This window comes from Rhamphochromis longiceps, linkage group LG19 (assembly GCF_057381845.1).
Source record: "Rhamphochromis longiceps isolate RC_006_pf linkage group LG19, R_longiceps_female_GT1.1, whole genome shotgun sequence".
Classification (NCBI taxonomy): Eukaryota; Metazoa; Chordata; class Actinopteri; order Cichliformes; family Cichlidae; genus Rhamphochromis; species Rhamphochromis longiceps.
The window spans coordinates 2,295,787-2,364,927 of record NC_140575.1 but is presented as its reverse complement, the minus strand read 5'-3'; the positions used below and the strand labels follow the sequence as shown (position 1 = coordinate 2,364,927).

At 44.1% G+C, this 69,141-nt stretch overlaps 1 protein-coding gene and 1 long non-coding RNA gene across 2 annotated transcripts; both read left to right on the top strand.

Annotated features, from left to right (window-relative positions):
* Positions 1-16,791: 16,791 nt before the first annotated feature.
* LOC146645999 (uncharacterized) lies at positions 16,792-19,545 on the top strand. Its single transcript, XR_014908886.1, has 3 exons — positions 16,792-17,166; positions 17,494-18,907; positions 19,002-19,545. It is a non-coding gene; the product is annotated as an uncharacterized LOC146645999 (long non-coding RNA).
* Positions 19,546-27,835: 8,290 nt separating this feature from the next.
* On the top strand, positions 27,836-63,080 carry bcl11ba (BCL11 transcription factor B a). The gene is made up of 3 exons (XM_085391981.1): positions 27,836-28,558; positions 35,800-36,291; positions 58,461-63,080. Exons 1-3 carry the CDS (start codon positions 28,504-28,506, stop codon positions 60,458-60,460), a joined length of 2,547 nt encoding a protein of 848 aa, XP_085248107.1. The 5' UTR covers positions 27,836-28,503; the 3' UTR covers positions 60,461-63,080.
* The last annotated feature ends 6,061 nt before the right edge of the window (positions 63,081-69,141 follow it).

Sequence of the window (69,141 nt, the reverse complement as noted above, 5' to 3'; positions counted from 1 at the left end):
AGCCTAAATAAATTCAAACCTCAAAATCATTAAAGATGTTCTTTATATGATCATTCCAGCCCTGAACAAAACCAGCTCAAAGATAACCGTGACACTCACGCCCATGATGGATATATGTAACCTGCTGACCACAGCCTCTCCATACATACCACTGTGTACATGCACTACAGTTGGTATGTTGTGAGCCTGCGAAAAAATGAGCACCAGACCCCTTTGAAATGTGTTGATTGGGCATTTCCAGCTTTTTTTTTTGAGTCACTAATCATGTCAGCTCAACAGAAGTCTGGATTTAAAGGACGGGTGTAGCCGTCATGATGTTGCCCACTGGTTGGGGAACTCTGCCTTTGGAGTTCTTTAGCTTTACATTTGTAGGGTGGGGTGCTGAGTTATCGTTTTTAGTTTGTTTAGTCTCCTGCAGTCACTAATTGTACAGGTGCAAGACACAAATGTCTGCTAATCAGTGCCAAACAGATCAAAATCTAGAATTTAACAGAAACTGAAATAAACCTTTTGGATTAAAAAAAACTGCTCCATCAGCAGAAACACTGTGGAGAGGGTTCAGTGACTGATATCAGTCGAGGTGAAGCAATTGGTAAATGGACACAACTTGCCTCACGCTCCAATGGATGCATCATAGAGCAGCTTAGGGTTGGGATTTCGCCCAAGGATATTTGGCATGCAGACTGGAGCAGCCAGGGATCGAACCACCAACCTTCCAATTAGTAGGTGACCTGCCAGCCTGATTCTATCAGTCAAACTGACCATGCTCCTAACTTGTTGAATACTAACCTTTGGAGCAGCTGCAAGTGTCCAGAAGTTGATCTAATGAACTGTAACAGTTATGAAGAGTGAAATTAGCTATAAAACAGCTGTTTCAGGCTATAAACACATCATTTTCTTCGCTGTAGCTAAATATTTGATGCAAGCACCAACCTTCAACATTGAGCTTCCACAACAGTTCCTAATCCTGTCTAAATGGCCAACTTTGCAATAAAATAAAAATCATATTCATGGTCCAAAAACTGATTTTGGCCTCCGTGGAGAGTTTGCCTCTTCAAAGCAACTGTGTGGTTGGTGAATACATTGATTTTTATGAATAACAGGATAAATACACTGGAATGAAAAATGAAGCCAACGTGTTCATGCCAAAAACTCCGCTCACGTTACTGGACCTGTGTGTCAGCTGTTGTGTTGAGCTACATTTAATGGAACTGACCAATAATATCAACTGCTGTGAGGTGCAGAGTGTCCAAGACACTTTTGCAATTGGTGCAGTTTGTATTTTATTGGTGTGCTTTTTAGCACTGATTGCATTTATGTGTGTATATGCATTGCACTTGTACAGCGTATGAATTTGGTTTGCTACAGAAAGCACAGCTTATAAAATGCTAACAATGAGTCCAGAGACCAGTGGTTGTCACATGTCTTCAGTAACGGTGGGTGGTTTTAACACTGGAGTCTATAAGGATACAAGCTTGTGGAGTCAGCAGAGGACCAGAGGTTTTTGAGCTTGACTGAATTTGTTAGCTAATATATAAAATGAACAGAACGGGAGGGATTTTATTTTTAAGCAGATTTATTTATCATATTTACAGCTATTAATATGTACTGTCTGCCATTGTAATGATCTGTTGTGGCTGATTGAAGGTGGGAGAGCACAGTCCCGGCTTTAACCATAGGCTCAACTATTCGTCTCCTGCCTGGGTATGTTGTTTTCAATCCACAGACACACGGTCAGCAACTCCTCAGTTTGCTTGTGTTGTCTCTCTTTCCTTGCCCCTGGATATATCAGGAATTCATAAAAGTAGCATTATCTTCAATCATTAAATTTAAGGCAACTACATTCTGATGTGCTTCCTTCATAATTCATGTCTGTCTAAGATAAAAACTCTTTAATGCAGCGGTCCCCAACCCCCGGGCCTCGGACCGGTACCGGGCCGTGAGAGTTGAGGCTCAGGTGTGAAATGTATGGCTTTCAGGGTTTTATCGGTTTTCAGCGTTATTTTGTTATCGTTTTTATCGTTTACTCGGTTTTCTTGGGTCTTTTCACGTGTGTTATGAATAAATCTTCTTTTTTTGGTACCAGTACTAGTTCTATTTTGTTGTATTTATCCGCGACACCTTAAAGGCCGGTCCGTGAAAATATTGTCGGGCATAAACCGGTCCGTGGCGCAAAAAAGGTTGGAGACTGCTGCTTTAATCACTGGATTTAGTATTATTATGGGCACTGGTTTGGTTGGTACTGTGTAAATGCTGGGAGCTGACCTGGGAACAGCACTCCCAACTAATCTGGACCTGTAAACTATGTAATACCGTGCCTATTAATTCTCAGTGCAAGTGTTTACGAGTTCTTTGACTGCTTCACTTCCTTTATCCTTCAGACAGAGCCTGTCCACGTCCTGTGATCACAAAGTACAGAAACTGTAAAGTTATTAGAAGTGGTTTGCTGTGGATTTGTGGTGGTTGGATTAACTGCTGTCAGGGAGCTGCTGCTTAAACTGCTTTCTGATTATTTCACTACTAATGAGGGAAAAAAGCAAACATATTGGAAATAAACCCCTCAAAATGACCAGAAATCCATAGGCTGTGGGTTTTTGATTGTAAGTTCACTTTAATACAAGTCAGAAGTGCAATTTGAACATGCAAAGGCACCCCTCTGATATAAACAGCATTTTAATTTTCTCAGCCTCGTGGGCTATTTAACTCGCTGAGCCACTGACCAAGGCTCTGTCTTTTCAACCCTCAGGAAGACAGTTGTGGTAACAAGTGAGTCAAATATATTCGTACATCGAGCTTATCTCAACCTCCTGGAAAGACCAGGGCATCGAGTGTGCTCCTAAATGTAGCCACGCTACTGTACACACTACAATGTGCTCACATTTTGTGGTTGTACGCTGAGCCTCTTTGAAACAGCTGTCCGCAAATAGAAAATGTGAGCATGAACTTCATATTTACTCTGTGGTTGAGACCTTAGTTGATGGCCAGTGCTGAATATAACTATTCTAAATGAGTTTTTCCTCACCGTGTCTGAGAGTTTTGGTCATATTAAGCCTTTCGGTTGGCAGGGCCTTTTCTTAGAGGTCCAAATTTACTCGTCTAATGTTTTCACGAACTTTGTGAAATCTCAATCACAAGAGTTTAAATGGTTGTCTGTATATTGGCTGTCTGTTTGTCTCCATATGATGAGGCGAGTGGATGAGAGGGGAAGTTTGTGTCCTGCTTGAAAAGTAAAAGCACATGAGGTGAGCTTTCTGAACAAACTCCTCATGTGGGTGCTGGTTACATTCGAATGGCACTCGCTGAAGAGGAAAAAGGAACTCAGCCTGAAATGATTAACTGCAAGGACAGGTAGTTTAAAATGACTGCGAGCAAGGCTTTGTTTAAACTAGCACAGGATTTGGATGAGGTGGTCTGGAGAGAATATATAGACAAGAAAAAGAGGCTGTTTTCTTTCTTTTTCTTGTCTTTTTAAACCAAACGACTGAACCCTACACCTTTAGAGGGACATTTCCATATACATCATGTCTTTGTCAGTGTGTCTCTTTGGACCATTCATAGAAACATAACATAGTTTTTTATGGCAGCCTGGGAAAGGGAAGAATAGCAACTGGTACAATGATCATGATTACAATCAGTTACAGTGTAACACTGGCTGTGAACTGTCTGCTGTTAAAGGAAGTGGATTCACTGTGTTTGTGGCCCTTCTTCAGTCTGACCACACTACACTATAAAAAAGACAACATGTACACAACATGCAGTAACATATAGACTTACATCATATTTAATTTTGATAAAAACATACTCACACTTGCAGCCCTCTGTTGACCTAATGAAATTTGAATGCACCAGCTTATGAAAGAACCGCCTGCACAGTGTAAGCACTGCAGTGCAGTCTTACTAGACCTGAGCTACCAGATGACGACTGGACGTGTCTCTCCTGCAGCTCGGGTAGTTTGGATCGTGTTCAGTATAGGCCAGTACACAGGCCAAATCGAAGGCACTCTAAAGCAGAGGTCCCCAACCATTTTTCCACTACGGTCCGACAATATTTTAACGGAACGGCCTTTAAGGTGTCGTGGATAAATACAACAAAATAAAACCAGTACTGGTACCCAAAAAAAGAAGATTTACTCATAACACACAGGAAAAGACCCAGGGAAACCGAGTAAACGATCCAAACGATAAAAAAAATACCAATAAAAACTGATAAAAACCCTGAAAACCAGGAGGAGTACTGGTTTTAGAAGTACTCCTAAATAAATACTGCCATTCAGGAACCGTGATCACATCTTAAAGCAGGATAGTAAGAGAGACTAAATGATGCAGAGACAAAGCAGGGATGTGTGAACAGACGTGAGGCTGGAAACAAAAGAAGACTGAAGGAGGGTAAAAGGGTAGAGATGGAATTCTTTTAATAATAATAATAATAATAATAATGGATTGGATTTATATAGCGCTTTTCAAGGCACCCAAAGCGCTTTCCAATTCCACTATTCATTCACTTTCACATTCACACACTGGTGGAGGCAGCTACAGTTGTAGCTACAGCTGCACTGGGGCAGACTGACAGAAGCCAGGCTGCCATATTGCGCCATCGGCCCCTCTGGCCAACACCAGTAGTAAAGGCTCATGATTCGTGTTTGTGGTCGTTTTAAGTAAGCAGGCCTTTAAAATACATTTACTGCAGTGGATAGGCATTTACAGCCTGGACTGCTTATCTTTCCTATTCTTCTCTCCTTGCCTCCTTTTCCTTTCTGCTTTTGTCCTCCTCTCATGTGACCTAGAAACAGAAAATATTACTGCACAAACCAAGATTAGCTTTCGTTTTTCTTGCTTTATCCATTTCTCCTCTCATGAAGAGGGGAACATCATTCTCTATTCTTCAGGTCAGAGAGGGAACAATTAAGTGTGGAGGGCACTGGGAGTCAGTGACAGGTGATGAATGGCTGAGCTGGCTGCAACTGACAATATGCAGACAAGCTAGATAATTTGCAAATGGATGCGGGCAGATGGAGGATGGATGGGGTAGGAGTGTTTGGTGGTGGATGGAAGTGAATAAAGTCAGGGGCAAGAGAAGGAGAGGTGATGGTGCTGAGGGGGGTTAACCCTTCCAGGATCATTTCTCACCAGTGGAAGGAGGGAGGCGAGCCACCTGCCCAGCAGAGAGGCTCATTTGTTAGGGGCGATGGAGGCTTCCAGACAGCGTGCTGCCCTGGGGAACACAGTGCAGGCTAGTTAGCGTGGTAGCATCATCACATCACTGTGCTGACCAACAGCCTCGTGCAGCAGTGAGGTCAGCACCAGGGCTCAACTCAGTCAATCATAAATGATGACAGATGTGTTTTAACATCAACACTGCTGTTCATTTTGAAATGTAGAATTTTAAGCAATAAACAAGAAGACTTTGGATTATTCCCCCTTTTAGATTGCTTCTGCTTTCATAGCAAATGATGTTGACTATGAATTATGTTGATTATGTTGAAAGGGTTAAAGTTAGGATGAACCCATTGCAGGCCTCATATACACCAAAAATAATAGGAAGAAGAACTTCCCTGTTACTTAAATATGTTCAATATCACGAAGATTACAAAAATGAAAGACTTGATTTTTGTTTTTTTAATAGCCTGGAGAAATAGTTTGCTGCTTTATAAGAAAGCCCTCCGCAAAGCCAGAACATCTTACTATTCGTCACTGATTGAAGAAAATAAGAACAACCCCAGGTTTCTCTTCAGCTCTGTAGCCAGGCTGACAAACAGTCAGAGCTCTGTTGAGCACAGAAACAGCTTTAGTGAAGGTTACAAATGATCTTCTTATGGCCTCTGACAGTGGACTCATCTCTGTGCTTGTCCTGCTAGACCTTAGTGCAGCGTTCGATACTGTCGACCATAATATCCTATTAGAGCGATTAGAACATGCTGTAGGTATTACAGGTACTGTGCTGCAGTGGTTTGTATCATATCTATCTAATAGACTCCAGTTTGTGCATGTAAATGGAGAGTCCTCTTCACACACTGAGGTTAATTATGGAGTTCCACAGGGTTCAGTGCTAGGACCAATTCTGTTTACATTATACATGCTTCCCTTAGGCAGCATCATTAGAAGACATAGCATACATTTTCACTGCTATGCTGATGACACCCAGCTCTATCTGTCCATGAAGCCAGATAACACACACCAATGAGTTAGACTGCAGGAATGTTTTAAAAGTGTACAGGGTGGGCCATTTATATGGATACACCGTAATAACATGGGAATGGTTGGTGATATTAAAGTCCTGTTTGTGGCATGTGAGGGGGCAAACTCCTCAAGATGGGTGGTGACCAGTGTTGGTCAAGTTACTTGAAAAAACTAATCAGTAACTAATTACTGATTATTTCCCCAAAAAAGTAATCCCGTTACTTTGCTGATTACTTATTTTCAAAAGTAATTAATTACTTAGTTACTTAGTTACTTTTTAAAAACACGATTTACAACCTGAACAGGTGATAAAGCGATATATCTTTCAGCCCAATTCGTTACTGCCCATCTCTGGTGGTGACCATGGTGGCCATTTAGAAGTCGGCCATCTTGGATTCAACTTTTGTTTTTTCAATAGGAAGAGGGCCATCTGACACATCAAACTTAGTGGTAATGTCACAAGAAAAACAATGGTGTGCTTGGTTTCAACGTAACTTTATTCTTTCATGAGTTATTTACAAGTTTCTCCTTGTTCACAGCCATTGACATGTCGAAGAGGTTAACATCCCTTCGGCGGATATTAGCTACTCACAAATGGCACCCTTACAAACTCCAGCTACTGCAGCATCTCAACGAGGATGACCCAGATCGGCGCACAGAATTTGCAGAATGGGCAAAACAAAACTTGGAACAGGACCCTCAGTTCACGCAGAAGATTTTGTTCAGTGATGAGGCAAACTTTTATGTGAACGGTGACGTTAACAAACAAAACCACCACTATTGGTCTGACACTAACCCACATTGGATGGATCCCTCCAAGACTGTTGGAACAACAAAAGTGATGGTTTGGTGTGGTATATGGGAACAACGATAGTGGGTCCATTCTTCATCAATGGAAACCTCAAGGCCACTGCATATTTGAAATTGCTACATGATGATGTGTTTCCTTCTTTGTGCACTGAAGCTGGCACGTTCCCTGAGTTTTTCCAGCAAGATGGTGCACCACCACATTATGGGTGCCAGGTCCGAGCATTCCTAGATGAACAGTTTCCTGGAAAGTGGATTGGTCATCGTGGGCCAGTTGAATGGCCCCCAAGGTCTCCCGATCTGACCCCCTTAGACTTTTATCTTTGGGGTCATCTGAAGGCAATTGTCTATGGTGTGAAGATACGAGATGTGCAGCACCTGAAACTACGGATACTGGATGCCTGTGCTGGCATTTCTCCTGCAGTGTTGCTATCAGTGTGTGAAGAGTGGGAGAAGAGGGTTGCATTGACAGTCCAACACAATGGGCAGCACAAACACATTTTATAAGTGGTCAGAAACTTGTAAATAACTCATGAAAGAATAAAGTTACGTTGAAACCAAGCACACCATTGTTTTTCTTGTGACATTACCAATAAGTTTGATGTGCCACATGGCCCTCTTCCTATTGAAAAAACCAAAGTTGTATCCAAGATGGCCGACTTCTAAATGGCCACCATGGTCACCACCCATCTTGAGGAGTTTGCCCCCTCACATATACTAATGTGCCACAAACAGGACTTTTTTACGGTGTATCCATATAAATGGCCCACCCTGTATATTCAGGAGTGGAGTCACCGTCACTGTGTGTGTGTGTGTGTGTGTGTGTGTGTGTGTGTGTGTGTGTGTGTGTGTGTGTGTGTGTGTGTGTGTATAAAATTTACATTTCTGTCAGTTACCATCAGCTCTTCCACTTGTCTGTCTGTGGGCTACGGCCTGCCTGCTGTTGTCGTTCTTCTCTTGTTATATCTTATTCAGCTCTGCCATTGTCCGCTTCCCCAACACACACATGGATAAAGATGTCTTAACTGACCTAAGGTGTGGATAGATGCTCTACTTAGTCACCTGATGTGTAGATTGGTCACTTACTTGACCCCCCAATAGCTTTAACAAGGTAAGTTTGTAGTGGAGGACATCCAGACATTGTTTTGTCTGTGTAGTTAATGCTTACATTGAGAGATCGAAAGATCTGCTGTCCTGCTGATGATCACAGCCAGGAGCACTCCACTCTGCTTCATGTACTCTGTTTGCATGTATGTGTACATAAACATACATGCTGACTGTATGTATGCAATAGGAAGCATACATGCATGTGACATCCATAGACTACAATCAATTGTTTTTATTCTCTATTTGATTCAGTAATACACAAAAAATATTTAAATAATGGAAACTGCCAGCATTTACTCGAGCATTCAGTAGAATACCATTAATGAAAAATTGTAAATATTTTTGTCACTGTGTCTGGAAATGGTTCCCAAGGTTCTCATTTTTGTAATGTTTGTATTTTAGGTTATTTATTGGCTTTTTAATCTTTCGTTCTGATTACTTTTGTAATCTGGGTTCTGTTTCTACCCCAAGTCTATTGTGTCAGTTTAATATAGCGTCTGCAGTGCCTTTTTGTTTCTTTGCTTTTTATACACTGTTGTCTGTTGCGCCTTGTATTTGTTTTCCATCCGTTGTCTCACTATTCTTGATTGGTTTCAGCTGTTCTTGTTTCCTAGGTGCTTTCACTTCTCATAACTGCCCTCTTGTATGCATACAGTCTTCCACTCAGTGTTTGTCTCAGCATCGACCTTAAACTCTGGATTCTGTTTTTCCTCTTGCTTTGTGGAGTTTTGCATTTCATGGTGTTTCGGTAAACCTAGCAAAAGGTGCATCTTGTGTTAACACCAGCGTGTTTCAGAGTCCTCCATTGGGTAATAATTCCATGCTTCATGAGGCTACACTAAGGACCAGTAACCAAGCCTTGTCATGGCTGCCTGGTCCACAAACTTACAACCAAGCAGTCAAATCTCATCGTGATTATCTGGTTTGCAAACCAGCAACTCAGCATCCAAGTACCCAAGCTATGTCAACCTCCAGCACCTAACTTAACAGCTGATGCTGAGCCTGGAGGATTTCTCATCTCAGCTTCTCCTCCTCTTCTGGGTCAACCCCTGAACTGTCCCTGTGCTCTGCCCACACTAACTGGCTCCTGTAAGTGTCTGTCTGCCATCTATAATCCAGTTTTGAGATCCTTCCCAGACGCCTTAATGCCCACTCACATCCTGGGCCATCTGACCTCGGGAAATCACATGATAGGGTGGGGCCAGGATTTCACAATGAGCTCACCCGAAACCCTGGCTGATTGTGACCTACACCCGTTTCCACACCTTGGCTCATGTGATTAGGTGGAGGATCATCAGGGGGTCCATCCATCCATCCATTCGCTTCCGCTTATCCTTTTCAGGGTCGCGGGGGCCGCTGGAGCCCATCCCAGCTGTCATAGGGCGAGAGGCGGGGTACACCCTGGACAGGTCGCCAGTCTGTCGCAGGGCCAACACACAGGGACAGACAACCATTCGCACTCACATTCATTCGCACATTCACACCTAGTGACAATTTGGATTATCCAATTAACCTATCCCCACAAGCTTCATGTCTTTGGACGGTGGGAAGAAGCCAGAGTACCCGGAGGGAACCCACGCAAGGGGGTCTTTGGGGGGAAACTCCCACTGGGTTTGAATCTGGGACTTTCCACCATTTGACCCTAGAACTGAAGAAGCTTCTCGGATGAGAGGTGAAACGTCTCCAAGCAACCTAAAGAAATCCAGACGCTTTTCTTTCCAAGCTCCTTAGACTCTCTCCGCTTTGCTCTACCTCTGGGTCGAGTAGAAATCGTTTTCTTCTACTATTATTAGTTTCCCCAAAATAGCAAAACATTTCACAGCACCACACACCCACCTCCATGCTATATCACCCCTTAGAGGTAGGGTGAGCATTAGGTTACATTTTGACCACAAGCATCTTCAGTCTTCCCATCAGAGCCAAGTGCTTCCTCAGAGGGATCATCTGATTGGTTCCTCTTTCTACTATTGTCAGATCTTAACCATAGACAGTATAAAGAAACCATCTGTGATAAGAGAAACTGCACATTCATTGGCTAATAATCCCAATTTATTCCACGTAGAATTACTATAATTTTTAAAATAAATTCTATATCACCTGAATGTAACAACAGAACCTATAAGCTTATCAATAAAGTGTTTGCAGAAGTGACAGCGAAAAGAAGCTAAGGGAAGTTTTTCATACACTTTGATACAACCGAAAGTCATTTTGCGGCTGCCAGGTTTGCCTGGTCATGGCTGTTACAAAGAATCCAAGTTTAAGGCACCCATAAGACCCATAAGTTACAGCCATCTTTTATGCTCTCTGTGTTGTTTACCTTATAATACATAAAGCACATTGAGACAACTGTTACTGTGAATTGTTGATTTAAAAAACCCTGAACAGATCATTTTCAAATCAAAACTCTTAAAATTGTGGTCTCACAGTACCTCTGTCACAGTTTTGTTCCCTTCAGGACAAGCAAGGCAAGCAGCGCTTGCCCAGTAAAATCTAAAAATAGACAATTAAAACAACAAAGTCAAAGTGATCTCTCTCCGTTTAAGGCACCGTGTCATTAAGCTTCTTGCTTGTTTTCAACCATCATAAATCCAATGCTGCCATCTTGTAGCACAATTGGCCATTGTCACTGAAAGCATGCTTGCCTTGGTGTACAAAAGGCCCCGTAGTTATGGTTTTATTCTGTTCAGTTGTTAGTTCACCTGTAGTTTTTAGAGTGGCCAGTAGAGGTCACCCCACCGCTTTGTATGAGAGACTATGTCCAGGGAGAAACGTGGGCAAAGCACCTGAGCTTTTCTACTCCAGATTACCGGCAGAGAATTGGTTATTCCGTGAGAAGTGTGCGTTGATGAGCAACAGACCACACACACACACACACACACACACACACACACACACACACACACACACACACACACACACACACACACACACACACACACACACACACCCATGCCCACGCACCAAAACCTGTATGCAATACCTGCTCCTCTGACAATCCCTGTTACCTTCAACTGTGTGAAGTCAATACAAGAGTCTGCACTATCCTCGGTGTCTTCATTGTCTCCCTTCTGAACATTCATCTGGGCCTTGAGCAGTGTTCTGGCCGACACTCCAGGGAGTGGTAGCTGCAAACCTGAACAAGCACCTTACAGTCCTTCCAGTACAAGCTATCTCCCCAACATTAATGGTCCTTCGAGCCAGATGTAAGCTGCTTCTACCCTAACAAGATGGATGATATTCAGAACTTCTCAGCTCTTGGTGCGCACCCACGGCTTAATGTACGTCGTCCCCTCCGCAATGAAGCTTATGAGACTGACTTCCCCGGGCTTGGTGCAGGTTACCAGGAGGAAAGTGAGACAGGAGGCGACAACCGTTCTTTCCACCATCCTCCATCTGATCCCTCTGATGACGGCTCACATGGCCATGTCACACCATTGAGAGCAGAGTTAGAAGATATACAGCGTGAAAGGTTCCTGTTCCAGCAGTCACATGACGAGATGAGAGCCGGGCTGGCTAATTTCCAGGCCCTTCATGCTAGTTTGCTGCAGCTGCTGGACCGTGCAGAGAGTCTGCAGCTCAGTCCACCGCCCAGAGCCCCTGCTGTTCATCTCCAGCCACCCCCTGCTGAAGAGGAAGAGGACTGGCCTCCACCACCTCCTCCTGTTCAAGGAGGAGTCTGTCTCCAGCCAGGGTCCAGTGGCGGACCGCATCGATACGATGATGAAAGAGCTCCAGGATCTGAAGAGGGAGTCTATTGTTGCACAGGAGAGTCAGATCATCCCCCCACATGAATCTAGGCCAGGGTTCACTTCTCCTCAGCCAAGGATCACCTACCCTCCAGCGCCGCCTCCGAGAGCACACCCCCCTCCATTGCAACCACTGCCAGCTCCACCCCCGTCCTCATCTACTCCTTTCTTGACCTACAGGGGGCCTCGTCCAAGCATTCCCAAGCTCTCACGCTGTGATCCTGGGGAATTTGCTCGTCTAAAGATGGCGCTAGAGAACTTATTGCCCCCGGAGAGTTCAGAGCTCTTCAGGTACCAAGTCTTGTTAGATCACCTACACCTGGAGGAAGCAAAGTTGATAGCGGACGCTTACCTCCATTCTGCCACGCCCTTCAGTGACACTATGAACGCTCTTAACGACAGGCTTGGGCAGCCCCACCAGCTTGCCCTGAGAAGAATTGCTGCTGTCATGGACTCACCTGACATCCGCCGAGGAGATGCAGCCGCATTTGAGCGATTCTCTCTCCACATCCAGTCGCTCGTGGGCATGCTGAAGACTTTAGGCCCTGATGGGGAGGTCGAACTCCAGTGTGGCTCCCATGTGGCTCGACTCCTTCCTTCAGAGCAAAGAGCTGATTTCCGTCGGTGCATGTACAACCATTCTGGTCAGGCTTACACCCTGGATGACCTGGCTACCTGGTTAAAGTACGAATCCTGGTGTCAGGACTATGACGGCTTGCCCACTCCAGTGATCACCAGAGAGAAGCCTGATGTCAGACCAAGCAGACGCTCTGTTGCGGTTCTTCACAGTGCAGAGAGCTCACCCAGGTCACTAGGTACCACTCCAAACAAAGCTAGGCAGCAACCCTACTGCGCCTTTTGCGATAACCGTGCCCATCACCTGAATCAGTGTCAGGAGGTCATCAAGCTGAGTCGCGAACAGCTCACAGACTGGATAAAGACTAACAAGAGGTGCTGGCGTTGCGCACGCTCCCATCAGGCAGCACAGTGTACCCTCAAGAAACCCTGCTGCCTGTGTCAGGGTCGTCATCTACAGGTCCTTCACGACGTGAATTCGAAGTCCTTGAAGCCACATGGCCCAGTGTCTGCTCCCCCACGAGAAGGTGAGAATCCTACGGGCGTCCTGTACCTCGATCGTCCTACAGAGAGCGGCCAAGTCCTGTTAAAGGTTGTCCCAGTCATCCTTCACCATAATGGCAAGACTTTGAGCACTCACGCAGTTTTGGATGATGGGTCAGAGAGGACTAGGCTGCTACCCACCGCTGCCCAGAAGCTTGACCTTCAAGGCATCCCAGAGACACTTCCATTGCGCACTATCAGGCAAGATGTGCAAACTCTGCATGGATCATGTGTCTCATTTGAGATCTCCCCTGGTGGCAAACCTAAGCTGAAGTACAAAGTCCGCAACGCCTTCACCGCCACCCGTATTGACCTAGCCGAGCACAGCTACCCAGTGGAGTCCTTGCAGCGGAAGTACAGACACCTCCGAGGCCTGCCTCTCCAGTCCTTCAAGAAGGTCAAACCTCTCCTTCTTATTGGCAGTGACCACCCACAGCTCATCACTCCAACTGAAGCTGTCCGTCTTGGTCCACCGGGTGGTCCTGCTGCTATGCGCACCAGGTTAGGGTGGACACTACAGGGTCCCTCCAGCCTTATAGGTTCCTCTTCGTTGCCACACAAGTGCCTCTTCACGACCGCCCTTCCTCCCCAGGTGAGTGAGCTACTCAAACATGTAGAGAAGTTATGGCAGGCAGATGTTGTCCCGGTGCCAGAAGGCAAGGTGGTTACCCGTTCAAGAGAAGATAACTATGCAGTTAGCCTGCTAGAGCAGAAGACAGTTCGTGTAGATGTCGAGGGCATCCAACGCTATGCCACCCCCCTCCTTCGCCACGAGAACATGCCACACCTTAAAGCTAGCCCTAACGCTGTCGTTCCCAGTTTGAGAAGTGTGGAGAGAAGGCTCCAGAAAGATCCAGAACGAGCTAAGATCTACCGGGCGGAGATAGAGAAGTTGGTCCAGGCCGGTTCGGTGGTTAAGGTGTCCCCCTCTGAGGTTGCTCAAGCAGATGAGTCATGGTACATCCCTCACCACCTTGTTAGCCACAATGGCAAAGATCGCCTTGTGTTTAACTGTTCGTTCCAGTTCCAAGGCCAAGCCCTCAACGAACATCTTCTACCTGGGCCTACCCTGAGCGCATCGCTCCTTGGTGTCCTCCTTCGCTTTCGAGAGCATGCCGTAGCCATTAGTGGTGACATTAAAGGTATGTTCCACCAGATTTGCTTTCTTCCCGAGGATCGTTCCCTCCTGCGGTTTGTGTGGCGGGATCTGCACCCCGAGGAACCGGTGGCCATTTATGAATGGCAGGTCCTCCCCTTCGGTACAACCTGCAGCCCATGCTGTGCAACCTTTGCTCTGCAGCGCCACGCCAGGGACCACACAGAAGGAGATGATCCGCTACGTCACTCTGTGGGACAGTGCTTCTATGTTGATAACCTTCTCCAGAGCGTGCCGACCCCTGAAGAAGCCCGGGACCTAGTGGACAGGCTAAGAGCCCTCCTGTCTTCTGCTGGATTTGTCCTTCGCCAGTGGGCCAGTAATGAACCCAGCACCATTGGCCACCTACCTGAAGACCTCAGATCCACAAGTGCAGAACTTTGGCTCACTCAAGACAAATCAGACACCTCTGAGCCAACTCTGGGCCTTAGCTGGCACTTCCCCACGGACACCTTGGGTTACAGACACCGCAAAATCAGTTATGGCGCCCCCACTATGCGGAATATTTATAAGGTTCTCGCAAGCCAATACGACCCACTTGGCTTTATCCTACCGTACACCACCCGAGCCAAGATGCTGGTGAGGCGCCTTTGGGATCAACAGAGGGGATGGGATGACCCGCAGCTTCCGCCAGAACTACTCCAGCAGTGGAAAACCTGGGAAGAGGAATTGCCGTTCCTTGCACAAGTCCTGCTTCCTCGCCCGTATCTCCCAAAGCACATCACGGAGTCAGTTAGTGAGAGAGAGATTCACATATTCTGTGATGCGTCAGAGCAGGCTTATGGCGCAGTGGCCTACATGAGAACAGTGACAGGTGATGGCAGCTCACATCTAGCCTTCCTGATGGCTCGCTCCCGTGTTGCCCCTAAACGCATTCTCTCCATGCCTAGACTTGAGCTGTGTGGTGCCCTCTCCGGAGCTCATCTTTCCCGTCTCCTTAGAAATGAGCTCACTCTGGACATAAAGAGGATAGTGCTGTGGTCTGACTCCACAACTGTACTCACCTGGTTGAGGTCCCAGTCATGCCACTTCAAGGTCTTCGTCGGCACCCGCGTGGCTGAGATCCAGGAATTAACTCACTCGCACACCTGGCGCTATGTGGATTCAGCCCAGAACCCCGCAGATGATATAACCCGTGGGAAGTCCCTTCCTGAGCTGACCAGACCCAATAGATAGAGTCAAGGGCCTCCTTTCCTGCTCCTAGGTCCAGAACAGTGGCCTCCAGAGCCAAGTGGCACCCTGGCTGAGCCTCCAGGCCCATCTGAGCTCCGTAAAGAGACCTTTTGTGGATTTTCTACCACCTTCGACCCCGCCACCTCGAACTTCAGCAAATATGACACCTGGACACAGCTGCTGGAAGCTGCTATTACGCAGTTGCATGGGGCGGCCAAAGGCGGTGGAACTTCATCGGCTTATGACTATGTTCGAGCAGAGATGAACGTCCTGAGAGAAGCTCAACAGGAGAGCTTCCCTGAGGAGTATCGACTTCTTAAGCAGGGGAAATCCATCAGTCGCAGCAGTCGTCTCCTCGCACTATCCCCTGAGTTCGACCACGAGAATGAGGTCATCCGTGTAGGTGGATGTCTTCGCCGCTCTGAAGATCTCGCATTTACCAGCTCCCATCCTTTAGTTTTGGATCCGACACATCCAGTCACCCGCCTGTTCATCCAGGACGTCGACAGTCGCCTGCGCCATCCAGGGCCAGAGAGGGTCTTCGCGGAGATTCGGCGCACTCATTGGATCCTGAGAGGCCGGGAAGCAGTTAGGCGTTTTCAAAGGACCTGTTTTGAGTTCCGCAGATGGAGAGCCCGACCAACTGTTCCCAAGATGGCGGACCTGCCAGTTGCGCGCCTCCGCCTTTACAAACCTGCCTTTTATTCGACAGGCGTGGACTGTTTTGGACCCTTTGTGGTCAAAATCGGGCGCCGTGTGGAGAAGAGGTGGGGCATCATCTTTAAGTGCCTAACTATCAGAGCGGTCCACCTTGATGTCCTAACCTCCATCGATACAGATGCCTTCCTAATGGCACTTCGACGTTTCATTGCCAGGAGAGGAACTCCAGCTGAGCTGTACTCAGACCAAGGGACCAACTTCCGTGGGGGAGAAAGGGAACTCCAAGCAGCTTTTGCAGCCATGACCTCTGACCTGCAGAAGCTCCTGGCTCCCCATAAGATCGTCTTCCACTTCAATCCACCAGCGGCTCCTCATTTCGGGGGAGTGTGGGAGCGGGAGATTAGGTCTGTCAAGACGGCACTCTACACTACAGTAGGATCCCAACCCCTTCAAGAAGAGGTCCTCCACACGGTCCTTGTGGAGGTGGAGGGCATCTTGAACTCCAAACCACTAGGTTATGTCCTGTCTGACATCAGTGATCCTGATCCAGTGACCCCCAACTGCTTTCTGATGGGGCGGCCTGACGGAGCACTTCCTCAAGTGGCTTATCCCAGAGAAGAGCTCCTGAGTCGCCGGAGGTGGAAGCACTCCCAGGTGCTGGCTGACCACTTCTGGTCTCGATTCGTCCGGCTGTACCTTCCAAGCCTGCAGCTTCAGCAGAAATGGCGGTCATCCCCCGCAGATGTCACAGAAGGTTTGGTGGTGATGACCGTAGATCCTCAGCTGCCTCGTGCTTCCTGGCTCGTGGGCTGCATCTCCAAAGTCCACCCCAGTCCCGACGGGCACATCAGGTCTGCTGACATCAAGGTGAAGGACCGGACCTTCACCCGACCTGTGGCGAGGCTGGTGGTGCTGCCTGCCCTCCCGGACGAAGACAAAGGACAATCACCGTGACTTTGTTTGTAAAATTGCCTTTTGTTGTGAGCAAATGTACTTCATACATTTGGGGGCGGCTGTACAAAAGGCCCCGTAGTTATGGTTTTATTCTGTTCAGTTGTTAGTTCACCTGTAGTTTTTAGAGTGGCCAGTAGAGGTCACCCCACCGCTTTGTATGAGAGACTATGTCCAGGGAGAAACGTGGGCAAAGCACCTGAGCTTTTCTGCTCCAGATTACCGGCAGAGAATTGGTTATTCCTTGAGAAGTGTGCGTTAATGAGCAACGTAAGTTGGTGATGTGTGAGGATGTGATAATAAGATGTGTTTGGGACTGTAACCAAGGTTAGGGGGGAAATGACTATGTTTCTGTCTGTGCCGCTAGCGGGTGCTAAGCTAAGCTAAGCTAAGCTAACTTTCCTGCCGTGTGGTTGGTTATGGCTGTGTACCTGGTTAGCTCTCTCAGTGGGTCTATGCGTGAGTCGTGGGTAATATATGGCCTATGGTATTAAAGGGGATGTTAGTTTATTTCCCGCCTGTGTTTATGTTGATGTACTCTGGAGATATTGTTGTGAACACTTTAGTAATGTAGTATTTTCTTTCTGTTCCTTTCAGAGACCACACACACACACACACACACACACACACCCACGCACCAAAACCTGTATGCAATACCTGCTCCTCTGACAATCCCTGTTACCTTCAACTGTGTGAAGTCAATACAAGAGTCTGCACTATCCTCGGTGTCTTCATTGTCTCCCTTCTGAACATTCATCCGGGCCTTGAGCAGTGTTCTGGCTGACACTCCAGGGAGTGGTAGCTGCAAACCTGAACTAGCACCTTACAGTCCTTCCAGTACAAGCTATCTCCCCAACACTGATATTGCACTTCTTTTTCAGAACCAATTAAATCTGCATAAAATTGCATTTTAAATTACTTTTGAATATTACTTTAAATACTTGGATTTAAAGTTCTGCTAAAAGTTTCAATAAAAACATCAGTATTGCTGAACTGTGACATATTTTGGGTGCTGTATATTTTTTGCATACAAGTGTAACAGAATAGTTTTGGTGTTTTGTCTTTTTTAATTTGAGTACGAACTTTTACAAAAAGCAGCAAGATGTTAAAAAAACAGCTTTATTGATTATAAAAATAGATTCTATCAGATTTATATCGGTATTGGCAGATATCCAAATTTATGCTGTTGGACATAAAAAGGTGGTATCGTGCCATCTCCAGTTTTATCCCAAAGCTTTGACATTAAGGGTTTAGAACTCCAATATGTCTATACTGTCTAGAAAATACTAATGGGAAAAATAGAGTTTTCTTCAGGATATAAATGGCATCCTTAAAGGCAGAATTTAGAATATGAATGAAAATGTTACATTGACTATAACTGACTACATTTTAAATGATGCTATGCATAAGAAAATGTAGTATTTCTGCTATGAGTTTATTAGCAGGCCACACGGGTGCTCGCAGTGATTTCTCTCTTCTTTTGTTCTGCTCTTTCCCCCTCTCTGGTCTTTGTCCTGGTTATGGTGTGACGGCCTGTCAGGAGATGCTGCTGAGGGGACAGAGAGTCGACAAAATCAGCACAGATCAGACCTGATCCCCTCACATGCACACACGGCCAGGCACAGCAGTGTGCTGACCAGTGAGCGGTGAAGAGGCCCAGTATTGGTGTCCCACCTTATCTTCATCAGACCTCCCAGGTCTGACCCAGAATCCTCCAGACCTGCCACTCCAGCTCCCTTTGCCTGTGTGTGTGTGTGTGTGTGTGTGTGTGTGTGTGTGTGTGTGTGTGTGTGTGTGTGTGTGTGTGTGTGTGTGTGTGTGTGTGCATGCGTGCTTCCTCTGACCACGTCAATGATCGCTGCAGCTGTGGCCTCGGTTGCTCAGGTGGACGGAGGGGGTGTGACATGATGGTTTTTGGCACTGTGGGCTCTTCTGCCCAAGTATCTGAAGAGGAGAAGAGAAGGATGGGACAGGGAGGAAAACAGAAGTAAGGACAAGAAAGTAAAAGGAGGTAAATGAACTCAGTATTCATACATTTAATCCAGAGTTTATCAAACAACTGGTGAAAAAACAAAACAAACAAAATTGACCATTTTATCCTGAAGGTTAAGAAACAGAAGCTGAAAAGCAGACGAGCTGAAGAGCCTGGAGACGGCACGCGTCCAATGAGAGGACAGAACAGGAGAGGGCAGTGGAGGACAGCAAACCAAGCCGAGCTCCAACAGAGAGACCGGCAAGGACATAAAGAAACATCATATTCACCAGGCATCTTTTTTCAGCAAAGCTTTAACAGATGCACCGTTACAATAGAGCTCTGTGGGCAATATTGTCTATTTAGTCAGAGTTTAATCCTAATAAAACATCTGCAACAATTACAGAAAAAACAAACCGATTTAGCCGAGTGGCACACAAGCTGGGCCACAGAAAGACTCGAAGTAAGTGTATCTATCATTATATAATTATTTCAATGCTTAATACTATATATCTATATGTGTGTATGTATAGACCCTTTACACAGGAGTCTATTTCTATGTAACAAAGCATTTTTATATCAAAATACACATAAATTAAATAAAAATGTACTTATGTAGAATCACAGCTGATGTGATTGTATGATAATTATTGATTCATCATTGTATAAATTGCTTTAATGCTGCAGATTGTGTTGATGATAATTAATTTTAAAAAAGGTACAATATTTATGAACTAAAAGTAAAAGTATTTGCTCATCTGTCTTCACGTGCATTTGAACTCGACTGACTTCTCTTTGTTAATCCAAAGGGTTTAATATACTGTCACCCTCCCTTTGGAGGTGGATTCAACTGTTCTGGGAAAATTTCTACAAAGATTTGTAGTGTTTATGGGAATTTCTGACCATTCCAGGAGAGCGTTTGTGTGCTCAGACACTGATGAGAAGGTTGGGCTTGTAATCTCTGTAAGGTGCTCTGTGGGCTAGAGGTCAGCACTGTGCAGGCCAGTCAGATTCTTCCACATCAAATTCGCTCATCCATGTCATTATGGACCTTGATGTGGCCGAGTCCAACTCCTGAAAACCAACCCCACACCATAATTCCCCCTTCGTCAAATGTTACACTTGACTGCACAGCGCAGTCAGACAAGCACCGCTGTCCGGGCAACTTCCAAGCCCAGACTCGTACGACAGATTTCCAGACAGAGAAGCGTGAGAGAGCCGGTCTCCACGGCTCTAGAGTCCGTGTGGCGTACTTTACACCACTGCATCCAACGCTTGGCTGCTGACCATGGAAACCCATTCTATTATCTCTGCACACTGTTGTTGAGCTCATCTGAAGGCCACATGAAGTTTGGAGGTCTGTAGTAACTGTCGACCTCTGCACACTGTGCACCTCGGCCTCTTTTTACCACACTCTGATTTTACGAGGTTCATGCAAAACCAAAGAAAAAAATGCAAACAGGTAATAAAGAGAAAAATACACTGAAAAACCAGCCGAATGACCTGAGAGAGGCTCAGCAGCAGGATACAGTACACAGAGACGCTAAGAGATTAGTAGGGTTGGTCCATATGAAGGCAAAGAATGATCACTTTGATATTAGGAAGCACATTTTCTCAATTTTGGTCACATTTTCTGTTTGTAGCATTTTCATATCAGACAAGTTAAGAATCTCTTCAAGCTCACATTAATTCGTGCGAGCCTCACGGCAGACGTTTTTACGTCTTATCCGACAAAGATACTTCGTTTGTAGTTTTTTACTTAATTTTCAATACTGCACCGTAACATTGTCTTTTTCAGTCTTATATTTGTACATGCTTTAACACTACACAAACACTTTGAGTCTTACTTCTTATTCGAGGTAGAACATGTAAGGATGTTATTACAGTGCACTATTGAAGTGAATCTTAAAAATCAGACATCTAATCATTTTATGTCATTTCCAACAGCTGCAGGAACGTGTAGTCGGACTACAGGTTCAAACCCAGGACGGCGACGTCTGTGTGTTAATGTGTTACAATAGCAGCCAGGCACAATCACATTGTTGCATTTCATAAGCTGGCTTGCCGAACACAGAAGCAAAAAGATATTGTTGTTGCTACGTTGCAACAGCCGTGCAGCCTGTAACCATGTAACAGTTAGATGTGTGACACTGATGCTTCCCAAAAGCTGTTAAAAACAAAAGTACAAAGACTCTGTTTGATTCTGCCATGTAGCTACAGCCAAGATGAGCCTTGCATCTGAGGTGTGCACCAGAAGTGTAACTTATGACAATTTTCCAAAATGATGTTAAAGGTGATATTTTTCCTTCTTCCAGCTCAAGCCATGCAGTGTTGGCTCCACGAACTCTGGTCCTTGTTGCCGCTTCTAATCTGGAAAGCACAAAAATCGGACTTCATTCCATAAATGTTTCCGTTTTGATCATTTTACACAGAGCAGTTCAGCATTCTGACAGGTTTGAATGTCCCCAGTTCAGCTTTCAAACTCAGCAGCCGCATGTGTCTCTGTATTATCAACGTACACCTGAGAAATGAACAGCCCAATAATGCATCGTGTTGATGCTCTTTTGCAAAATCACTCATGACCATTTTCCCATCTACATACTGTAACTCACATTTTTACTCATGCACCACTCAGTGCTCGGCACCCTGCCTTTGAGTGCTTCAGAAAATAGCAACCAGGCTTCCGACCTGAACTACGGCCAACCACAGGTTTGTAGTGAGTTTGTGGGTCATTCAAATAAATCTTCTGAAACTCTTCTTTATGGTGGTAAACTTTTATTTAACACAGTTGTTTTTTTCTGGGTATGCGCTCACCATTTGACTGTTGATCACACGAGTGTTTGTGTACAGGCATGCATGTGAGGAGCTTGTATATGTATGTACATGTGCTGCATGCTGGAATATGCTTTAATTTGTGGATTGTATTCAAATTATAATTCACTTTGTAAGGCCACGTTTTAAAAAAGCTAACACATCCTGTTATTATTAAACTTTTCAGCCACATTTAGAAATAATGATCCACATTTCTAGATGGCTTTTCAACGTTTTTCAAAGTGGAAATCTTTAATCTGGCAAACTCTTCCTCACAGTGTCTTTTGTTGGAGATGGTCAGCATGACCTTCATCTTGTCCTGAGCTTATTGTTTGTGTGCAAGCTTGTGGTTTTGTTTTAAAGCCAGTACTTCAGGACTCGGTTACTTCTAAACGAAGATGTCTTTGTCTTTCTCTAACGCATCGTCGTGATGCACCGGCTCCGCTCGGGCTGACACAGGAGTCAGCCACAGTTCAACCTGATAAGAGCTGAACTTTGGCTTCATGTACGTGGACTCACACAGTTACACAGTTACCATTGTGTATTTGTGTGTGTGAGTTGTCTAACATTTGGACAACTGCTTCTCTTCAGTATTGATCCTTCACTCGTCAGTATCTCACACCCTGACTTGATGCTGAAGAAGACTGACTGCTGTGTATATCTGCACGTTTTCACCCTGACAAACTTGAGTCATTACATCTTATTATGTTTTCTAACTGAACTCCAAAGTCCTGCAGTGTTTGGGCTGCAAGCGCTAAACCGGTGCTGCTTTCCTTGTTTCAGTCTGTCACAGATTCTGCATCTTTATATGCTGAGCTAGCCTCACACTATGACGGCCTGTTTTCACTGTCTTTTTAAAAATGGAAGAAGACCTGCGTGGTTTGGCTTTCAATGTTCAACGCATTGTTCTTTTTTGTCCACATCAGGGCAGAGTGTGGGTCACACAGGCAAAAGTCATGTCAGCACTGGAGAAGGAAAAGGACACGAGAGGTTCTCCAACACAAAAGCAGGGACTTGGCTCAGCAGTGCTGGGTATAGGAGAAACGTCTGAGAATGGAGCTAATTGTGGTGAATACAAAGCTTTGGCAATGCAGGGAGCCTCTATCAGATGCCAAGGTTTGTGTGTGTGTGTGTCTGTGTGTGCATTCCCTCACTCATTTGTTTGCTTTGTCTCCCATCTTTCTCTAGAGACTCTTGTGGAAGTAGGCCTGTCAACTGGCTGCCAAACAAACCTGATTTAGCCATTTTTCTGCAGACAAACAATCACGTTTGGTCCAACAGCTGGTGAATGGTGGCTGGTGAAAAGCGGCTGAATGGCTTTGGTTTCAGAGGTCCTGAAGTGGTCTAGGTGGACAGCCTGCTTTAGATCTCAATTAGCCTCAATATACAACACAGTGTTCTCCGCCGGAGGGCTCGGCCACGATTTACATGCACATTTGAGCTTCACAAATGACAGACTTGTGTTACTGTTAGCTGTTGCTTCACTGCTGCTAACATCAAAAGCCAAGAGCAAGATGGTGCTTTGACTTTATAGTGTGTGTATGACTTCCTTCCACTTTATACCCTTTACATCCACATATAAGAGACCAGAGAACATGTCATTTTAAGGCTTCGGGCCCATAAAGACTGGGCTGCGGTGCACATAGTTATCGTAAGGTTAAGTAATTATTCATGTAGAGATAGAAACAGACTTTTATTGAACCCCTACTTCTGAGAATTTACCGTTTGACATTCTGTTGCCCCAAAAAGTTATTAAAACCACCAAAGTCCCTGAAAATGCACACTTTCCTTCTGCTTGAAGAGATTTGGCTGAACTGCTGTTTTAGAAGCTGTTTGAGGCTGATGCAGAGAGCAAAGTATTTGGATGACTGGAGAAACAAAGACACAGATTAAACACATTTCTGTCAGTTATATGTGCACATTATGAAACTCGGAGCTCATATTTAAAATAACAGTTATGACAGTCGTTTCTTTTTCTGAGATGTTTCTGTGATGAAATTCGCCAGTTCAGCCTCATCCATCAGCACACCACCCGGCCATCTATGGTTAGGCGTAGGACTTGGATTTGGTTAATTCATTGTTTCACCCCCAAAATAATCTGTTTAGTGTAACATTGTGTGTGTATAGCTCCAGGTTTGACTCAGTGTATACAGCCTAAGTGGGCTGGTCCACTCAAATAGATTCTAATTGAAGGCAAACCTATTAGGACAGAACATGTCGGGCTGAGAGCACATCCTTTTTCTTGTTTCCTCTCTTGCCGCCTCATTATATGAGAATGAATAATGACAAACATATACATTAACCACTGCCATAATTGTGCTGGAATTAATGATTCTGAAAATAAACCTCTCTGAAAAGAGAGGAGGGAAGAATAAAAGAGAGAAAATAGGTCTTGAAGTGTGAGTGCGCACGTTTGTGTGAAAACGTGCGCACTCGTAATGAGAGTTCAGCGGCGCTAACTTGCTCTAAATAAATCCATCATTAGCATTTTCTCTTTAAACGGAATAATTTCAACTTTGATATTGGTGATTGTGCTTAAGGCCTTTAGCGCTCCTCCGCGAGCCCTCAAACACTCGCTCCTCAGCCCACGCAGAGACGATCAGAGTCGAGCTTTATTCACTTAGCACTCCATTCTGAAGCAATAATAACGAGGCTCGCTCAGCACCGTTAGAATAAACCAAGGCAACACCCAAAGAGGGCGTGAATCCAAGTAGGTATAGTGCAATATATATGAAGGCAGAGCCACAGAACACATGTTCAATAACACTTTCAAACAGGCTCAGACAGCAAGAACAAAAGAGTCTGCTGTCTGCACACGCACACAGGAACACATTCCCAGTGCCACAGAGGGGCTTGTGGTTTGCATGTGGCAGTGGATAACCAATAGAGGGTGGTGTTGCATTGCTGGTCTGAGCTCAAAGGGTCATCGTGCTGAGCTGTGAGGGAGCGAGAGCGGAGCTCATCACCAGCACTTCTAATCTGCTTTTCATCACCAACGAATGGATTTTAAAAAATGGAAAAAGCTGCTGTTAACACTGGATAGGTCAGCTGCTCTTTGATACACTGGATGTTATAAATATGAAGTGCAGTTAATGTGTGTCTTTAGCATTGATCTGTCTCAAATCAACAATAAATAAATGTAGAATTTAACCTCTTGTAACATGTAGAAGTAGTTCAGGCTCAGGGTTAGGCTGCACAAGCACAACGTCAAAAGCTAGAAGATGTTAGAGACATGAACATTTCACTTTACAGTTCTCCACGTGGAGATTCAAAAGGTTTCTAAATTTAAAAAAGGAATATAAAGAGACCAAACTAACGATCACCTAAACAGGTCACCGAGAAGTGAAATCTTTGTGTGATTGTTCTTTTTAAAGGCTTCATTGGAGCTTTTTACCAAATCTCATAGAATGAACTTTTCCAGATGGAAAAAAGTGTGTGCTTATTGTGCTTATAACTCCATGATAAAAAACAGCATTTACTGGGCGTATCTAGCTTTAGTATAGAAGCTTCTGATTGGCTTCTCTCAGTGAGCTCTCCATGTTCGATCTCACATTGTTTCTCTCTGCTTTATCTGCCAGCCAGCATCTGAACAGATCAACATCAATATTAGCAGCGAACAGTTGTTGGCAAAGTGATCTTAAAACTATAAAGGACATCTCCATGTCCCTCTAATTAAAATTTAACCACCCAACCGAGGTGATGGGCGATAGGAGGAGCGGTTGAGAGGATGGGGGTGGGGTGGGGGCTTATTTAGCATTAACATAAAAACAAACAGCCTCATATATATATGCAAATGAAGGAAGGGCAAAAGCAGGATGCCAGGAGCCATTCGCCATAACTCACACTGATGGCCTTTAAGTGAGAAATCGCTTTCCAAAAATGTCCAATAAGAAAGTGGAACGATGCACCTGTCGCCCATCTGACTAATGAGCCAATCAGGTTGCAAGGACAAGGAGGCACATCTAGATCGTGATGTTGGCCTGGAGTGTCACTTCATGCTGAAGGTGCTCATGATTCCAAAACAGTGAGTATTTCACTGCTTTTGATGATGACAAAAAATGGCCTAAAAAGTCAACACGGCTTCTTAAACCTGCAATTAGAGCAGATTTATTACTCGCAGGCTTTTCCGAGCAGAAACCTGAGAACCAAAGGCATCTCTGAAGTTTGTGTGCACGTGTGGACTGAATTTGAGCGACAATGCAGACGGCGTCTTCTTCTTTTCTGCTCCTACATGTACGAGGTGCTTAAAGCAGCTTTAAGCACACATCTTCATTTAAAAAAAAAAAAAGGCGCTGGCACCGAGTGGTGCCTTAAAACTGACAATGATTTACATTTCAACATAATGCTCTCTGTCGCCTGTTATTGTGACAAAGTGCTGCACGTATCCCTCCCAAATGAAAGTGGGTGTTCTGTTGTGTGTGCGACAAAGACATTTGGACAAACCTGCCATCTTCTTCTTTTTCTCGTAAATGAGCATGGGAAATCTGTTTATGTCCTCCTACAGTATACTGGTGAAATAAGCAGAGGCTGGTTGGGAGACAGCCCGAGCCGCAGTCGAGATGAGCCCCGTGAAGATATATTTGAGAAAGAGAAGAAGAGGGACAGACGAGGGAAAAAGTCCAAATAGATGGGGAGAGGCATTCTCGCTGAAATATGTGGTACTGACAACACCTGGCCCGGGAACAAGCTACAGGCTACAGGCGAGGAGGGAGGAATAAAAGGAACCCCGAGGCCTTCGCCACGACCATTCCTACTGTGAGGCTTAGGAGAGACTGAGACCCAAGTTGGGGGGATGTGTTTGCAGGATGAAGGATTCTCAGCTGAATGGCCTCAGCTTTAAAACTACAACAATAATAATAACACTGATAGTTTTTGTCAGGTGGTGTTTCCTCAGGAAGACTGACACCGTTTACACACATTCACCTCCAGGTTTCTCCAAATTTTACTTGTTCCTCTTTTCGTATCCTCGTATCCTCTCCCACCGACGACGTGTGGAAATCACAGCCTACCTCTCTGTTTAACAGTGGGTGCTGCAGCAAACCGTTTATCTGTCATCAGCCTGGAAACTAAAACACACACACACACACTTTTCATCTAACTGTATTTTTTTAAATAACAACAACAAGATAATAATCAGTTTCTATAAATTCTTCTCTAAATTATCAAATGACATCAAACTATTGTTCACTTGAAATCCTCTTAAATCCTCACCATCATTGTTTCTTTCCTCCAGTTTGGCACTGAAGTCACCATGAGGTCACAAACCTGCCCAATTTTTGAAAGTCTCGTTCTGAGCGCCTGAATTAAATCCCCACGTTCATATCGCTTACATAACTGATTAATGCTGTAATGCCATCAAACAGTTCCGACAGAATGAGGCGTGTATTTACAAACTAGAAGCTACCCACGCGGGTTATTATTAACTAATTTGGATGTGAATGAAAAACGCGTCAAACATGTGCGTGTGATCGATACGTTTGTGGGTAAATTTAGGCCACAGCGACGCACTGATCTGACTCCAAGTCGGAGTGAAATAAATGTGAAATGACATTTCAGGCGGTCTGCTGAGGAAGGGTGCGCATCAGAAAATATTTAAGGAGTACTTTTGTTTTTGCACACGTGCACGTTGAAAGGAGAGAAGAGCTGTACAGTTAGCAGGAAGGCCTCTGATGCGGTAAAAGTCACCTTATGCACTTGTCACCAAATTTGGTCAAATAAAAATGTGAATTTAGGACAAGTGGATCCGACAAAGTGAAGTAGCGTAACGTTGAGACATTATGGAAGTGCGTGGATTTTAAATGTGAGCGCAAAGAGTCCAGCATCATGTGGACAGCCGGCACGGAAGCCCCTCGGGTCACTCTTTAACAGAAATAAATGCGGCAGTGAGGCTTTATTGGCGGAGATTACCTGAGCGACTCTGACCACTGCTGCCGTGCGCACCACAGACCCACGTGTGTGTGTGTGTGTGTGTGTGTGTGTGTGTGTGTGTGTGTGTGTGTGTGTGTGTGTGTGTGTGTGTGTGTGTGTGTGAAAGCTACCACTAGTCGCCCCCAGTGCTCTTCAGTCTCCACTTTCCCTTCTCACCGCAGACTGAACGTCACGTCCGCACTTGAACTTGAGTTTTCTCCCATCGTAGAAGCCAGAGAGCCACACAGAGCCGCTCAGAGCCGCACGCACAGTCCAGGGGATGCGGGACTCACAGAGAGCAAACACAGTGGCTTCGCTTTGACTCGAACAGTTAAAGTCTCACCCGCCCGGCCGCTGCTGTCAGTGCAGTAGAAGTGCCAGCCACTTGGCCACATTTCGAGAAGTGCCGGGAAGAAAACTGGATTCCTTTTTTACGCACTCCACCGCGCAGGAGCGGGCAGTGTCCGGCGTGGCCGGATAGTGGACACAGGTAGACACTGACCATCAGGAGGTGACCTCTCGCCCCCTTCCGTCTCTCCATCCTTCACTCTCCGCTCCTCTCTCGGCTCGCCGCTGACAGATGGTGTAAAAGCGACGGAGAGAACAGCGACCCCCTCCCTCACCTCAGATCGAAGAAAGGAGGCGCACAGACACATTGGCACCAAACTCCGCACGAGCGCCCGGCGCTGCGCCACGGCCGGCCACCGCGGAACGCAGGAGCCACTGCCCGCTGAAGAGATCACCTCCAGGGCGAGATTCGGCCCAGCGTCTAGTGGTCAGCTCGGGGGGCCGACAAGCAGGCTGTTTGTGGGCGGATTGGTCGGTTATAGGAGCCGGAGCGGGAAGAGGAGGAGGAGAAGGAGAGCCGACCCTTCCAGCGCCGCTCTCCGGGCGATGCCAGTGTAAATGCCAGGGCGATGTCCCGACGCAAGCAGGGGAATCCGCAGCACCTGTCCCAGAGAGAAATAACGCGTAAGTGTTGACACGTTCAGTTTTTCACGCGTGACTGTGCAGAGGAGCTGATTTATTGAAGTACTTTTTCCAGGTGATAAAATGAATATTTTCAGAGCTGGAACAGAAAGTTTGCTTCCCCGAGGCCATCCTCTCCTCTCTCCCAGTTTACGGACAAAATCAGATAAACGCTTTATTTTGCGTTTATTTGATTTTTACTCTCTATAAATAATTACAGTGAATTTAGAGTAAAAAAACGTCCACAGCCGCGTCGGACTTTTACTGTAAAAATCGCTCGTGGAGAAATTGTACTTTTTTCAAACTTTATTCTTCCACCTCTTGTTTGAAACGAGGGGCGAGCAGCGTGATCACTGCGCGGATAATTACACTTTATTTGTAATGTTTTTCAGCTTCACGCGCTCCCCGGAACACATTAAACAAAGGTTAAAAAAACAAACAACGCACCTCATGTTAGAAAAAATGCGTTCGAGCTAATTCTGCTAATTTCTTTTTCATGAAGACAGCGTGGATCCTTCACGCTGAAGCGTCGGAGAACTTTACACGTTTTCAACAAACAGGGTTGTCAAAAAAAATCGTAATTTTATTTCCTCGCGCACATTTTAAAGCGGCTCCGTTTCACGTCTCTTTTCTTTTATCGCCGTCTTCTGAATTTTGCACGTTATAGTTTCCAGTCCGTCCTGTTCGTCTGTTTAATTGGCCCATCGCTCTCATGCTGTTTTCTGCCGCACGCATGCAAAGCTCATTCCTCCCGTGGCTGTAATATTAATGCCAGGTTTGGATTATTTAATCGGTCTGCAAAAAAGAAAGAAAGAAAAAGGGTTTCAGGGTTTCCCTCACGGCGCGTTAAAGCGGAACACAGTGAGTGACGGCGTCTCGGAGATAATTCCACAGAAGGTTAATTTCCAACACCTCTTAGCTTATTATTGATTTATTTTTAAACAAACTTATGCGACACATTTAACGTCTTAATTACTCAAATTAATTTCCAATGACAGGATCACTTTGCCACTAAACTTCTCAGCGTCAAATAATATTTTCTGGCCTCAGATCAGTTTTGTTGATGGACTTAAACGAAGACCAACAGTAAATCTTCACAGTTGTCGCCGATCTCCTTTTCCATCAAAGCAGTGGTTGTATTTCTTTTTATTTTTTACGATCTGTATGTTTGGTACTTTACTCACCTCTGTGCTCCGGCTGCAGGTTATTTGGGGAGACTTCTCTTGTGTGAAGGCTGCCAGATCAGATCAACTTACACTACAGTGTATCAGTGTTCACCTCAGTGTGTGTAACATTTAGCTCTCAGCCTGAGTGCATGCAGGGGTTTGAGGCCACACAGGCATCTGTTTGCTGCGAGGCCATCGTGGTGTCGGCCCAAACAGAGACCAACACCTGAAGTCACTGAGTTAGATTAAAAATGTGCCCTCACATTAGCAGCAGACAGAGGTAGCACTGGTGCAGGCCCAGTTTCTAATGGGGCTCATTGTGATATCAGCCTTTGCTGCTCAGAGCAGACGGATAGACAAGAAATATGAAGGTGGAGGTTAATAAATGAGCAACGAAACATGCTTCTGCACATCCTGTAATTTATGATTTACACACACACATGCATTTATTTATGTGAGCGTAGACGTCAACAGACACACACACATATGCATATGAACACACGTGAGTGAATCCTCCACTCGTGCCAAAATTTTCAAAGAATTCTTCCGGAGCTGTCAGGTGATAAAATCCCTCTGACCTGGCTCTCCGTGCCGTGGATTTATAATTTGGATTTTGCAACACGACACACACCACAACACAATAGCTGTGCACTTTAGAAGAAGAGTTGCTTCTTAGTATATATGCAGGAAGAGCCAGGAACACCGAGGTAGATTTTGTGCACTTTGGCGTCACAAAGTGCATTCCGACGCTCCCAGTTTCCTGCAAATCTTCCTGATTCTGATCGCAGATCATTCACACAGTTTTAAAAATTCTTTCCTTTTTCCAGTTGATTAAATCAACAAGCGATCACAGTTTGGAGCTGATCAGCTGATCATTGCCCTCACTGAACACGGAAGAACCACTTGCATGTTTATCGTCTACATCTACACTAAATATGCACCAAACCCAGCGCTTCCCTATAACAGTAAAATCAAACAAGAAGCCACCCAGAGCGGAATTTGGTGCAACTATTCCCTCAGGGGCAGGAGCTTCATCAGTAGGACTTTATATTGTTGTGTTTGTCTCACAGATTTGGGGGCATTTTTTTTTCTTGTAGCAGCAGCAGACAGTTTACACCTGAAGGTGCCTCCTGCTTCTCATTCACTCCAAATAAGCCTGGCTTTGCTCTGAGAGGCTGATTTAAGCATGAAAAGACACAAACAGGACGAGAGCTGCCATTGTAGTCTCTCTCACACACACACACACACACACACACACACACACACACACACAGAGGGCTGTGTGTAAATTGCACTTGCCCACTTGAGATGCATGTTTCCTTTCGGCTTGTCAAATAGCCACGCACCCTGCTGGGGCTATGTCTTTGTTAGAGAGAGGGGAAGAAAGAAGTCAACATCTCCTTCTTTTAAGCATTCTCTGGGTGAGGTGTGGTTCAAATAGCACAAATGAAAATGCACTGCTTCACTGTGGCTCATTCAGGGTCACGTTTGTGAACGATACGTAATGAAAATCCAAATAGTTTAATGCTCATTATTTTCAGAAATGTCTCCCGACTTAAAGGGTAAACAACAACAACAAACAAAAAAAAAACATTTCATCATGTTATTTCCACGGCGACTGTAAACTGACATAAATAATGTCCGTGGTGATGTGGTGTGTTTTTTCTAAAGAGACGTAATTTACGCAGCTGCCGGGTTTTAAACCATCAACCACATTTTTTAGTGGTTAAAAATAAAATGTGTGTTTCCTTAAATTTCCCACAATTTTCCTTCCCTGTAAATTATGATTTAAGAGCTTTTTATTGTTGCTGGAAATTAGAAAACATTTAAACATTTATGTGAACAAATATAAATGTAACCTTAAAGGTGGAGTGTGTGAGCGGATGAATGCAGCAAGTTTGCCCCAAAGCATGCCTGAACTCATTTAACGTGCACGCAGTTTCACACCACTACATAACACACACACACACACACACACACACACACACACACACACACACACACTCCAACATATCCTGCATACCTTTGTAAGCTGTCTGTCTTCTCTCTGTTTCTGCACCTCTTCCTGCTAGGGGGAGCTCTCAGGCTGTCAGAGCCACAGTGCTCTGCCAATGAGAGAAGTGGAAATGTGCTCTGAGTGTGTGTGTGTGTGTGTGTGTGTGTGTGTTAATCAGATGACATCAGCGCTGAAAGACCACATTCACCTCTCTTAACTGTCAACAGCTGCACACTCGACTGTCTGCCTCTCTGTGGCACTTCTTATTTAGAGCATACATGTCGATTCACAGCAATGAGTGACTGACACATTTCATGTGTGTGTGTGTGTGTGTGTGTGTGTGTGTCATTGCGTATGACTGGAGCCACATTTTAAAGTTGTAGTAAATTCCTGTGTGTAAATATTTCTGCATGTATTTTTGTCCTGTGTGTTCTTGCTCTGCAGACAAACGTGCACTTTGTTTTAAAACACATTTCATAATATTTCGTTTTTCATTAGAAATCTGCAAATATAAGTTTATTTGATTGTTTTTATTTCTGTGTATTTTGGTCTATTTGGAACATTTAAATTTAAATGAGTAAAAGAATAATTGTAGTATTAAAATGACTGCATGTGCTGATTCTGAAAATGAGCCTTTTTTGCATGTTGCAAAAAAAAAAGAATTAAACAAACAAAAAGCATTAGTCACTGTCTTCACCTGACAGAGGTGAAAGCTGGATGTTGAAGTCCACCTCACACTCAGTTATGCTCTTCGGCAGATGAGCCAGTGACACAGCTGCTCTGCGTGTTTGTGAGTAGCACTTGTTTTCCGCTGCAGCACCTCCTGGGCAGGTGGCTCTGCTCGCATCTCTCTGTAACTCGCTGTCGCTGCTGTGGCGGTGGACTCAAATACACCATTACAATCCTTTGTGCGTTTGGCAGCAGCGCGCTCCTGATTGGCTCGACATGGTCACCCAAACCTCACCCAGCACACAGGAGTTACTTTGAATTACCTTAAATTGATGTTTATTTCAAACTCGACTGACTTTGAAAACAGGTTGTGAGTAAAACTGCGTCCTCGCATATTTTAATCGCCTAAACACTGAAAATGATTCTTTGAAGTTTCAGCTAAAAGGAAACTAAAGCCAAACATTTCTGAGGCATTTTCAGTCTCATAGGTAGAAGAAGAGAGGTGACAGGAAGTGAGTGAAGATTGAAACCGGGGGGGACGTGATGCCGGTTGCTTCCTTTAACACCTGCAAACAAAGCGACATGTTTACAGCAGAAGTATCGAGTTTAAAATGTTGCAATAAATGTTGAAAATGTATTTTTTATAAAAAGAACAAGAAGCTGGATTATCTACAAATAAATGAAACAACTTTTAGTCGCCACGTACAATAAATATACGTCCCAAACGCGACTGTGAAGTTTTAAAAACTGTATCTCAACACTGACTTTGTACGGAAAGCCACTTCCTGTTTAGACGAAAGTGTTCTGAGGGCACATCTTAATGTTGACAGTCTCTGCGGTGGCAGATTATTTTCATCACTTTGAGTCTTCACTCGTCTGCTATCACCGACATCTACGGTCCGTCACGTACGACCGTGTGTGCGAGTCACGTCCAGGACCAGCCTCGGCTCTTCGCAAAGAAAAGTCGTTCTTGCAAAACAATAAAAAGCTCATAATTTTAGATAAATAAAGTGTGCGTGCAGCAGCGTGTACACGTGTGTAACAGTACACAGTGACGGTGCGGGTAAATAAACAGTTTATCAGTCGACGTGTAAGCGAGCCGCCGTCAGCTTTGAGTGCGTGCCGTGAGGGAGTGTGTTACTCTGTGTGAGTGTGATGTGCAGTCTCAGCCACAAACATTATATCTTGATTTAAGAGAGAGAGTGTGTGTGTGTGTGTGTACGCGGTAATGGTAAAAAACACAGAAGCCAAGTCGAGTTTTGATCATTTAAGTCGAGACCCACGCGCGCACACACACCATTATCACTGGTCTCAACTGGCAGAATCTTTCTGGTTCTGGGAGCAATTTTGGTGCTTTTCCCATCAGCCTAAGTGTGGCGGCAGATAAAAGTAAAATCATGAAAACAGCTCTCGAGGAGAGGCGGAAACAAATATTTGATGGGCATGTGGCCAGCAATGTGCTCCCGTTTGTGTGAAGGATACGTGTGAGAGATTTCCATGGATTTACAGCACACGTGTGGTGAAAGGTGGTGAGACGGAGGGAACCAACCCCAGAGATGATCACCTGCTGAGGGAAAACATTTGCTCTGAATTCAAAACTAAGAGAACCTACAAACACCGAATTCCCAAATCCTTCTTCAGATCCGTCGGGTCGCTGGTGATTTGTGTAGGTTAGGGTCTTGTTAACGCACAGCTGACATTTAGCAGAAGAACAATGAAATAAATTCATCTATTCAGCGCACAGCTAACACAAAACTCTCTGGTCAAACCTTCTGCTATGTTATAGTATTGATATGCTGCCTGTCATATCTACGTATCGCTCTTACCCGACTCACCCAAGCCTCGTTAAACTGATGCAGACTTTAGACCAGCTCTTTAAAAAAACCCTATCAGTCATAATTCTAATGTGAGGTGAGATTTGCATTGGTGGTGGTGGTGGTGGTGGTGGTGGGGGGGGGGTCACCGTACATGTAGATTGGATTTGTTCCAGGTCAGCTCACTGGTTTTATTCTCTCTAATGTTTAGTACTGGGAAACATGCTACCACTGTACAGGACAGATGGCTGCAGCCTGCAGGCCACACGCACACACACACGCACACACACACACACACACACGCACACACACACGCACACACACACACACACGCACACGCACACACACACGCACACACACACGCACACACACACAGACTGATATCCTCTAACATATAATGAGTGCAGCACATACACTGCAGTGCAGATGAATGTTTGTACTGTGTTGTATGCGATACAAGTACAATATGGTCTTTGAATGTTTAACAGCAGACCTAAAACAGGTATACGGTGGCGTAGAGGGGTGGGGTGTTCCATCTGGAGCCTTCATCCACGTTTGACATCCCAAATCTGTTTGCATTTCTAATGTGGAGGCTGAGACAAACGGCCAGCCTGCTGCTAATCCATCATCTTGTATTAGAGACAGAGAGAGGTGATGGTGATGCGTTTGCTCTTCGTCATCGTCAGCATTCCCGTTTTACCTCAGAGGGTCAGTTGTTCCTCCAGCCTCGTTCAGACCTTCTCGCTCCTTTTGGAGACAGCCCTCACTTACAAAGCTTGCTCGCTGGTGAAGCTGTTGGCCTCTGCAAACACCACACATGTGCTGTCCTACTGCTGTTTCACAGCAACGTTCAGAACCCTGCCCAAAGCCCATCTGCTCACTCACAAACACTGAAAAAACCCTGCTTACGACTAATACGTGTGTCTTAATTGAGACCATGTAATAACTCCTAACGTGTACGGCGACCCACTTTGGGTCATAACCACATACTAAACAAGCACATTCTCAGAAATGACGAGTTTCAACTGAACTCTCATACATGCAAAGACGTGGACACAACCCGGGGTTCGATCTAGTTAGTGTAGAGCTTCTCACTTACAATTTTGCTGAATTCCCATTTTCCTTCCTTCCTCACAGGTGCGAGGCTAAATAAAAGTGTGTGTGCACTGCAGCAGTATGCGGTGTATATTGTGTACTTTGTGTTTGAGATTGAACAATTCTAAAATATATAGTTTGTGGTGTGTTTGAGATGGTGGCTGAAAATTCACCTTCTTGGACTTTTAGATGTCTTGAAAAAGCTTCGAAGCGTGATGGAGGCGTGACTGCACACGTATGAAGCTGCACTGTTGTGTCGGAGCCACCACACATTAAGCCTTATGTTAAGTGAATGCCGCCTGGTCTAACAGGTCGTTGGTCACGACTCTGATCGTTCTGTGTTGTCGTCACCGCAGCGCTGTACGAGCAGCTCTTTAAGTGTGTCGCTCAGACACGTGGTAACCTAATTACACGTTTGCGTCATGTATAGATTTCAGCAGGCGATGAGCGAACATACACCCAGGTTAACTCTGACGTGTCTCCTCTGTTTTGTTTCTCGTGCAGCGGAGGTGGAGCATCCAGATGGCGCTTTGCTCTCCGAATCCCTACCCTCCAACCCACTCACCCTGCCCTCCAATCCACTTGGCCTACGTCCCCATGCTTTGGACCCCAGCTTGGCTCACACGCTGCCGCCTGGCCTCCACTCTGACCATGACCTGCTCACTTGCGGCCAGTGCCAGATGACTTTCCCGTTGGGCGACATACTCCTCTTCATTGAGCACAAGAAGAAGCAGTGCCAAACACCGCTGCTGACCAACGGCTGTTATGACAAGATGAACGACCGAGGAGGAGGAGGACAAGGAGACAGTCCAACTCTGCAGAGCCTTCATCACTACGCGCAGAGGGTGGAGCTAAGAAAGGTGTTGGAGCCAGTAGAGGTCGGCATCCAGGTGACACCAGAGGAGGAAGAGGTGGGAGGAAGAGGGGAACGAGGTGAGAGAGGAGAGAAGACACCAACCAAAGGAATTTGCCCGAAGCAGGAAAACATGCTATCAGGTAGACGTGACGTACGCAGGGAAACACACTAAAGCCTCTTCTTTCTGAGCACAAATACACAAATGTCACTTTTATGTGTAATTAAATTCATGAAGTCAGTTCAGCTTCAGCTGCGTTTGTTGCTTTTTCACATAAGGGCAGGCCAGGTAGGTGTAAATAGATCATTTTCATGAATAATTGAAAGCACAGTTTAAAAACTCAGGTTTTCTTTGGCTAACATGAACATTTTTGGATGATTTAAACAGAATTTAAGTGAAACTAATGTGCAAAAAGAGAAACCATCAGGAATGGAGCATTTTTGAGGGCACCGTATGTTCACTTTCTGCTGAACAACGTTGCTGTGCAGACTCGTCAGCATGTTGCCAGATTCAGGTTGAGGTTTGGTTTCTTTAAGAAAGGGGAAAAGCTCAAATCCTCCCACAAAAACCAACCACAACTTTTGCTTCTTCTTTGTCGCATATGTAGCATCTGTGACCTTTGGAGGTGTGAGCAGGTTCGTCCCAGGCTGGTCCCTCCGACTCAGAAAGTTCAAGCTCATTTCATCTGAATCAGCTCGTGTTCACAATGCACACACATGGACACGAGGCCCCTCTGACAACAGCTTTTCATTTATCAGCTGATGTGGTCTGGCACTGAAATCAGCTGCTGGGATAAGCTTGAGTTTGTGGCCTGCCAGAACCTGGAATAAACTGTCATTGTTATCCAGATGTGTTATAGGTAATGATTAGTTTTCCCGAAATGCTGAACTATTTAATTCCAAAGAAAAACCTTTAGGTAGTAACAAACCAGCAGTTTTTTCATCAGTCTAAATATATCCCTGTTTTAGTTTTAGTTTGTGTGATGGCGTCCTCTCGTTCAGCAGAGGAAGAGAGGCGTTCATTTTATTAGAGGACATGGACAGCAGAGGGACAGACGAGGAAGAGGGGTGAGACAGGCAAATTAGGGAGGCAAATCTCTAAACCCCCTCAAGGACTCGGTTGAAACAAATTGAGCAAAACATGACAGAGAGACTCACCCCGACTTTCATGGAGAAATCCAGTCTAAGCCATCTGCTTAAAAAGGTGAAAAGCTCATTAAAATTCAAATAAGCACAGGCAGAAAAAAACAGCACGAGAGGAGAAGAAAAAGTGGGAAAAGACAGGAAGAGGGATTAAAACGAGGCTAGTTTCATCCCCATTCAGCGAAGTAAAGAGGCAGTTTAGCATCTGTGTGTGTGTGTGTGTGTGTGTGTGTGGGACCAGCAGTTATCGCTCAAACCAGTCAAGACACTCGTAAAGAAGCCTGTGACAATAACCCTGTCGTGCTCTTCTAGAGGTCAGTTTGAGGATCGCAGGCTCGGCCTGCAGACCAACAGTCTGTTAGCACAGGCAGCATGGTTAGCATCGCTACTGTCTTCATGCATTATTCAGAATGAATAAATAATGAAAGACTGATTTCCTGTGAACCTACACATTCCTCAATAATCTCACCACCTATATGTAGACCTACATATGAAGCGAGCTGATTAGTGGAATCAGCTTAAACGCTTCATGAACGGAGCTAAAACAGAAGACAAATACAAATGCAACGTTTAGGGAGGTTTTAGTGCCGGCTCACCTGACTGAAACAGCTCTGAAAGCTTGGAAATGATTTTATTTTATTTTTATTTTGAAATGAACTTGATTAAGAAATGTCGTCACATGTGATCAGCATCCATATTGTATCGAATCAAGTGGTAGATTAGACATCAGCACATGAACGATGTCAGAGGACGTGTCACTATCACACAGGGTTGGGCTGTTTGCTATAACGCCACTGACATCACGTCATGTATGTGTAACACGGTTATGACATTTGGATGGAAACATGAATGAATGTGTTGGCCTAAAGCCAGGTGAGGAGGCTCACAGGTGAGCCTCTCAGTGAGCGGGACGGCGGTTTCGCCTGCATTGTAAACACTGTGTCTGGGCCTGAACTTCATCAATATTTTACCAGGCTGTTACAGCTCTGCCGGGCAGCTGTGCATTGCTGCTGTGGACAGCACAGCTGCCTGCACTCGTGAAGCTCGTGGAGCGACGCTCCAGCTTTGCATTTAATGCAACTGTCTGAATTGTGGGGTGCAAAAAGCTGGAGCGCAGTCCCCGAGCGTGTGCAGAGCTGTGCTCAGGCATGTCTGCTAATTGAGTGGCACTGGCCATGGCTCGGCATTATTACATTTATGTGCATAAATATATATCCACCCTGTGTTTAAATGTGTGCAATGTATCGAACTGCCATCCTCCAATGAAATCAACCCCATGTGCGCTGCGTTGGAAGACTGGAAAATATAATTGCACAATATTTTTTATAGCAGAAACTGCAATAATTTTCACATTAAAAGCAAAAACGTATTAGCGACTCAATTGGACGTGCACTGCAGCAACTGTAAACTATATTGCTCCAATAACATTTTATGTTTGAAAATTACCCACGGTGTTTCCACATGAAATATGTCCAACGAGCACCTTATTAACACGAGCAGGAGACAGAACAATTTATTAATCAAGCTGGAGTTTAATTTGGAGAGCGCGCTCTCAGCCCCTCTCGTCATTACTGGGGGATTGAAATGCGGCAGGTGGAATTTTCTCTTTGTAACTCAGGGCGGCTTTTTCTTCAGCGTATGTTTTTAGCACCTTTCATTACCTGGTGAAAGAGGGAGGGACAAAAGCACAGGGAGGGAGGCGAGAGAGATGGGGAAAGCGATCGGGGACATGACGGACGACACTTCTTTGTAATTGGCTCCCAGCAGGTCAAACTACTCGTTTATTGTTAAGCTTTTACACTTTCATTTGTCCTCCATGTGAAATGGAACACGCACACGTGTGCACACGTGTATGAGCATCATGCCAAGTTTCTTTTAACCCCTAAATTAGAAGAAGTGTTTGTGCTGTGCGAGAGCTGCTGGGTTTTTCCTTTTCCTCTCTCCGTCTGTCAGGTAGCAGCGTGCAGAGAAATAACAGAGCACCTAGCTTTTCCATTCAGGCTGTGAAACACGTCGCTGCTATTGTGCTGAAGGATTACGAACAGCGGCTTTAGTTTGTATACACAGTGTTGTTCTGTTTCAGCTATTGTTTTTTCCCCACAAGAAGCCCTGTTTAAAAACCTCCTGATTCAGTTTGGAAAGGCTGATCAAAAGGAAAACGTGCAGTTGGTTTTTACCACGATGTGAATGAATAAGAGTTTTCCGGTCACACCCATCTCTCCTCTGTCTGTAGCTGAAACTCACTCAGACTTAGAAAAAAGCCGTTCCTCCGATTTAAAGAATAAAAAAAATCGTTTTTGTTTTTGCTTAAATGACACAAATCTTCTCTCATTTTTGAGTTCATGTAGATTTCTACATTACTTCAGCCTGAAGCTTCATCCTGTCTGATTTTATAACCATGAGGAGAATCACCATCATGCCTTGCAGTTAAAGACTGGATGTGCTGTGATGGTGACGTAAAACCATCATGCAGAGAAATTTGAAAGCGTACTTTTTGCTCTCTCTGCTCTCGTCACACACGGCTTCCTTCCAGACAGACAAACAGACACAGCTCGGAGGAAGCATCATCTAAACCTTCCTCACAAGGAGTGAATATTCAAAAACATCAAGCACAAACACCCCAAACCACAATAAGCCCAGCGTTCTAACAAAGGCATTAGATAACTAACCGGGCCGAGTTTTCGTACGTCAGCAGAGATGCATTCAAACAGCTGAACCAACCTTTTGTCAGCGCTGTGTAAGCAGGTGCACGCTGACAGGATACCTCGGCTTGCAGGAGGCTTTAGGATTTTAACTTGCAACCCTGACGTCCAAAGCCCTCCAGGCTTTCCCAGGTGACCAGGCGTGAGGTCTCTTGGCGGCTTCACAGAGGTGCTGCACTGACAGTTTGGATTAGAGAAGGAAGTCATTTTTACTATGAGGCGCTCAGCCGCCATGCTGCGTACACTTATCACTGACGAGTGTTTAGCACCCGACAGCGCCACACACACACACACACACACACACACACACACACACACACACACACACACACACACACACACACACACAGATTAAGAAAACAGAATAATTAATGCACTTTGTTTCCAATGGGGATGTGCAATTTTTCACATATTGAAAAAACACATTTTAGGAGTGTTTGTCTGTGTTTGAATCTCATATAAATATTCTTCACATGGACACACACACACACACACACACACACACACACACACACACACACACACACACACACATCTTCAATAAATAATGACTGAGCACAGTGGCATGTCCCTAAAATATTTACCATATGCTTATTTATCTTCCAAATGAAACTGTACAAAGACTTAACAAAGAGCCACGGTGCTGTGTGTGTGTGTGTGTGTGTGTGTGTGTGTGTGTGTGTGTGTGTGTGTGTGTGTGTGTGTGTGTGTGTGTGTGTGTGTGTTTGATATAGCAGCCTGTACTTTAGAGGCATTGCGGTCCCTGCTGCTCTTGTTTTTTCACATTGTTTCAATAAAGCTGGGAGGCCTCTCGGATGGAGCGACGGCCTTTTTGAAGTGGTAATCACTCTGGTTTGTGCTGCTCGCTCTCTCCCTCACTCTCGTTCTGCCTCTCCTGCCCACTGTGTGTGTGTGTGTGCTTTGGCTAGTTCGGGTTTGTGTACGTAAATGCGGCTGTTTTCACATCGCACAGGCCTGACGCATCTCTAATAGGCTCAGAGAGGTGTGGAATCACACAACTGAAGAAGTAAAGAAAGTGCGTTTAATGAGTCACACAGTGCCGGCCATCACTGATTATGACTCATTTCCATGATAGAAGATTGTAGCCGGGCTGTGAGTGTGAGTGGGTGAGGAGGTCCGCTGTGGACGGGTCACACAACAGTCAGTTTCACTTAAAGCTTCCACCCTGAAACATCCACACAAGACGGGTGGAAGTTTCATGATAAACTTCTTCATATTTTTTTTGTCCCTGCATAAATTTGGAAATAGCATCAACACTGGCACACACACGTCAAACAACACACTCTGTTTAACATTAATAGACAAACCAATGCGACTGTCAAGCAGCTAGCCGTACTCATAGCTCACTGACCTTTGGATGCTGCATGCTAACAGGGAACTCATACGGTGCTAAAACCCTCCAAACACCCACAATTCATGCTATCCAACAAGCTCTGAGTGACATCATTATGGGTCTCAGTGGGATTCAAAGCTGTGCAGTGAACATGGTGTAGTGTGGGGATGCTCGTCATATTCAAACGTTAGTATCATCGTGAATGATGTTAAAATCCTTTTTAAACATTACATTTTCCTTATTTTGACTGACAGCTGGTTGGGTGTAAACAGTGCTGCTACCTCAAAGTGGCCGTAATGGACACGAAAGCAGCGTGAAAACACTAAAAGAGCCAACGATGACCGAGTCGTGCCGGCGCTCTGAGTCTCACTGAATTTGTCCCGTTTTGGACAACAGACCAATAAGAATCCAGATGAAGCAGCGTGCAGCCGGACTCACCGCGTTTAAGGAACTGAAGCCTGCATGGGCCCTGCTGAACCTTAAGCTTGCTCGTGTTTCTCTTTGAAGCATCAAATCCACTTCTTGTAAAGAAACTCTGGTGGACACTGTGTGAGACGGACAGACCTGCAGACGGAGGAAGAAAGAGCATATTTATCGTTAACGGAGCACCTCGTACGTCTCTGCCTGCTCAAAATCCCTTTTTGCCTGTTTTGCCATGTCGCCTCGCTCGGCTGTTAATCACTTTGCATGCACTCATTTAAATATTAAAATTTTCTTTAATCATCAAAGCCAGTATGCATCATGCATATTCATACCCCCACCCACGCCCCATTCCCTGGATCTCAGGTTCATTACTCTGCTGCTAGCCATTAGCCACTTCCCTAATCACACAGTTTATACACACACACACACACACACACACACACACACACACACACACACACACACACACACACACACACAGGTAGCCACCAGCACTAACCAGTGGTAATCCGCTAACTAGACTTAAACACACAGGCATCCCTGCAGTCTAAACCGAGCGAGCAGACTTGTCATCCATCCCGGCTGAGATGGCTGGAGTATTTGTCAAGAGGCTCGGCAAAACCTTCATTTGCATAATGACTTTGTAGTTCTGCATTAATAAAATTTGCATATGAAGCCATGTTAATTACTCCTGATCAGCCTTTTTTGCATTCATGCATGGTAATTTTGGGCGACTTGCAAAAATTGATGTCCTGGCGCCTGTGATGAGATTGGTGGAGGAGGCGCTCTGTATCTGTGTGTAAGTGAGGCTGAAGGGATGTGGAGATGATGAAGGTGGAGCGTTCGGCTGTGTTTGGGGCTTTATCAAAGCAGAATAGACGGCAGATTGGTGCGGTTTGCTTTTCGGGCACCATTTCTCTTTCCGCTTATAACTTTTTTCTTTTTTTTAATCTTAGTGAAAAGAGCTTTCCAGTAAAATCCTCTCCTACTACTGTACAACACACACACACACACACACACACACACACACACACACACACACACACACACACACACACACACACACACACACACACACACACACACACACATGCACACAGAGCCTGGCAGGCAGCCATTTGTGAGTCTATTGTTTACTCTGGGTTCTACATTTCAAACAGCAGACTCCTCAGACTGTGCTGGGTTTGATCAGGACTTGATGCTTTTTTATATGTGATGTAATTTGATTTGCAGTTTCTCATTTTATCTGTAAATATAATTGTGATAAAACTCTACCTGTAATAAAGCCACGGCACGGCCTCAGCTTTCCTGGGTGACCGGGTCTGTCGAGGCTGTAACGACGACACAGATGTGATGTCAGCTCTTTTCTTTGGCTTGTTTCATAGCTGCAGAAATGCAGCTGTGTAAAGCAGCATCTTCATAAGTGAACGAAGGCTGATTTTAGAAGCTTTCTTGGCTTATTTGAATTCCCCACAGACCTGCTCAGGTTCAACAAACCTCACAGTTACAGTTTCTTCCTGCTCCATTTCAGGCATTCATTTATTTTTTTTTGCATCTTTGCTTTTCATATTGAGCTTTTAATGTAAGCATCATGTTCTGCTTCAAAAATCAAGCAAAACTGCAAGAAGAGAAACGTTATGTTTTCCATTATTCCTTCGAACACAACAACAAATTAAAGCCGGACCCTGTTAGTGTCGACCCGCAGGCTGGATGCTTTACTAAAAATGATTTGACTTTTTAGGAGTCTCCATGTCAAACACTGTTTAGGTTTTTTATTGAGCGCACAAGTCCTGAAATCTGAAATCATGTGTGGTCTTTCTGAAAAACACAAATATGTGAAATGTCCTCTTGGTGCGTCACAGCTCTGACAGTGTGCGAGTGACACAAGATCAATTCACACAAGGCTGAAGGCCACAGTCATGCTCCTATAGTGGACAGTGAGGGCTCTCATTCCATGTTCACAATGACATACAACCATACAGTTACTCATAATATTATCACATAATAACAGTACTTCACTTTTAAATATAGGAGGTTACTGTGAAAACTGTGGCAGGTAACAGGTGAGGACATGCTGACCAGTCACTGCACGTGTCGTCAGAGCTGTGAGGATCACTTTACACAGAACCGATCGTCTGTGCAAAGTCTTGGTTTCTCAGTGAATAAGCCCTCAGTTAATGGGAGAGTCTCTCTTATGGCGTGTTGGCCTCTTTGACAATGGCAGATCAGATCGGGTGGCGATAAAGCACTTGGTATCATTTTGTTTCCTGTTGTGTGCCTGAGCTGTTGTCAGACAGGTAGTCTGTGAAGAGACGTGAATAGAGAGACAAGAAAGAGAAGGAGGTGGACTGGAAGGCTTTGTGGAGGTGACAATGACGGGACGCAAAGCTATACGTGCGTGTGCGTTCACTGACTGATGACATTTGAGCACCGAGCCCCTCAAGGAAGGGATACAGTGGCATTCTCTGTCGTTGCAATGTGTGTGTGTGTGTGTGTCTGTGTGTGTCTGTGTGTGTCTGTGTGTGTCTGTGTGTGTCTGTGTGTGTGTGTGTGTGTCTGTGTGTGTGTGTGTGTGTGTGTGTGTGTGTGTGTGTGTGTGTGTGTGTCTGTGTGTGTCTGTGTGTCTGTGTGTGTGTGTGTGTGTGTGTGTGTCTGTGTGTGTGTGTGTGTGTGTGTCTGTGTCTGTGTGTCTGTGTGTCTGTGTGTGTGCAATTTTATAAACACATAACCTCTGTAGTCGTGTCAAACGCAGCCGATTATTATCGTATTATTACAGCAGCAGTAATTTTGCTGTCAGTATCAACTTTGTGTTAAGTTGAAGTGTAGGAAGGTTCAGTGACACCGGTCACAATTATTTATCTGTAATTTTCCAACATTGTGACTGATCTGTGTTAAGAAACTGTCACAGTGCTGGTAAAGGACCAGTCTTTAGTCATGAGTGCACGAGGGCGCACTGCAGAGGGCTCGCAGATAAAACTGCCAGGTTCATAAAGAGTTCACAGCAGTGTGAAACATATTAATGTCACGTGGATGCTTGTGTTTTCTTTGCATGTTCAATGCTATGTGTTCAGTACCATAAAATATATTTAGCCTTTGCAACATCGAAATATGCAGACAATGCTTTCAAATTTTGCAAGCCTGAAATATACGAGAATCACTTCAATGCTGGAGCCGTAATTAAAATTTAAATACAGCAAAGTGGGATAAGTGTGCTGGGATTCATGCACTTGTAGAGAGGAAGTGCATCCCTGCAGTGTAAAAATAGAAAGAATAGCACTAGAATTCCACACTCACCTATTTGGCAAGCTCTATTTCTGGTATCTGGAAAGTGTTCCACACAAGCGCACTTTGTACAGGAAACTCCACTTGGGCTGAAATAAATAAAAGAACTTGTCGTTAGCATGAGACACTGGATTTTTGCATCTAATTTGCAGCAACAAAGGTGAAGCAAAGACGCATTTTTGCATTTGTAAAGCATATGCCTGCCTGAAACGTGCAGAGTCATCTGGGCTGACACTGGTCATAGGAAACTAGCAAGCTAGTCAGCGTCAGTTTAGTCTAACAGAACTTTATTATTATTCATATTTGGTGTTTGGATATGCCTCCCAGCTTTGTCATAACACCCGTAATCCCAGACTTCTCTGAATTAACTGCTCAACTTTGCTCGGACTGAGACCAAGGGATGTCTCTGCTGTGTCTCACAGACAGCACCGTGCTTTGTCTTGTCTGCACCACCACAACAACCTACTTTATCTCACCAGCTTTGAGGATCTGAATCTCCACCTGTGTCACGTTGACACTGCTGGTTTTTGCTGCAACTCTGCATCCAAGATTTGATTTTGTGAAGTCGGATGGTAGCACAAGAGGGCTTTGGAGGATCGGGGAAGCATGTGCACGCTGCAAAGCAGACACAACACCTCAAAGACAGGTAACATATACAGCAGCCCAGTGATGCTTCAAACCTTTTTACACCAAACAGGGAGAGGCGTAGCTCTCGACTAAAAATAATTTGCCAGCACTGTCACTGCTCACTAGCAGGCAGCAGCATTCCCAGTCCAGCCGCACGGACACGATGGGATTATCCAAGTGTTTTGCTGAGTTTGAGGGAGACTCATGACCGCCCCTCTTCTCTACAATAGCCTGTCGGCATTTAACACTGGCCAAATCACCACTTAACAAAAGCTAATTTCTCACTTGGTTAAACTGGGAAGGATTAGGGGCCCTGTGTTGGTGCAGTCCATGTTTGGTGAAGAGTGAGGGATGGAAGGATGTTAGCAAAAGATTTAAACCTCAATTACAAGCGAGCGAGGACTTTTGTGCATCCGTGGCGAAGGTGGGACGCTGAGGTTTAGCCACTTTGCTGGAAATGTTTGCTGCCTCATTGTGTGTGCATGTAGGTGTGTGTGTGTGCAGAGCTGAGGGTGACATAGCCTGACAAATACATGATGATCCCCTTGTTTAGAAGGCTTTAAATCTCTCCGGTTTCACATACTTACTGCCTTGGCTTTACATGAGGAGGTAGGACACATAATCCAAGCAATTTAAACCTTTCCTGTGTTTTATGACAGAAACTAAAGAGCTGCTGTTCTGTTGTGTGGCTGCTGCATTTTCCTGTAACTCTCTGAGGTTAGGGGGTAACCCTGACCTACACTTTGGAAATATGGAAAAATGCATTTGTGGATAGGTGAAGTATTTCTTAAAAGCTACAACTACAGCTTGAGGTTCAGGCTGAGATCTTCTGGTGACCTAAACCTGGATCTACTCCTTTAAATGAATTTGCACTTGTGTTTCCAAACAGAGACAGAAGAGCTGTGAGGCTAAAATGCTAAACGGGCTGTTTGGCCCTTTGTACAACATGCTTCATTCACTCACTCACACTGACGGATGAACCACAGAGGACGTTTGTCATGTGGGCAGGCATCAAACCAACAACCTTCCAACTGCTCTTCCTCCTCAGCTGCAGCCAGTTTGACCAGTATGCCTAAAATTCCCCAAATATAAACCAGCTCAAGCTTCTAGCATCACTTTTGCATCACTCCTTTAAAACTGCCAAAGAAAGTTCATAACAGAAGCTTTAGAGCGTTTTCTTTTCTCCCTTTGTGTTTTTTAAAATCCTGTAAAACCCTTAAAACCAGTTAGTGCAGCTCCTCTGCCACAGTAACACGTTCTCCTTTGTTGTGTTGTTCTTACACCGTCCAGTGTTTCAGCCTTCAGTGCTCACACTCACTTATTTTGTGTGAGGGACGTTCTAGTGCTGCAGAATCAGAGCGGTGGTCTCTCGCAGTCTTTGGACCCTTTAGCTGCTCTCAGTGTCTCATCTCCTCCAGACTTTTGGGGGGACAAAGAGAGAGTTAGAGTTCCCCCTCCCAGAAACAGCAAACCCTTTCGTTTGTATCAAAGCTTTGCCTCACCCCTGCTGACACCCCTGAATTATTCACTTAGAGGAAAGGATAAACAAAGCTTGCTAGCTACAGTTGTTCTATTGATTTCTCTGAGCAACATCACAGATAACAAAAAGAGGGCTGGAGGAGAGAATCTCGGCTGCTGCCATCTCTCATGCTCCTTAAAAAATAAATAAATCTGTAAATAAATCAATAACGTGGAGTTTTTCTTCGGAGAAAACAGCCCGCGTCCCGTTTCACAGGAACGCGAGTAATGCATTCATAAATATTTGTTGTTATTTAGGCAGCAAGAGCACATGTGAGCATCTCCCCTGTAGGAGCGGCCTTTCTTACCTGTGGGTTCGACTAAAATTGCCAATTGTTGGGATAATTTGGTGTTTAGAGCGAGGCTGAGGGGGCCGGCCAAGTAAACAATGCTGGCTGTAGGCCAATAACTGGCAGCAGCCCTCTGATGAGAAACAGGCAGATCTTTTCTTCAGTGTTTCTCTCTGGCCCTTCTGCACTGGCACTTCAAAATAAAAGCCCACCTTGTTACTTAAATCTCTCTCGTGCACGGAGTTACTGGGATCGTTAATTTTAGGATCACCTTCATATGCACTCCTGTGTTTGTGATCCTGCAGGATCCTTAAATTCCCCCTTTTTCTCCACTTAATGTTTGGCAAATTAAAGGCATGTGAGATCATTGTAATTTGGCAGGTGTTCCCTCACACCCCGTCTAATCGTCAAAGGGCTTGTCCATGCATTTGCTACCCCTGCCCCACAGCACACTACTATGGCATCTAAATGCTATTTGACCCCCACTGACGAAAACTGCAGTGTCTGAGGGATTTTTTCAGCTGTGGGTGGTCAGTGGATAACGTGTGACAGGTGGCCTTAACCTGTGTGGACTTCCTAAACTGGCTGCAACGAGGAGCTTCAATGGCGTGGGAAATGTGCCGAGTGAGTCCTGATGCGATCGTGCTAGCAAAACCAAGATAAAGCCCTCACATGCACAAAAACACTCGCAGCAGAGCAGAACCAGCAGCCTTGAACGAAATGGTCCGTACTTCAGTCTAATGAGGATGGCTCACACCAACCAACTCTAACCACGCAGTTTTCTGATTCTCTGTCCTGTATAGTGTCTGTAAGAGAGAAAACAGCTGCTCGGGCTTTGATACAAACCTCACATATAGATGCAGACATACACCTACAGGATTCACATCGTCTTCCAACTGAAGGATGAATAACAGGGTCTGAGTTAGTATGAATGAAAGGTTTGTTAACGTGGGGCTAAAGTCAGTGGGCGTTGGGAATGGCAGGAGGAATCATTCAGTTTCTAAGGTAATGATGATCTTTGTCACTGAGTGATAGTTTTCCTCAGTTTCCTTTTCCTTCTGTAAGTTAGCTGATGTTCAAACTTCTCTTCATGCTAACCTGCAACGAAAAACAAAGTAAATGCGGCCTGGCTTTGGTACAAGACTAACTACTAAAATACATGTTTGGCTGTCGTGCATTCCTCCTACAAAACACTTGAGCTAACAAGCTGCTGTACTTTAGCACTTAACCAGTGTTGATGGTAACAACCAGTCACACCATGTCAGCTGTTCACAGATGGCCGACCAGTTTACTGTCTGTCGTAACTGGTTCTGTGTAAGTCACGTGGTGATTGTTAGATTTTCTAAGCTGCAGTTAAACTAGTTTTCATGTGCTTTGAATACAGACATGTGAAACTGTTACGATCCACCCAGTCACCACTCGGGGGCATCTCAGCCACAAACTAAAGTTGTTATGTTTCAGCTCACTTACGTGCATTTTGGCCTTTTAGCCTTTTTTCCGTTATAAGATTTCACTCGGAGCATGCCACCAGCAGGTGTAAGTGTATCCTGGAAGGCTCTGTGCTCACTTGGTGGATGAAATTGAAATCACTGCATGCTATGAATCAGTATGACTCTGCTACATTATATAATGGGCCCCCCCTGCCTGCAGGTATATACTTGAGCGTTAACAACCCAGCCTTTCAGGAGCTCTCCAGTCATGTAGCCCTTATAAGGGCCTCCAGCACAGACCTGTCTCATCATCCCTCCATCCATGTCCTCCCCTAACCCCCTTCTGGTCTGGATCTGCTCTCGACCTGCCCCACTTTCCTTCCTGCTCCTACTTCTCACTGCTGTTTCTGTATAAACAAGTGGAGTCTGACCAAAACATTCAAAGCCCAGTCTACACTCCTCCACCATTAACCCCCTATTGTACTTCTGCTTCTGCGTCCACAGATTAAGTTGGTCAAGTCAAATATGTCTGTTTTAGGGGAGAAGACGTTTAAATAGCTGCTAAAGATTACCACGCTGTGGTGGGTGAAAAGGTGAAGCTGATCACGAGGAACAGTGTTAAAGTCATGAACCTGGTTTGTGATGAAATGAGGGAGAAAGGCACCAGAACAACAGAGAGAGAAATTCTTCTCTTGCTGGTGTCAGGCAAAGCTGTAATATGTCTTATTCAAACAGGAGGTGCGCCGCTACATCATAGTCTTGGACGGAGCTGCAAGCATATGTGTGTGTTGTGTGTTCCAGGAGACTCCCACTTGGCAGTGTGCAAGAGGAGGTGGAGGATGGGTGGGGAGGGATTTGGACGGGACAGGTGACAGGGAGACATAGAGGAGATGGCGAGGGGTTCCAAAAATGTGTTGGACTGCCGTCTTAGTGGAATCAAGCTCGTGGCAGCGTTTCTTTATTGTGGCTACAGAAACCAAACCAAGTCTTCACCTGACAAGATGTTGATGACTTCACCTCCACAGACAAAACCCAGACTCTCCACGATCCTGAGCGCTGGGCATTTTTTTTAAGTAATGCAAACATGTTTGTTCTTGTTTCTCCGTTTAGCAGAAGCAGCACAGACACGGACGGATCAGCTGTTGTCCTGGAGAGTTGGGGTGGATTTACCTTTTATGTGCCACATCTGTACTCTATCAGTTAACCACGTATCTAAGTGCACCTCCCACTTGCCAGATCATCCTTGCTCCTGTAAGGTCCCGGCTTACTTTCAACTGTAAACACAAAGTCCACACGCTGAAAGAGTGACAGGTATCAGGTGCTCCTCCATGCCATGTGCATATGAGTGTGTCCAGGATTAGGCGCACCCCCCACAGGCTTCAGAGGCTGTGTTTGGGCAGGATGAAGCCTTGTGTAGAGTCTATTGGTGACAGCTTCTTCCTCACACACACACACACAGCTTCATGCGCGCTCCCCAGGTGCAGTGGTGCGGGCCAGTGTGTGGGATTAGCTGGTATGCTCTGGCACTCTCCTCTGGTAATCCCTCTAATTTGTTAACAGGGCACAGAGACAGGGACACACACACACACAGCTTGCTGCAGCAGTTTGTTTTGGATTGCATCTCACCCCCTCATTTTGACTACAGGACCACTTGTCATGTGGCGAGAGGGACGGAGCATCTCGTCTTTGTCCTCTTCTTTCTCTCACTGCTGCTCCACTTCCCTAATGAGCTAAATGCATTCTAATTTGGCTGTGATGAGCTAAGCCTTCCTTTAACATCCCAAGAATGTCAAAGCCCCCTCCCTCCCACCCCCTCCTTGATTTGTCATGAGTGCACGGCTTGTATACACATTTGTGTGCGCACACCTTGCACAACCATAATCCTTTGTTGGCTGGATAACGTGCAGAGAAGATGGGGTAATGCTAAAGTTCAGCACATGCTGAGACAGAGTGAGGGAACAGAGAGCAGCAGTGTCTAAATAATGTTGATTCTGGATGTCGATGCACTTTGTTCCAACTGTCAGGTTGGACTTTTGAGGTGTTGCTTTTTAAGCAAAACACGGCTCCTCCAGCTACTGACAGCAGTGACTGCAGTAATCTCATGTAGTATTTGGGAAAAACAACCCAGCTATTGAGAGCTGAGTACAGTCTTTGAAACAGTGATACAGTAAAAGTCATGGTTTGCCTCTTCAAATATACATACGTGTCACTTTTACGTTTGGGCCTTTCGTCCACACGTACATGGCGTTGTCGATCACTGAAAACTGCGATTTTAAAAACTCTGTTTTTACGTTTACGTGTGGACGAGGAAAACAGAGATTTACTCACGTAACGTCAAAGGTGTGTTATTGTTTACATGAGATTCATTTCTACAATAGAAGAAGAGAAAATATTGTTGCTGTTAATCTATCGGCAGTTTTTACACACATATACACACAGTTACTGGAGTCAGAGTGAACTTCACAGACGTTCTCACAACGTCGGTTTTAAATAAATTAAATTTTTAAAAAATTTTATGTATGTACCCTGTATGCATTTGATTTATTCCTAAGTTCCTGAGACAGCCAAATACTGTCTTTTGTTATTAACATTTGAAATGTAACACGAAATTAGCTGCTTTTCCAGAAAAACACAAACTTTTCAGAAGTACTTCAGGTTTTGTGAGGGTACAAAACCCTGTTTAGCCGTTCCCTCCCAGGCTTCTGATTGGCCAACATTTTGTTTTTAGCGTTTACATGTGGACGGAGATATTTTTCCAAAACTGCACGTGTGGACGGGATTAAAAAAAAAACGGAAACGGAAAATCTCAGTTTTCAAAAACACCCGTGTACGTGAGGACGTAGCCAAAGTGTTGTTACTGAAAACAGTTGGTTATAAGCAGCTCGTACAAATAAGCTGAGAAAATAGTTTCTGAGAGTCTCCAAAGAAAATGACGTTTTTATCACCAGTTCATGAACTAAGGCTATCACTTATTATGAAATTAGCACAAAATCCAAACCAAGCACTAAACTTTCCATTTAGTGTTTCACTTTGGACAAATCAAATCACCCGGCTGAGCGTGTAGGCTGACAGCAGGAAGAGCTTAGACTTTGGGTCTTTAGCCACCAGCATCTGTGGTGAGTCAGTCCAACAAATCACTAAAGGTTGATGCTGGAGAAAAGAACAGGTCCTCATATTTGCACAGCTAAAGTGATTTGATTACAGCTGCTGCTGTGGTGTTGTTGTGATTGTAGTTATGGACACATGGTGGACGGCGTAAAAAAGCTGCACTCTGCACACGTCATTGAAAACTAGCAGAACACTTTAACTCTGCACCAGATGAACTTGAAACGATCCCATTGGCTGGAGACACACACACCAAATAAACACCTGTTTAGAGAAAAAAGTGTCCTCTACCGTGACAGTGAGGTATGTAGAGTGTCCACACGTGTAAGAGTGGACAAACACAGGAGAGCTCTGTGTGTGAGGTCAGGGGGCACCATGGAAGAATAATAACGCAGCTTAAGTATGCAAAAAAATGTCAGGAAACTTTTTACAAGTGGGACAAAAGGCCAAGAGGAGAACATGCACACACAGATGTACACACAGAGTCCCTGCGCTCCCGACTCGTCACAGCTTTCGTGCTTTTTGGTGTGGAAAAGCCTCACAAAGGTAAAACAAACGTGTTAAACGGCTGCTTAACCTCGTGAAGTTAAAATCAACCAGGTTGTTCTAAACTGTCGGGTCAGAGTTCGTGGTTGGATTTGGTCGATGTGTTATTTTGTTCCTGTTAACACGTAAACGGAAAGCTTTTAAGAGAAATCAAAATGTCTGGACCTTTATTGAAATGGCACATTTTCTGCTGCTGAGCAGCGTGTGGCTCGAATAAACCCATGTTTAGGTGTTGAACGTTCAAACATGATGGCAAAGAAGACACCGGGAGGACGATATCTTTATAATGGAACAAACGGTGTTTTTTCCTGATGATGGTTTAAGTAAACTAGCTAAAGATGATGAATCACACTTTATGAAGGGAGCTTTTCCCCTCAGATCAGCCTTCTTTGTTCTTCTTTTTAGAGTATTGCAGAAATTGCTATTGCAACGAATAACATTAGGTGTTTGAGTTAGCATGAAGTGAAGTGGAGTGGAAACTTTTAGGCCTAAAATTACTTTATCTTTATTTTTGTAAAGCTGCCTAATTTGCATTAGTTTTATCTATGAGCAAAATGAAGACTGGCCTGACGCTGCATACCAGTCTACTCTATCTTTGTGAAACCTGCCGCGGGTTATTTCAGTCACTCAGTGTGTGTAAATACTTATAAAGCCATATATGCAGGGTGCAGTTTGCAAGAACATCAAAGGCTAGATTTGGTCTTTCACAATAAAACAATAAAGAAACAGCGTGCATTGATTGTTTCTGCTTTGCTGCAGAACATCATCTCTTTCACCCTCATCTGCAAATCTGTGGACAGAATCTTTTGGACTTTGAGCTCTGAAATGTGTTTTACAGCATCGTGGCCCACAGGCTCCAACTTTGAGTGGTGCAGTGAATTAAGTCGAGGATGGGGAAACTCTTTTCACACTGAGCGTGGCTGCTCAATCACTTGCAAAGTCAACAAACTGTGTGTATAAAATTTCTTCAGGAACCTTCAGCGACGTTTCTACCTGTGAGCTGTGAGACAGAAGCCTCGGTGCATAACTGCAGCTCAATAAGCTGAAGTTAGAAGCTACAGATCTCATTTTGTGAGTGATGTAGATTATCCAACGTGCAGTTTAGACTCATAAGGAATGTTTCCAGGACTTTTCTGTCAGGCTCTGAATCCTTTGCGTTTCTACATACATTGAAACAGCGATGCTTGACGGCACAGTGCAAAGTCAGAACGTGATCTCCGAGTCTGCCCTCGTGAGCTCGGAAATTCAATTTGAAATTCAATTTAAAGTCAATTTCTGATTTGAGTATTGTTTGTGCTGCAGTGTAAAAATCAGAGGGTGGGGATAGAAATGTAACCCCACTGAGGATAAAAATAATTTAGCAGAAGCAGGGGTGGGTGGAGCGGGAATTTGCTCCGATCCAGGAATTTTACTTTGATCTTATAAAGTTGCGGGGCGACTGGAGCTGGTATTGCTGACATTTAACTGCAGTTGTAGTAAAATTCATTTGATATTTTTCTCTATATAAGAAAAGCAAAGGAATAGCTGCAGCTTGAGAGGATAGAAAACACTGGAAAGACGAGTCTGACTCTGTGTCGCCATAAAGGAAAAGGATCTTTGTAGGACACAATAATCCTCACAGCCTCGGCTGACACTCACTGCATTTATCGCACACATTTGTGTTGATCCGTGCGTCTGCTTTAATTGTACATCTCTTCCTCCCTCCTTCAACTGTAATAGCTGTGATTTAATTTGGCTATTTAACCTGTAATTCCAGCGATATTTATTGAGGACCGAGGAGGAGAAAATTGGGCCATTAGCCGCCCCCGATGAATACACTGAGATGAAAATGAATGCTGCTAACTGCCAGTTGACCTTTGCACCTTTGCTTTTCTAGACATTCCCACTCTTCCCTTTTTTTTTATTAGCGGCAGCAACAGTAATTACGGCAAATTGAATCATAGTGAAAATTGGAATCTGACAGTAATGAGAGTTTTATACTGTGTGAAAGTGAACCCGGGAAGAGAAATGAAGAAGAGAGATTACTTAAAACGTGGCTGCTGCATATGTGCCGCTGGACACACACACACACAAACCAGACACCATTATCACTGGTTTCAACTGGGAGAATCCTTCCAGTCCAGACGACCCGATCGCTGCGTATTTGTTTGAGAGGAAATAAATCATATTAAAATTCATCTTCCTTACTGCTCATCACACTGGGTCGATGATATTTGGTGTCCGTAGGGTTGTGTCTAATAATGTGACATTATACATACTGAAGGTGTGTGTGTGTGTGAGCCAAACTAAACACAGGCAGAGAGCCAGACTGCACACAGCGTCTTTCATCTTAGAGTTTATGGACGGATGGGTTTGAATGGAGAGTTTAAGTTGCTTAGTTTTGTCAGCACCTCTGAGGTTTACACATTTAAAGATAATTATTTCTGTTTCCTGTGATCGAAACATGAACTGATCCCAGAGCATATATATGAGCTATTGTTATCTGTCGATTTTAAAACTTACATTAAGGTTTATTGTTCATTTATTTCAACAAACAAGTCACATATTTGATGCAGCTGCCACTACTGCACAGTAAGGCCAATGGCCAACAGTGGCTCTGATGTAATAGTACACTTTCCTGCTTTTGACCTCATTTGGTCATTTTTGAAAGAAAATGGCACATTGGCCTACATCGCGTGATTAAACATCTGATCACAAATAAAGCAAAGCTGCAAGTTAGCTCAGCAGGCGACTCAAACTGCACCATCACTCGTCCAATCTGATGAACGATGAGTTGCATCATTTCCAGGGGGGATATTTGGGATCACTCCCCAATTTTATTTGTAGCATATCTGCAGAGACAGGCTGGGAGCCTGGATACCAAACTGCAGCTGTAATTATTTCATCATGAATCATTTCAAATCACTAAAATAAAGCCAGTTCAGACAGGAAACACTAACATCCCTCGTTCTCGTCACATCACAGAGCAAACACACCCTCTCGATCTGGAAGTCTATTTAAGCCACAAAAGATGCTATTTTGTCCTGTGATGTGTCAGTGCTGCTGTTGCCCCGCATCTCTGCGGTGAGAGCAGTCAGAGGATTTTCACACAGTTTTTGCTTTTGTCTGGCAGCTGAAGAGGGCATTTGAACAGCAGGAGCACATTAAGGTAGTGTTGTCTTGGCAGATGGACACTGAACAGTGAGACGTAAAACCAGCAAAGTCGAGTTAAATAACAGCAAAGTAAGCAAACGTTATTTTTTTACATGGCAACATAATTCAGCTAAGTTAAAGTTTATCTGTCATGGAAAATAATCTATTCTATAAAGGACAAAACTAGGTGCTCAAAATGAACTACTATAACCTTTACTGAAGCACGCGGCCCACACTTACAGTAAACAGACGTACAGTGGGTCGTAACTCAAGCCGCGTGTGCGCGTTCGACACAAACACACAGGCACAGTGTATCTGTGCAGATGCTGAGGAGGGGAGTGTGTTTTCTCATCCCCTCCATAAAGCACGGCCCTCTGCATTCTACCAAATAAAGTGATGAGCAGCTCCCTCGCTCTCCCTCGCTCGTTCTGTTTTTTCATATGGAAATAGGAAATAATGGGGTGATTAAATAGAGTCGTATATTAAAGTACAGCTGACATTAGAATTAGCATAATGTGCTCTCGCCTCAGGCTGCATACTTTATTTGCCATCTGCGTTAGACTCCTTTCCCCTGGGAGGGCGCGCGCGCACACACACACACACACACACACACACACACACACACACACACACACACACACACACACACACACTTCCCCCAAGCAAAAACCATGACCCGCTCCCTCCACTGCGGCCAGAGTGAAATGGCGCGTTCTCTATTACTCGCTCCCTGTTTCGTTTGCTCACGCACACACACACACGCACAGACACACACACATTCCAATGACTTCTGTCAGCAGAAGAGAAGGGGGTCAAGCTAACAGAGACGGTGGGGTTGGAGGTGGTGGTGGTTTTTTTTTTGAGTGTTAAGGGTCTTAAGATTCACTTAAGATTCAGCACTAAAACAGCTTGTGTGTGTGTCTGTGTGTGTGCATGTGTGTGTGTCTGTGAGAGAAACTTGCCAACAAAAGCTGAGACACGGGGAGCTGTTATTTTTATTGTGTGTGTGTCTGTGTGTGTGTGTGCGTGCGGTCTGCTATAATTAAGTCAAAAGGCTATACAGGACTGTGGAGCTAAACAGCTGTTCCACCTCTAGCCACTTAACGCACACACACACACATGCACACACACAATCTTTTGCAAGCAAGAGATGGTGAGCAGTATTTTTCTTTAATATAAATGAATAAATTAATGATTAAATTGATGAATTCTAACAAAGCATTATTTTCTTTCTGTAGATTTTTATAAAAAAAAAAAGATTAAATATTGTGTGTGTTTCACAGAAATTTTAAAAATGTAGACTAATAATACATTTCATACATTCCTAAAATATATATTTTTAAACAGGCAAATAGAGAAAACTGTATTTATACTGGAGAAATGTGAAATGAAAAAATATTAGCTTCTCTGTGACGTCTGATAAAAACACATCTACATTAGAACCAGTATTTATATATATGTGTGTGTGTGTCTGTGTGATTTAGTGCGTGTGTCTTTGGCTGCCAAAAAGAGTCATGGCCATGTATACACACACACACACACACACACACACACACACACACACACACACACACACACACACACACACACACACACACACACACACACACACAAATAAGGCTAACAGGGCAACAATTAGAGCAGCATATGTTTTGCCCAGTATCTGAAATGAGTGTACTAGGTCAACACTTCACTGAATACAAGAACAAGCGTATAATTACCATTATCTCTGTGTGTGTTTATACTTGTGTGTAAGGTTTGCTGTTTGGATTTAGTTATATGGCACATCAGTGGTTCTTTAATATTTGAAACTCAAATCTGTTAAAAAATTAAAAAACAAGGTTTCTTCTGAAAATCTGCTGATTTTAACGTGTGTGTTTCTTTTTTGTGGTTTTCTGTCATTATTTTTTTCACTTAATTTCTGCTGCATGACTGACAGATTTGTCATTCTGCTAACACTTATAATAAATATAAGTAATGAATTATACAACTTCACCTACTTTATCAATTTACCATTTATTAACTATGATTATTATAAAATTATTTTAAGAAAAAGTGTTATCATCAGCTATCGCTGCCTCTTGGTTGTTGCCCAGCTACACAGTCAATACATAAGGTTCAGCCCTAAATAGGGTTTAACAAATCTTGGACTGCTCAGTGTTACAGGAAATCACAACATAGTGTTTTCTGCTCCACGTTATAAAACACTGAGGATTTAGATTAGTTTATTCAGATAAACACATGATTTTATTTTTCTGTCTATGAGTATTCTTGTCCTAACTAATATGACTTTAGCCAATTTATTTCTGTCATCCTTGGAGAAAATCATCTAGCCTGCTTACACACATAACGGTTTATCTATCAAACACACAGCAGCCACATATAGTACACTGTAATAGCAGTTGTTAGTGAGAGAGTCCCTGGACTAAGGGAGCACCTCTTGGTACATGGATTGAGTGTGTGCTGATCTAATGTGACTGTGGAAATGCACTTGTCAAAACATGATTAGTATTAGAATTTATGTGACAAGCTGAGTACCCATAGTCTTTGCAGCTAGTAGCAGTCCGAAGCAGAATATAAAACACTCCAGCACCTCACTGCCTTCCAGCCAAGAAAATTTTACACAACGCGGACACGTTTTTAAAAAGTTATTGTTAAAATCAATTAAAATCATGAATGAGGTCACATTAATGTAGCCTATCTCACAGAAAAGAATCTGTGCTCACATATTTAATTTATTTTTTTCTGTGTCTGTTGCAGGTGGAAGAGATGAGCCCTCAAGCTATACATGTACCACCTGTAAGCAACCCTTTCCCAGCGCCTGGTTCCTGCTGCAGCATGCCCAGAACACCCACGGCATTCGCATTTACCTGGAGTCCAGCCCCTCCAGCGCAACCCTCACCCCACGCCTCACTATGCCTCCACCCATTGGCAACGACTCCATCCCACAGTCCCCCCTCACCAACTTTCTAGGGGATACCAACCCTTTCCACCTACTGAGGATGACAGCACCCCTGCTCCGTGAACCTCCTCCAGGCTTTGTAGAGAATCGTCTCCCCAGTACGCCTCCATTTGTCACTCCACCTCCCCGCCATCACCTGGACCCCCATCGCCTGGAACGCCTTAGTGCAGAGGAAATGGGCCTCATCTCCCAGCACCCCAGTGCCTTTGAAAGGGTGATGCGGCTAACACCTATGGCCATGGAGTCCCAGTCTATGGACTTCTCCAGGCGGTTACGAGAGTTAGCAGGGAACACTAACAGCACCACACCACCATTATCACCCAACAGGCCTAACCCTATGCATCGACTACTAAACCCTAATCCCTTCCAGCCTGGGCCAAAATCGCCATTTCTGAGCACTCCTCCATTGCCACCAATGCCCCCAAACAGCACCACCCCTCCCCAGACGCAGAACAAGATCAAGTCCTGTGAGTTCTGTGGTAAAACCTTCAAGTTTCAGAGCAACTTGGTGGTACATCGGCGCAGCCATACTGGAGAAAAACCATACAAGTGCCAGTTGTGTGACCACGCTTGCTCTCAGGCAAGCAAGCTGAAGCGCCACATGAAGACCCACATGCACAAGGCTGGATCCCTGACGGGGCGTTCAGATGATGGCTTATCCACCACGAGCTCCCCAGAACCAGGCACCAGTGACGTGCCAGGTGAGGGCATGAAAAACCGTGATGCTGATTTCCAGGGGGAAGGCAACGAGGAGGAAGAAGAGGAGGAAGAGGAAGAGGAGCTTGAGAATGAGAGTCGACCAGAATCAAATTTCAGCATGGAGTCTGAGTTCTACCGGAACAGGGAGAATGGTTCTAAACCTCTGTCAGAGGAGAAGTCGTCCCTTGGCCTTGAGAAGATAGTGGAAGGTGGGGGGCTCAATTCTATACAGCAGTACAATAATTTGATAGTTGACAATCGTAAACGGATGCCCTTCTCTAAGAGAGCCCTGGATGGCCAACGGGATACTGGAGATGAGGATTCAGTGGCTGGGGAAATAGATGACCACCAACAGGAGAGGACAACCATTAATGGCCGGAACTGTGGCTCCGGTGATTCTTTCTCAGGTCTGTTCCCCCGTAAGCCCACCCCCATTACCAGCCCAACCCTGTCCAACTCATCAAATAAGAGGATCAAGATAGAAAAGGACTTGGACATTCCCCCTGTACCCCACATTCCTTCTGAGAATGTGTACTCCCAGTGGTTGGTTGGCTATGCTGCCTCACGCCACTTCATCAAAGACCCTTTTCTAGGCTTCAGTGACTCCAGACAATCGCCCTTTGCCACCTCCTCTGAGCACTCTTCAGAGAATGGCAGCCTGCGCTTCTCAACCCCTCCAGGTGACTTGCTAGATGGGGGTTTGTCTGGCCGCAGCGGCACCGCCAGTGGGGGCAGCACACCTCATCTAGGTGGTGGCCCTGGTCCAGGTCGACCTAGTTCCAAGGACAGCAGGAGGTGCGACACCTGCGAGTACTGTGGTAAGGTGTTCAAGAACTGTAGCAACCTGACGGTGCATCGGCGTAGTCACACTGGTGAAAGGCCCTACAAGTGTGAGCTGTGCAACTATGCCTGTGCCCAGAGCTCCAAGCTCACGCGCCACATGAAGACACATGGCCAGCTTGGTAAGGAGGTCTATCGCTGTGACATTTGCCAAATGCCCTTCAGCGTGTACAGCACCCTGGAGAAACATATGAAAAAGTGGCATGGAGAACATTTGATGACCAGTGAGGTCAAACTTGAACAAACAGAGAGGGCCTAAAGCTAATTCCCTGTTTCCGTACTCTTTGACTTCAAAATAACAAAAAGGGGTAGCTGGATACTTTTTTTATAAGATATTAATTTTGGGTTAATTTTAATTGTGTCTTTGATTAAATAAACTGCCAACTGAGAAAAAAAAAGCGTGAAAACAGAGATCAACTGAAGCTGTCTAAACTGCCTTATGTGGCATTCGTTTTTAAACAATCCGTCAGTTGAGTTATAAAATATATGGAGCCTTTAACTGTGCAATAATTTCTGTATTTATTGGATTTTGTATTTTGGCATGTGCAGGTACATTTTTATTAGAATTTTTTTTATTGTTTTCTTTTCATTACTGTTTTTTTTAAACCCACGTGATATCCTGAGAGTTCCTTAGAGGACACAAATCCATTTTCTCTCTTTTTTTTTTGGCCACTTCTTGTAGGAAATTGTATATTAAACTAAATGTGTAATTTCTTGAAAAGCTGAATCAATCTTAAATTTGAAAGTGGTGTTAACTGAGAATGCTAGAATTAGTCTATTTTATGTGATACGCGAACAACAATCCTTTGGCATTGTAGCATGAACTGACTGTAAAACATGTCAATATAATTGGATATATAGCACCGAGTGTCATATTTGACGATAAATGTAAAATGAAAGAGGATCCCAAGGTTCGTAAACCCGTCTCCTCATGAAAACACCCTAACCAGCCGCAAGAAGCTGATGATAGGTAAGGCAGCTGCTGACTGGTACATAGTGCCGAGCTCCGACAACGCTACAACATCTTTCCCTTTGTTTTGTGTTAATACCATCTCATCTACATTCATACACCCATGCACTCTTTTGCATGAAGCCATATGATCTGTGTTATTTATTAGGAGAGAGCACGAAGCCATGACGAGTATGCGTAGCAAGAAATAGAACAATGAGACCGAGAGAACACAGGGACATCTCAGGGTAAACTGTACTACTTTCCTTTATTTACCTGTTCACTCCTGTGTTGCCCCGTGGCAAACAACTTGCAAAGCATTTATTTCATCATAGGTTGTAATCGTTAGAGACAGTTTTACCCCTCACGTGGCTAAAGTTTTAGCCTTAACATCCACCAGCTCACAAGTGTCCTCTTTAATCTTATGATTAGGTTCAATTCTTCCACGTTGTATGGAATCTGTATGTATTTGGCACACATGGATGGCAATCTTGTGATGGAAGGGTCATTAAGAAATTTACATTTAGATTTGCATAAGCAAAAATTACATAGAGACAGTGCACGTGAATCCTAAACAGGTCACTGGCAACCTAGTGGATGTTAAGACCTCAAAGTTTTATTTCTAAAATAATAAAAATAATAATAATAGCCAGGTCCCTATGCATTTTGTGCTAAAATACATGACAATTTGTTGAACTTGCATTAGTAGTAAATTTGGACTTATTGCATTCTAGTGCTTGTACAGTTTGATTGATGAAGCCACCTCTCTAGAAATTTAAATTATTGATTGTTAGTTGAGTGCTGAAATAATAAAATTAATTTATCAGTTTGCCTCATGTCCTGTTGTTATTTTAAAAACCATGAATCAGTTTTCTTTAAGCCCTTTTCACCTTCATAATGGCACTTTTGTCAGTGTACGAACTCGCAGCTCTGAACAACAGACGCACACGTACAGAAATGTACTAAAGGGCCTGGAGCTTGGGATCACCTGGTACTAAAGTGCCCAAGGTTGCTAGGCTTGTCTTTCCCAATGTTGGCACTGTAAATTAAGAATAATAATAATTTATTTGGGACAGTTTTTGTACTGCCGTTCAAATTGACATGAGTGTGCCTTGACCAATGACCTTCCTATTTATTATCTTTGACAAATGCAACATTTGTTATGAAGTAACAAATTAAACGAAAGCTAAAACGTATCAACTTTACTGTGTAATGTGACCGTTAAACAGAAAAATCTAAATTAATACAAACGTAACAATGCTGAGTTTACAATGACGAGTACCCAGCACAACATCAATGTGTCTGTGTGTGTATATATGTATTCATATGTACATATAAAGGCACAAACCTATATAGAGAGTTATATGAAACGAGTCTGTCCCTCAACAGAAAAGTCAAGAAGAGGACAAAAAGCCACACAAAGAGTTAGGGAAGAGACTGGACAAAAATCAGGAAAAGCAGTAACTAAGAAGATCAGAATTTAGTGCACTCTGTCTTAAAATAAGTTTACAGTATTGATACAAGGGTAAAAATAATATGTGTGTGTATGTGAGTTTGAAACATTTCTTTCAGGTTTGCTTTGAAACTTTCTCTGAATGCCAAAGTGGCAACGTGTACATTGTTTTTCCTTTCTTGTGTTCTTTTTTCTTTTGGTGATGGGGTTTTAGTATATAAATATATATGAATATATATTACATTTTTGTTGTTTACTGTAAAAGTATACCAGTATTTGTAATATTGGAGAATGCCTGGGCATTTTACAAGACTATAAAAAGGTTGTTTTTTTTATTCTTTTTACGTTACAGTCCAGTTTAAATTGTGGGTCTCTTAAACTGTTTTTGTCACTGTAATTGTAAAAGTCTTCAATTTTAGTAACTTTTATTCTGCCTTGGGTGTAATTAAATTAAAAAATTATAAAATAAATGAATTAAAAAAATACTGAGCTGTAACACACTTGGATTTGACAGTAGGGTGGTGAGGGTGGAGGGTGGGTCCCATTTTTTTCAGGAAAAAACACACTGAGAATCCTGACTTGTATCTATTTTTCTTCTTCTGGAACGGAGTATTCTTCATGGATGGTTTGAAATACATGTGTAGGCACTTGCTGTCATTCCTACGGAGCTTGTCTTTTAAAAAAACAAACTGAAAAAAAAAAACCTTGTAGACTATGTGCATCCTTTGTGAATAGGGTACTGTGAGTACCTCAAGATGTGTTGATCTTATATGGGGATGCAGAGGGGCCGGTTCGTTTAATGACACATCCCAATCCAACGACGGGCTGTCACAGCCTGTTTCTCCTCTCGCTGTGTGGGACAAACAGAACCTGATGAATTTGTACTGTTGTAATGAATCATGTTGTACAGAATGGGATCAAATAAAGGTTGTTAAGCAGCCTTTTTGCGACAAAAACACACACTGATGTTTTGTTTACTGCTCCATTGGTTGTACATAGTTTTTTATGATGACGCTGTTTTTCATTTTCTTTGACTTTTTGTGATTTCTAACTGGCACTGGCAGTGAATTCCCTGTGTTTTGGGGAAGAGGGTGGACGTGGCTGTTCTGTTTGACCTTTGTGACCTCCATGTCAGTTTTCAGGCACACGCCTCCCACGTTGATATTTCTCGGCATGAGAACAGAGCACAAATACAAGCTGTTACGTTTCTTTATCCTTTGGTTGTTTGTCTCAGTTTGTTCTTTGAGCTGGTTAAACACAAAGTGACCACAGGAAAAAGTCAAACAAATAACAAAAACACCAACAGAACAACACAATGAAGTCATCAGCCTCTCATGCATTCTTAACTAATTTACTAAAGCTAACATTGAGTGTAAATTACAACTACGCACAATTAGCACTGCAGCAGTGGACCACAGAAACCACAATCCCAGGAACACAGCCAGCGAGCACAGCGCTAAAGCAAACGCTTGGATGTGATAGCACACATTTCCTGTATTCACAATCAATCAAAAATGCCATACTGGCAGCTTTCCACATGTTTGTGCTGAAACACACTGATAAATATAGTTCTGAAAATACAACGCAGAATGAAGTGAGACGCTGTCACTGTTGGTATGTAATAATGTTTGAAAGCAGAGGGGAGGGGCTTATTTGGAGTAGGGTTGTAATGCTGTTTTCAAAGTTCCTTTATTTAAATACACAAACTCAAAGGCTGCTGTTACATCGCTGAGGTCCGGCCTGTGGATGCCATTGGCTGATTACAGTAAACGTGACTTTCAGACTTCCTCTGTCTGCTTCTGCTTTTTTAATCAAGACCACTGAAACCAGTCAACTCATCAAAGTTTGTTTGTTTGCTATTTTCCACACGGAGTCATTATTGAATATTTAAAATGTAATTATACAACATGATAAAAAATAATGTCAGTGCAACTCATAAATAACTTTAATATTTTACCTAATTTAATCAAGTGTTAAACAATGTACTTTATTACTCTGTCGACATGATTACACTGGACGAACACAGCATATAAAATAGTATTTTAAATGAATAATAACGTATTTAAAAATGAACTGAAAATTATGTAAATAATGAAAAATGATGATATCATAAATAACTGTACAGTTATAGACTCTCATCTCATTTCAGTCTCTTTTCAGTTTAATTTGACAAAACACACACACACACACACACACACACACACACACACACACACACACACACACACACACACCAACTGAAAGCAGAGGCGCTCTGATTTATTTTTTTGGACCAAGATAATCAATAAGTAAAAATCGTATATTGTGATTTTGTCTAGTTTTGTTGTCAAGTGTAATTTTTTGCATCTGTAGTTAAAACTACAGTGGAAACAGTACACACAGGCCTTCACAGATAAACTATACATACATACAACATTTTAAGCACTACATTTATTTATCAAGAAAGTGGACAAAACATATACCTTATTGATAATATGATAATATAAACAGAATCACTGAACGTGGGAGCATACTTCAATCCCCATTTTAATTACTACAAGTACACCTTCAGTGAAAATATAACATCCAGTTTATTCATCGAATTTGACAATAACCATATTTTCTCTTGCTGCCACACAAGAGGTGGCACTGCTACCTCTTAAAATGTTGAACCCTGTAATCAATCACAGAGGCTCAATATGTTTCAGATATGACAGTGAACAAATGACAAGTCAGAGTAATTAAATTGCATTCAAAGACACAGAGGAAGTGTTGTTTTTCTAATAAAAGAAGCGCAAACCAGACAAGAGGAGATCGTTTTGTTGTTTCCGTCTCTCAAAGCCCTGCACTCCTGCGACTGTGAGTGGCAGCGTTTACAATGAAAATACAAAAATCTACACGATAGCTGCTAAGATAATACATGTGTGCATCAGCCTCTCCATCTTCTTAGAAAGGCAACACACGGGGAAAATCAGTCCCTAAAATGAGGTCATTAATTCTCTCATCACCTGCTTCAAAATTTTTACATTTTCCCTCTTATTTTGATTTAATTTCTTCTTTCCAATTCCACAGCAGAGAAGAGGGTGAAAAAGAAATCCAGACCCACAATTAGACCGAGGGAGGTAGGAATGCGGCGTTGGACAGACCCAAGCGAGTTGTGATTTGGCTTGAGTTTCAAGGCAAATGGGTAATTAAGGCTTTTCCCTGGCCGGCCTGCACTTTGAAGTCCCCTACAGGGGGGATTATCCCAGCCAAGAGAAAGACAGTGAAAGCAAAGTAATGAGACCCAATAAGAGGGGAAGAAACGGAGAAAAGGAAGGAGTGAAGGCTTGCTGAGGAAAGAGATTAAAAATCTAATCATTCATTTTAACACAGGCATGCATTGCAGGCAAAATAATGCCTAAATTCCAAGGCCTCCCAAGCAAACATTGAACAATCGTGATTTAATTAATGGTTTAATTGACATAAAATTAATCGAAGATGATCGAGTGGAGATTACGGAGATATCTGTGTTTGATGTGAATAGTTTGTCTCTGGAACATCTGGTCGGAAAGAAAAGCAGAAACTTTTTTGACAAAATGTGACTAACACACACACACACACACACACACACACACACACACACACGCGCACGCACACACACACACACACACACACACACACGCGCACGCACACACACACACACACACACACACACACACACACACACACACACACACACATATTTACTGTTTTTCAATTGTTCCTTGCATCGTAGTATATCGGCTCTCTTAACATCTAGCAGGTCATTGGCATGGTTACATTTGGCTTTGATGTAGCCACATAGGAACACAAAGTAGAAAATGTTACATTTATTCTAATTTGACAGTTTTTTCCATTTACAATGAAAATACAATAAATAAATGTGGAGGATCTTAACCAAGCCTTACCTCTAGCCCTAGATGGGTCTGGTGAATGTTAAGAGGATATTATGTTATCACAAATCCTAACAACTGGGATACACTATTGTTTTAATTTGAGTTAACGAGTGTTCTGCTGGACTACAAAACTACAGACCAGGCTGCTCCCCTCTCTGCTATTATCAACCCCTTAACCTGCTTTTAGAACTACCTAAAAGTGTGTGAGCAGTGGGGGGGGATTAAGGCAGACAGACACCTCTGGTTATTCCGAGGGATGGAATTATTTCAAGACCCTGACTGGCTGTCAGCACACGCAGCGCCTCCTCCCTTCTCGTTATAAAAAAGCAACTTCAAATGACTTAAGCTGCTGGTCGTCAGCACCAAAGCCACACTGTTGACAGGTACAGTAGGGTCTTAAGCCTTTAAGATCAACGGTGCTATTCTCCCTGACAAAATCCCCCCGAGGGCTCCTCCCTGATTGGATGGCAGAGGAATGAAGCATGGAAGTAGAGAGGTGTGGCGGAGACTGAAAAAGAAGGGTCAGATGAGAAGGTGCGAGGAAAGGGGCAGAGAACCTGGGGCCATCTGCTTAATTATGGCAGAGGTTTAATAGCCAATCGAGGAGGATTCTCTCAATGTGTCTGCTAATTATTAACATTATCATTCAGCGGCCTCATCCCTTGTCCAATCGGTTGTCGTGCCTATTTCACGGCTCTTTCCAAAAACACGGCTATCTGTGCCACACTTTCACTGTCAGTTTCTGCCCTCGAGACTTTTCCCAGATTCACAAATAAGAGGAAGAAGCACCGCTGCCTCATCTTCACGTTGCAAACCTAGGAAGAGAAGTTAGCTAATTGTTAGCTACGTGCTTTATACGTGCAGTGACTTGACTCAGCGTGTTGCTGCAGTCATTTGTTTCTTATTGTATCTGTGCATTGTTCCGACACAAAGCCTTACATCGCTGTCTCTGAAATAAATAAATCTTAGTGACAAAGGAGAAGCTATCGATTTATTTCAGCTCACAATCACAGCCACTTAGGTGATTACCCAGATAGTGTGTCATTATCTGACTGAATCAAATCTCCATATGTGGGAAAACCAGCTAAATGTGATGAGGATTTATGCTCTGTAACATCTTATATATTTGAGTCCTTGTTCTGTTCTGAATGCTAGGAAAGTGATCGGCAGGGTGACTTCTTTAAGAAAAAATGGCAGAGAAGGAAAAAGAGGGAGTTAGCGCTGCAAGTCCTGAAGGCGCAGTATAAGAGGTGCACTGTGTCTTTTTGATATTCAGATTTGCCTGCCTACACACAGCATTATGACACATTTGGATGATCGCATTGTAGGATTAACGGGCCTGCCTTGTCATTTTCAACAACAATGCCACGATTTAGGGATGCTATTTCACACACGGCGCTCCGCATTAACGCTGGCCCAAAGATTTACATAAATCTTTGTCTTAAGATGAAAGCAAAGAGGGGCTTGAGACAATGAAGTTAAGCTTTAGAAATGAGAGATGAGAGGAAGGAGAGCCGTCACCAGGCGTCGGTGGCGGAGGGAAGGAGGGAGGAAAGTTTGAGGATAAATCAACCAGTAGTTATGTTGATTTGGCGAAGACTGTGCCTCTTCCCATTCTAGTTGGTGTCCATGTGGTAGAAATAGAAATAGGAAATTAGCATTTCCATATCTAAAAAGGGGTCAAAAGGAGGTTAGATAAATGGAGGTGAAGGTGATGAATGTGTGTGATTTAGTGTTGTGTCCCTGAATGAAAGCCTTCTTCTTCCACATAGGAACTCTGTCTTTTAACCCCCCTCCCCTCGCTCCTTCTGTCCTCTAATCTCCTGGCCTGCAGCAGTCACTGGAAAAAAGTAGCCTAGATTGTTGCGCCTCCCCCCTTCTCCTTGATTGGATTCATCCTGGCTGATTGAGAATCTGCTTACATTAAAGCCAGTGAGAAAAGCGATAGGATCAGATAGATCTGACCACTGAAGGCAATTTTTTTCCCTTTGAAATTCAGAGGAGGTTCTGGTGGTGGGGAAGGATGGGGACCAGATTATGGGGCAAGTGAGACAGTGACAGAGAGGTGAAGCATGAGTGACGCTATCAGCTGCATTATCGCTGTGCTCCAACCTTGTTTCATTGCCTTTATTTCACAGACTGGCCCTGTTGAAGCTTTTCAGGAAAAATACGAGCAGGGGGTGAGCCAGTGTTCTCTGAACCGTATACACACTGACAATAAATGATCATTATCATATCAAATACAAGAATATATGTGGAGGAGGTACATTATAATTTAGACAAGCAATGTAACAACGCAGCTGCAAAACATATGAAATCCACACGTTTGGTTATCTTAGTGGAAGTGGAAGCTGTAAAAGCCTTTAATGTTTTAGATACATAAATATATACCTGGTGGTTCAGCAGCTGATTTAACCAAAAAAATCTGTGAGATAGATTTTATTGGTAAGTGAAGACTGATGTAAAAATATTTGATCACGTCTGGAGGAAGCCATGCTTTCCCATTATTCACTGTCACAGTGACAACGCAGTCAAGGCCAGCACGCACACACATACAGATGGACACACCTTCCCATGTCAGCCGCGTCCCTCCTTTTCTGTTTTCAAGCCCATCTGTCTCCTTTAGATTGCTTCTCTCTGTC

Excerpts from the sequence above, each read along its gene's own strand:
- bcl11ba (XM_085391981.1), top strand. The coding sequence starts at position 28,504 with ATGTCCCGACGCAAGCAGGGGAATCCGCAGCACCTGTCCCAGAGAGAA. Across the intron at positions 28,559-35,799 it reads GTCCCAGAGAGAAATAACGC|CGGAGGTGGAGCATCCAGAT; the intron begins GTAAGTGTTGAC and ends TTTCTCGTGCAG. Across the intron at positions 36,292-58,460 it reads GCAGGAAAACATGCTATCAG|GTGGAAGAGATGAGCCCTCA; the intron begins GTAGACGTGACG and ends TGTCTGTTGCAG.